Consider the following 58,083-nt stretch of genomic DNA (forward strand, 5'->3'; position numbering starts at 1 on the left):
GCACTGTCAGAAGCCTAGGATGGAGAAAAATTAGACAAGGTCCCTGTGGCTGAGCTCCCATTGTAGCGGTGGAGCCAGATAAATGCCTAATGGAATGCCGGGTGCTGTTAAGTCCTATGAAGAAAGATAAAGCAGGTTTCAGCATCAAGGTGACAGGTTGGTGTCTGTGTCAGGAAAGACAGCTCTGAGGAGGTAGTATTGAGCAGAAACCTGAATAAAATTTGAGGAGCAATTTGTGGGGGAATAAATATACCTCTTAGTTTTGGGGACCCCACCCCCACTCCATGCAAGATTAAAGAGCAGGGCAGGAAAGTTTAAATTCTTCGTGTGGGTGGGGGGAATGACCTTCACCCCCTACTCTGGGTGTCGCGCGCGAGGGCGGGGTGGGGGCGCCGCCCCCGGCCCGGCCTCCCTCCCCTACCGTGCAGCCCCTCCCAGCCTAACGCACCCAGGCGGCCACCCATCCACTCCAGGAGGAAAGCGGAGCCGCGGCCGCGGTGAAACATAAAGTTTATTCAGCTCAAAGTGACGCAAAGATTCTTAAAGAGCTCTTTGGCGGCGGATATCTAGAGATCAGACCATGTGAGGGGCCAAGAGTACAAATACTGCCGCTCCGGCGCAAGCTGCGGCAGAGGCAGCGTCCGCACCCCGGTGCCTCGAGGGCGCGCGGGTCGCCGAGTCTCCGAGAGCTCCGGGGACCAGCCCTCCGGTCTCCTTCCCGGCAGGTGGGTCCATTTTTCTTTGTTGCTGCTAATCCACACTTCTTTACAGAACTTCATGCCGTGGGCGGTCTGCAGGGGACCTGTCAGCCCGGCTCTGCTTAAGCCAAGCCACTGGAGCTGTCTGCGCTTCCCGGCGGCGCGTTCCTGTCTCCTGCAACTCTGTAGTAAGTGTTGACAGCTTATGGGCCAGTGGGAAAAGATGAAAGTTGAGTGAAGAAGGGGATTCTTGAAGGCTCTGGAGGGCGTCTTTTCTCTGGCACCGGGGGCTTTGTGATGTCTTAAAACCTTGCCGAGATGATCCTAAACCTAGTGCTGTTTCTGCGCTTTAGGAAGTTGATTTCATTTCAACCCTTGTTTTCTGTGTTACCTTTACTTGTGCAATTCCGTGCAGGTGGCTTTATGCAAAGGCAGTTAGTTCTGCGGGAGAGTTGTGTTTGACATAAACGCTCAAATTATCTAGAGAAATCTCGGAGCGACCCTTAATTGGGACGAGTTCCCGAGCGCGCTTGAGTTGTTTTCACCGGCAGAGATGTTGGGCGCTCAGACTGGTCACAGGCCATTCAGAATTTATGTGAAACTCTGACTCCTTTGGGCTGGTTTGTATGGTTGAAGTGCATAACCATCAATTGCTTGAAACAAGGTGTACATTCAATTTTGTTTTTGAAAAAGCCAAAGAACACTAAGGAGGGGTTTTCCTGGGTCTTTTGCATATTGAATTGTTTCTTTTCCAGTTGGAGTTCTAAAAGAGAGGGGTAGAATTTCTCAGAGTCAGACATTTCCAAGTCTTGTGTGTATGTATTTTTATGATCAATTTTGTCCAGAAAAATGAACCAGGTCAATGGATTATTTACGAGTCTGCTAGCTCTCATCATAGTATGAAGAGATCAAATATTTAATGTGTTTTGCCTTCAGTTACATAGGGAAAATGTCTAAGAAAGCAACATTGGAATTTGAGTTTCATGAAAGGGAGAAGAGCTACGGGAGGCATTAGTGTTTGGGGTTTTAGGGGTGGAGGGAAATATGCAGCTTTGACTCTTGGTCCAATTATTAGCTTTTATGTGGGGCCATGGATACCCAAAGGTCCAAGTTTCCTACCATAGACTCTGGGCTAGGAGTGGCTGTTTGCAGCACGGATGAGAGGCAGGCTTTTATAGGGCTTGTGCAAATTAAGAAACCCTTTGGGATTTTTTTTTTTTTAAATCACTAAACCTGAATAAGAGCTAATTGAGACTGCATTACAATTAATCAAAAGTCCCTTCAAAACTCTAGTGACCCATCTAGCACATTTCAGGGATGTAATTACCAGGGCCAATATTCAGATCCATTCCTTTCAGTCTCCTTGTTTAAGACATATATAGACACATGCTAGGGGTGGGTCGCGGGGGTGGGAGGGGAATAGTGTTGACATTTTAATGGAATTGGCAAGACTTCAGAAATTCCTCTTTGAGGCATCTTTAGAGTCATCTCAGCATTTTGATGAAACTCAGAGAGGCATGTCGAAGAGTTGCCCATATGGGGGAAGTGGCTGGAATAAGAGTCCTTGGCTGCAGGACGTTAGGAGTGTCTGTTGGGCAGTCTCTTATAGTAGGTTTGCAAAAACACCCTGGATGTCTCCCCTGCCAAAGTGAAGTGTGGGTAATTCCAGGAACTCAGTCAGTACATGGCTGTTTCTGCTCCTTCTTCGTACTCATCAACTGGCATAATCTGAGAGCACACAGGCAGGGCTGCCTGAAGAAGTTTAATTTTAATACAGCGTAATGAATCAACAGGATATGGTCATGACTTGACTTTTTTTCTGAAGATGCCTAAATGGCCAAACAGAAAATTATGCAGTCAGTGTTATTCTTGGTTATACACGGGCTCTGACGGGCCTCTGTTCTAAATGGGGAGGGGGGTAGAGCAACATGATATCCAAGTGCCCCCCAACTCATTCTGTGACCATGACCCCAACCTCCCAGCTTTAAGCAACTTGAGTTGAAATGATGGTGCAAAATGCCCGAGGGCTGGAACTTTCTATCCGGATGTTGCCATCAGATTGGTCCTCTGGGGATCCCCCCAACCCCGGGTTTCGCTTTAAGCCAGAGAGTTTGCACACTCTGACATGCAAACTTAAGTGCCACAACCAGCAGGGCCCCAAGCCCCTGGACTCCCTGAATGTCCTTTGCAGGATATTCAGGACTAGTGTGGCAGAAATGGCCTCCAGGCAGTACAAACTCGGGCTGTGCTGTTTCTTTTCCAGTCACTGAGCTATTGCCAGTTGGCAGCGCTCACCTGAGGTTTGTGGGGTTCTGTGGAACAGGCTTGGGTATGGAGTCAGACATCTGATCAAAGCACTGTACGTACCTGGGGCAAGTGATGCTGACCCACCCTGCTTTTGTGGGGAATCAGTTGTGCTTAACTGAGCAAAACAGCACCCTAAGGAAAGAAAACTACCACCTTTCTAGGAGGGACCCAGGTACAAAATACACGAAACTAGCTTTTCAAAATACACGAAACTAGCTTTTCAAAGCAATGTGGTATAAATGACTTTTCCTGAATGGAAAGGTGAATTGCTGGCCATTGGCCGATGCAGCTGCCTTATTTCCAGGTGGAGCTCATAGCACTGACTTTGGTCCACATTCAGAATTGTCACTTCAGGTAACATGTCAGGTCCTACAGACAGCTCTGTGCAGGGGCAGTCCCTTCAGCCTGACCTTTGTTAGCTCTCGGTGACTGGGAAGATGAATGCTCATTTATGTCAATGTCAACAATACGCTTCTAAACTGGACGAGTGTTTTCCCAGCCCTGTGTTTAACGAGGTGACAAAAGGAGTGGAGATAAGGCTGGTTATGAGGCAGTCCGACTGCTTTATTATTATTTTTTCCTTTCCTTTGACTCCCCTGGAACCTGGCAGCAGCTCCCTAGCTCCCACCCAACCCTGAACCTAGGCTTTTTAAAACCAGGGCTGGATGGGCTCCAACACTGGGTACCCATTGACCCCAGAAGCCCCTGGACTGCAAAGTGAGAGATAAACCCCAGCGATGTGGGGGTGATGTCCCAGGGCCAGCTCAGTGGCCAGGGTCCTCAGGCACTGATAAGCGACAGATAGCAAGGGGGGAGATCTCCTGGGATCTCGAGGTCCAGTTTTTGGCAGCCAGTCAGAACCTGGTGTCAGTATTTGAGGTAGGGAGGGCAGAGGTCTGGAAACAAAAAAAAACAGGGGCGTGACAAAACCATATCTGGGATAGCACCTCTCAGCCAGTTGTCTGCTCTGAGAGAGTCCCTTGGCCGAAGATGGGGAGGTGGGCTCTGTGGGAGGAGGCAATCCTGGGTATTTGCCTCCTTGTCTTTTGTGTGGTCTTTCTGGGTGTATTCAAGGAAAAAGAGCATTTGTTTCCTTTGTTACTTCCTATGTTCCTACTGAAAGGCTTGTATAGTTCATTACCAGATACTGAGCAAAAATAAGATAAATTCTTATCTCTAACTAAGGGATTGCCCTAGAACTAGGGAGTGGCAGACCTGGAAGGACCTTGGAAGAGATCTGCTCAGATGAGCTGCACGGCCTGGTCAAGCTCTCCGAGGCTGTGAGGGCACAGCCACGACTTGAACTTGAGTCTCCTAAGTCCTTGGCTTTTGTTCTTTTCTCTTCTCCTGCTAACAGTGGGTTTGTTATTTTTAAAAAGCTAATCAAGTTAGCTGGCTTTTCTCCTTGTTTCAGAGAAAGGAGCCGGGCGGGAGGAAACCCCCGCCCAAAAAAAACCCAGTGCCGTTGAGTCGGTGGGAGGAAAGGGAGGGGAGAAACCGGGAGGGGAGCAGAGAGATATGCTATTTTGGGTGCACCACCAAGGGAAGGAGCCCTGGTGGCAGAGTTGTTAAGAGCTTGGATGTTAACTGAAAGGTTGGCAGTTCAAACCCACCAGCCACTCCTTAGAAACCCAATGGGGTCCCACTCTGTAGGTTTGGGGTTTTGTTTGTTTGTTTGTTTACCCCAGGGAGGGTTGACTGACCAGTGGTAGTAACAGGCATTCCCCAGCATCATCTGAGGGCTAGAATTATTTTTCTTCTCCTGATATTTTTTTTTTAATTTCAGTTGGAAAAGTTGTAGGAATGGTCCAGTGCACCCTCACCCAGCCTCACCAGTTGTTAACATTTTGCCACCAATGCACCCATACTCTCTTTTTCTGTCTAATCACACATGTATCTAATTTTTGTATATGTGATATATATAATTTTTGTATTATATAACATTCATGTAATGATTACATAATTTATATATGTAAACAAACAAACAAAAAAAACTAAACCCATTGCCATCGAGTCAATTCCAACTCATAGCAACCCTGTAGGACAGAGTAGAACTGCCCATAGAGTTTCCAAGGAACGCCTGGCGGTTTCAAACTCACTACCTTTTGGTTAGCAGCCATAGTTCTTAACCACTATGCCACCAGGATTTCCAATTTATATATATAAACAAACAAACAAAAAACCCCAAACCCGTTGCAATCGAGTCAATTCTGACTCATAGCAACCCTATAGGACAGAGTAGGACTGCCCCATAGGTTTCTAAGGAGCAGCTGGTGGATTCGAACTGCCGACATTTTGGTTAGCAGCCGAGATTTTAGCCACCGCCATATATAAATATTTTTGCTGTTGTTGAACCTTTGAGAATTTGCAGACATTGATATTCTTTACCCCTAAATATTCCTGTAGTTATCTTCTAAGAACAAGGACGTTCTCCTACCTAACCACAGTACCATTTCCACTCTTGGGAAACTTGTCACTGACACAATACTATTATCAAAGAAACGGCCCATATTCAAATTACTCCTGTTGTCTCAATGATGTTCTTTTTTAGCCATAGGGTTGTTTTTTTTTTAAGTAGTTTTTCTTTTTTTAAAGTTGTTTTATTGTGGTAAAATAGACATAACAAAACATTTGCCAATTCAACATTTTTTACAATGCCATTCAGTGACATTGATTACATTCATCATGTTCTCCAACCATCATGATGCTCAAAAAGGGTCACTTTTTGAGACCATGAACTCCTAGGGGCCAGAGACTGTCTCTTGCCCTCATCTCAGTGCATATCTGAGAACTAGATCAATACTAATTAATGGTGAACCAATTTTTCATGAATGTCCCCAAACTGTTACTCACTGTTTAAAGCACATTTTAGAACTTCTTGATTTAAGAGTACAGGCACCCCAAAGCAATAACACCCAAATCACAAACATCTACCAGAAGAACTAGATGGTGCCCAGCTACCACCACCGACTGCCCTGACAGGGAACACAACAGAGTGTCCCGGGCAGAGCAGGAGAAAAACGTAAAACAGAACTCAAATTCACTTAAAAAGTCCAGAAGGAGACTGGAGGAACCCCCGGACTCTCTGTTAACCCAGAACTGAAACCATTCCCGAAGCCCTCTCTTCAGACAAAGATTAGACAGGACAATAAAACAAAAAATAACACACCTGAGGAGTGTGCTTCTTAGTTCAATCAGATAGATATACGAGACCAAAAGGGCAGCTCCTGTCCAAAAGCAGGATGAGAAGGCAAGAAGGGACAGAAACTGGATGAATGGACACAAGGAACCCTGGGTGGAAAGGGAGAGCATGCTGTCATATTGGGGGGATTGCAACTAATGTCACAAAACAACATGTGTATAAATTTTTGTGTGAGAAATTAACTTGAGCTGCAAACTTTCACTTAAAGCACAATAAAAAAAAATCACAAACATTTTGTAGCTCAAGCATTGACCACACGTGGCCTCCACACCCCCTCCACGCTCTGAGCCCCCACCTCCAGCGGTTCGCTGCCCACCCAGTAGGATGGCCCAGTCCCCTCTTTCGTCTCTTCTTCACAGCTTGCTTTTTGTTTAATTCCATTTCAAACCCCTTCCTCCTCCCAGCCTCCTCTTCTACCTTGCTTGTGGACACAGGTATTCTGTCCTCACTTCATAACACCTTCTGCCTGGGTCTGGTTTTCTTCTCCTCTCCCTCCCTGGGCTCCCTCTGGGGGTCTAATCATAGCTGCTTCACGCCAAAGTAGTCTTAGTAATGTATTTGTACTGAGGAAAAGAAAAGCCATGCGTGGCAATTTTTCCACGTTTTTTATCTCGATTTCTATTCAGCGTATGTTGCTGTTGTTGCCGTCGTTAGGTGCTGCTGAGTTGCTTCCGACTCAGAGCGGCCACACGTTCAACAGAATGGAACACTGCCCAGTCAGGGTATAAATAACATTGCAACAAGAAAAGAATGTTTAGAAAATGTAAGTGACACTCCTAAACCTGCTTAGTCTTTGTCATCACCTGTTTGGAGTTTCCTAAATCTCTCTCCAGCCTTGTCCGTGTTCAAACATATTACAGCCACTGAGTGAAAGTGGTTTTGTTTCTGCAAAAAGTTTTAAGTTGTGAAGTTACCTGTAACATGGAATCTGTGTCAGCAACTTCCAAAGCCCTTATAAGTGTCTAAAAGGCCTTTCCACAGAATCTATACAAGTCTCTTTCCTTGTCCTTCTCTCCTCAAATTCAATTTTCCTCAAGAGCCAGAAAGAATGTTTAAAAAATTTAAAAATTAAAAAAAAAAAAAACCCGATAAATTCTAATCAGCCCCACCCTCCCCTCGCTGTTTTGTAGTACTTAATAATGCCCTGTTCTTCAGCTTTCATTTCTGTTGTTTTATTATTTTATGGTTAAAGTAGGATTTTGTACACTGGCTTGGAAAGCTAAACACCATTTATAGCATTTATTTCTGTGAGTAGAAAATATGTTCCAAGTTCCAGACAACCGACTCATGGTTTGGAGCACAAACCGTTGATGGGTGTGCCTGCCTGTACTTGTTTCAAAGTCTAAAAGCATAACATGGGCTCTTCTTTAGTCTTAGATAGGTCAATTTTCTCTGGTTCATAAAATAGTCCATTAAAATCACAGTTGTGGCAGCCCTTCCCCATTCCCAAGATGCACAGAAGAGCCTCTGAATGAAGGAGGAGAGAGGGGGGACAGGAGGATGAAGAAGAGAGAGAAGGGTCCCTGAGAAGGGGACCTGGATCCCATTTGCCTTAAGCCCAGGGAAGAAAGGTGCCTCACCTGGGCTCAAGCCTGCCAACGCCGCTGTGGATCCACCTGCCCTGCGCCCTGTAAACCTGAAGTAGACCCTTAGTGTTGGGAGCAAGTGCTTGGACACAGAGATGGCTAAGCCGTGGCCCTGCTTCCAGGCTAGCTGGGGGGCACAAAGCAAATATACACACAAAGCTAACTGGTGATACACATTTACCAATGATGACTGACAAGTGACTCCTCACACAGAGTAGAAGGTGATTATCCCAGGCCCGGGTGGTGAGAGAGCTTCATGAAGGAGGTAGACTGAAACCAGGCCTCCAAGGAGGCAGGACGAGCCCACAGGATGGGTTGGGGATGGATGCACCTGGTGAGCTCAGCGTGCAGGAGACTGGCTGCATTGTCCCCTGCTAATTGAGAGCCCCGATGCCGGGTGGGGGAGTGGTGGCCCGTCAGCCTTGCCCAGAGCACACATGCTGTCAACCAGCGCTCAAGGTAAGGCAACAAGTAACACACTGGGTAGATGTGTTAGCGATCCACGTTTCACTCAGTCACTGGTGAAATGCCTCATTGCAACTTGGATGGGTGGTTGAGTGAACTATCAAGAGAGAGAGCTGAGCAGTGTCCCTGGCTCACCTGTCCCTGAATCACAAGGCGGGAAGGGAGGTGTGTTTGTTTAAAATGTGTATCCCTAGGCCCCAGCCCAGATCTCTTGAATTAGAATCTCTGGGAGTGAACCCAGTACTCTACTCTTTACAAGTTTCTCAGGTGACTTCAAGACACTGATTGAGAGGAACAAGTGTGAACCAGTGAGGCCCCGTGTATGGAAAGAGATGAGGGCCCTAGGATCAGACCCAAACCACTCATTATGTTGGCTCCACGTCACTTAATCCTGTGGGTCTCAGTATCCCTGCTTGGGGTGTGAAGTAGGAAAGCAGAATGGATTGCATGTGTGTGGTAGTGGGAGTGGCCATCAACTCACTGTCATTTATTGTCGCTTTCCATGGGCTAGACACTGAGCCAAGCATTTGTCATACATTTATTTAATCCCCACAGCAGCCTTTATACAGTAAGAGTTTTAAAGATCTGCTTTTACACTGAGGAAATTGAGGCTCAGAGATGTTAAGTAACCTACCCAAAGTCACACAGCCAGTAAGTGGTAGATCTGGGATTCCAGTGCAGGCCTGTGAGACAGAAAGGAGAACTGCAGGTTGTGGACACACAGAAACTATTCAATGACAACTCAAGAAAGCCATGAGTCTAGGCTTGGCTGTTTAGCTGGAAGACATGTTCATCGGAGGAGGGGGCTGATCACACCTATCGATGCCAAATCTATTTTTATTAAAGTCAAAATAAATAAACCATTGCACTTTTAGCCAGCCTCTGGAATGATCTGTACCCCACCACACACAGCTAATCATCTAGATTTTTACACTCTGTGTGGAGAGAGAAGCTCAGGGCTGTTTTCTTCCAGGCAGAGAAAGCTCTGGCAAAGACCTTTTCCTTTCTCAGGGTAACTCACCCAAATGGCCCTAAGGGTTTTAGCCTATGTGATTCCTCTTCAGGAGATTAAACTGTCTGACTCCCTCATACGAGGAGTCAATCCTTTGGATAAGAAGATGATCCTGGAGTTCTTTTCTACCCCTTAAATGCAAAAAAAAAAAAAAAAGCAGATTTTCTCTGCCCCCTTCAGCTATATCATGGACTCTACTTAGTTTGAAAGACAAGCCAGGTGTCCCAGTGGCTTAGAACCTACGACACTGATACCACAGAGAGCTTTGTACCTTCAGCAGACGCAAATATGACCCACCATGGGAGTCTTCGAGCAAAGACTAAATCCGGGGTCCTGGGACAGCAGCTGAGCAGTAGCGCCAAAGGCAAGCTTTTAAATCCTGAGGGCAACTTGAGAGGTAGGAGCACACTGTAGCAGGTCGGCAGAAATCCCAGGGTATGGTAGGGAAGGCCACAGCACTGAAAAGGAGCTCCGACCTCTCCCTCCTTAAACCTATTACTGTTTTCCGTAGCAGTTGGTCTAACTCTTTCCAGATTTTGGCCTTGGATCATAAGCTCCATTAGGCAAGACTGTGTCCGTCTTGTCTCTGAAGTACCTAGCACATAGTCAGAAAAAACCAGTCACTGTTGAGTCGGTTCCAACTCATGGCAATGCCACGTGTGTTAGACTAGCGCTGTGCTTCATAGGGTTTTCAGTGGCTGAGCTTTTGGAAGTAGATCACCTGGTCTTACTTATGAGGTGCCTCTGGGTGGACTCGAACCTCCAACCTTTCAGTTAGCAGCCAAGCATGTTAGCCATTTGAACCACTCAGGGACTCCACCGTGTAATAGGCACACAGGTACCTTTGCTGAAGATAGATAGCGTTTATCCGTGGCAGAGAGCAAGCTCAGTGTCGTTGGGCAGCACCAGAGCTCTGTAATTCCTATCACCCCCGGTACTGCCTTGGGAACTTTAGACTCCCTCTGAAGAGAAAATGCAAATTACCACTTAGCTATATGACCTATAATTAATCTTATCTCAGTGGTAGATGCCTAACTCCTGCTGTTTTTTCCTTTTGTTTTGTTTTTGAAAATGAAAAGGGAGTACCCTGAGAAATGAACTTACTTAAATCTTGACACACGAAGTCCGAGTACAAAATTTCTGTGGTGTTTCGGCTGAGAATGTGCTGATGGACAGCAAACAGACAGAGTCACGGGCATTTCCAAAGGGCTGGGTGGTTTTATGACTAATTGTAATTACATGCTTGTTCAGATACTGGTTCCCCTGGCTACAGAGACAGAGTTTGTGGAAAGAGGAATGGAGCTTTGATCAAGATCAAGAGCTGTTTAAATAGAAATAACTCTTTTGACTAGGGGGGAAATGGAGTGAATTAGCCCAGTCACAGGGCTGAGAGGAACCAGGAGTGTGAATAGAAAGTCAGTCAACCACGACTGTCAGCCCATCAAAGGTACCACTATGTGGCCCCTTGAGTGTGGAGATGGGGGGGGGGACGAGGCCCATGTGTGTTGGGTTGTCCTCCCATGGCAGAGCTGGCATACCTGACCCCACCCACAGCCTGTCACCTGCTCAACTTGAGATAATGGCACACGTTCAAGGTGCAAAGGAAGCTTCTGGAGCTTTTTCTGGCCATGGAGAGACTCAAAGGCTGCCTGGAGGAGGTCACAGTTGCAATACTGACCTCCTTTGCAGTTTTCCCATCCAGCCAGATAAAAAACCTTTAACAAAAAGGAAGGCTTTCAAGACAGCATTCTCAGAAACCAACTTTTTAACAACTCTTACTTCTGTATTCCTGGGCCAGCTCGCTCTCAACCGTTGTCATCTGTCAGTCTTAGTAGAAAAAGCTGGTCAGTGCTCTGCAGAATCAGAAAAGTGGGAACAGAGTCCAGATCCATCAGGCAGGATCTTGCGGACAGAAGGGGGCCCAGGCACGTCCATGCAGCTCCTGACCGACCTGACTGGTAACTGGGAGGAGCTTTCCTCCAACTGGGAGAGGTAGAGGGATGAGGAGATGTGCACCTCCTGCTACTTGGCGGCTTTGAGAGACGGTAGCTTGTCTGTTTGCACGCCAGGTTCTAGACCCAGGGGTGGAGCTGCAATAGGAGAACGCCTAGAAAGCAGAGCTGGGATGGAGAGAGACCAACCTCTGGAGAGAGACCTGAAGCCCTGGCTCTGCGAGGGATGCCCCCTACCAGGTTTTCTTCTGACTTGGCCATTTCGGCCTGCTGAAAAAAAAAAAAAAAAGTACTAGGGGGCTATTTTAGGAAACAAGACCTTTGTAATGGCTGAGAACAAAAATAGAGACCAGTGTATTATTCTTCCTGGAGCTGCTCGTCATAGTTGCCAAGAAATCAAGATCGGATGCTGTGGGGCTAGATCCCCAAGGACCTTTAAGAACACACCTGTAGTGCCCTCCAGTAGTCCACCTGCCTGCACACAGGTGTTCCATTCTCCCTGCAGGATGTCCCAGGGGAGAAAGTACAGGTAGTCCCCTTCTTAGGACGGGACTCCGTTCCTACAACCCTGTCGTAATTCGGTTCTGACATAAGTTGAAAACCTCTTTTTTTTTTTAGTTTTCTTTGTTGCCTGCTATATGGCAGTGTTTTGAACAGTAAATCATAACATCGAACACCTGTGAGTGAATGTCTGCAAATGATAACATCAGCAAACTATGAGCTGCAACACTATAGTAGGGCATATTACTAACGATAAGATGTACCAAAAAAAAAAAAAAAGGGACACTAGGTGGTAAGTGTTGTTCGTCGTAACTCGAATACGCTGTAAACGGAATCTGGAGCCAGTCACTCTGCTTCTGCGGAGGGAGGGTAGCGATCATTGTTATAACTAAGCTTATTCCCCAACTAAATGTATTGCTCCCGAGATGGACCTCGTTTCTCTTCTGTAGACCCCTCCTGACTTGGTGGATGGGCTGGAGAAATGTTGGGTAATGCAGTTATTCTTTGAGCTTCAATTTAAACAAGAGGAAAGTTGTGATTGAAAATAGGAAGACGTTCCTAAAGAAAACGCTGGGTAGAGTTTTGAAGGTAGAGAAAAAAAGATCAAGTGGAAAAGGGCCAAGGTCACAGGCAGGTATCTGGGCTGGGTGCCAAGGGCTACACGTGGTAAAGTTCCTTATACTTGCCATCTGGTAAAGTTATTTGATGTTTAATGTGCAAAACATGCCATTGGTATAGGCTGGAAAGAAGTACAGAGACCTTCCTCAAACGACACAACCAGAGATCACCAAATTCAGACAGTGTAGTAGCTGTGTGTTTATATATATTGACATCTCATTGTCTCTTATTAAAACAAAACAAAAAACTTTAAAAAAAAAAAAAGAGACCTTTGTCCTGAATAAGCAGTTATTTATGGTAGATGAGATCCCTGGGTGGTGCAAGTGGTTTGTGCTTGACTACTAACCTAAAGCTTGATGATTTTTAACCCACCCAGCAGTGCCGTGGAAGAAGGGCCTGGTGGTCTTCTTCAGTAAAGATTTTAGTCAAGAAAACCCTTTGGAGCAGTACTCTGTAACACATGGGGACACCCTGAGTCAGAATCAACTTGACAGCAGCAGCAGGCTTGGGTTTTTGTTTTGTCTTATGTGGATGTGAGGATGCGTGGTTATTTAAAAAGTCTGTCAATTCCAGTTAAGGTACCAGGAAAGGAGGAACAGAGAGAAGTTAGCACATTAAAAAAAAAAAAAATGAGCAGAATGAGGTTTTATCTAGATCAGCCTGTGAGAAGTTTGTATTCTCTTATAAGTGATTCTTGTATCCTTGAACTTGAGGTGGAGTTGGGGGTGGGTACCAAATAGTTGAATAGGGTAGAGCACAGGACACCTGCCTCTCTCTGCAAATACACATACCACCATCTCCACCAGCCTAGCTACACAGCACTGATTTCTTTCTTGTTACTGTAGGTGTTTTTGGCAACAACCAATCCCTTTAAAATTTTTATTATCCGCTTTACAGGAAAAAAAAGAACCCAAAGAACACAAACTCTAATTACTTATATCACCTGGTGTTCATGTTTAATCTTTGCCAATATTTATATACAGAGTCATCCATGTGTATCTACTACTTGGCGTTCTAATTTTCTACTCACTACATTATTGTCTTTACATTTCTATGTGCAGATAGTTAAGTTACAGCCACTGAGAGCTCCCAGATAGGTAGGAAACATACATTTGCCTTTTAAAAATAATATTTATTGTGCTTTAGGTGAAAGTTTACAGCGCCAATTAGTTTCTCATTGAAAAATTTATAGACAAATCATTTTGTGACATTGGTTGCAATCCCCACATTGTGTCAGTTCTCTCCCCGTTTCCACTCCAGGTTCCCCATGTTGGTTTGTCTGGGTTTCCTGACCCTCTCTGCCTTTTCATCTTGCTTTTGGGCAGGTGTTGCCCATTTGGCCTTGTATTCTTGATTGAACATAGAAGCACCTTCCTCACGTGTGTTATCGTTTGTTTTATAAACCTGTCTAATCTTTAGCTGAAAGGTAGGGTTCTAGAGTGGCTTCAGTTCTGAGTTAGCAGGATGTCCCAGGGATCACAGTCTTAGGGGTTTCTCCAGCCTCTGTCAGATCAGTAAGTCTGGTCTTTTTTCATGCGTTTGAATTGTGTTCTACATTTTTCTCCTGCTCTGTCCAGGACCCTCTATTGTGATCCTTGTCAGAGCAGTTGGTGGGGGTAGCTGGGTACCGTCTAGTTCTTCTGGGCTCAGGTTGGTGGAGGCTGTTGTTCATGTGGTCCATTAGTCCTTTGGACTAATATTTTCCTTATGTCTTTGGTTTTCTTCATTCTCCTTTCCTCCGGATGGGATGGGACCAGTAGATATATCTTACATGGCTGCTTAAAACCTTTTAAGACCCCAAGACACTACTCACCAAAGTAGGATGTAGAACATTTTCTTTATGTTATGCCAGTTGACCTAGTTGTCCCCCGAGACTATGGTGCGCAGCCTTTGTCTCCAGTAACTCAGTCCCTCAAGGTGTTTGGATGTGTCTAGGAAACATCTATGACTTTGCCTTGGACAAGTTGTGCTGACTTCCCCTGCATTGTGTATTGACTTTTCCTTCACCAAAGTTAACACTTGTCTACCACCTAGTTAGTAATTTCTCCTCTGCACCCCTCCCCTCCCTTGTAACCATCAAAGATTTTTTTTTTCTGTGTGTAAATGTTTTCTTGAGTTTTTATTACATTTGCCATTTTTATCAGTTACCAGTTCCTAGCCATCCTGCTCCTGTTGGATCTGGGGGTGGACACCAAGTCTTTGCAGTTATCAGTAGTGGAACCAGTCCATCCCTGGACATCTTTTTCTAGCATAGTATAATGTGATTTTAGCTAAACAGAAACACGTTTCAACTCACAAACTGTTTCAAGATTTTGAAAAGTTCAGGCCCTGAAGAAACGAAGTTAGCTGGACGTCTTGACTGCTTACGACTTTATAACAGGTCACAGGTATAAAGTCCAAAAGGGCTCAGATTTCTACCCTATGTTTGATGTCTCAGCCCTCAATCTAGACCCGAGGAAGGTGAGCTGACTTCCCCACAGCTCAGGGCAGTGATATGAAGGCGCTGTGGCCTGCGCCCAGCCCTCCCCACAAAGGCGCATGGTGATGGAGACACCAGCCATACTGCATCAGTAACTCCCATGCTTGTTCTCCTGACTCTCCCAGCCTGCAGGAGAGGTGACCCTGCCTGCCCCACAGTTGCAGAAGGACAAGGGGATTAGCCACAGAAGTTGCTGGGGGATGGTAAGAGCAGTGCTGTTTAAGTCCCATTGGGACTTTCAGGGGCAAGATGGGAACTCTGTTCAGCAGAAGGGCAAAGCACAGAGGGGTAGGACTCAGCTGCAGCTGGAGGCAGCTAGAATCTGCCCGAAATTTTCCAAGACCTGCGCTGAGGGAGAGGTGAAGAAGTCCTCAGCTAAGGCTAGGGCTGCCGCACAAGGGGCTGCCTTTCCCCCTCTATCCTTTGCTCTTTTACTTTTTTAATCATATCTACAGCTTATACAGCATATAACTTGGGGTATTCAGCTTAAATAATGGAGAAGACTGTCCTTATCTACTTACGGGAAGAAACGGCTTCTTTTTTAGGTTACTGTTTTCCCAGGACCTAGCACAGCATCCAAGACCAAGTAAGTGCTCCATGAAATGAGTCCTTGTCTTACACTCTTCTTAGTTACCGGTACTTAAAAAAAAAAACAAACCCATTGCCGTCCAGTCGATTCTGACTCATAGTGACCCTATAGGGTAGAGAACTGTCCCCTGGAGTTTTCAAGGAGCACCTGGTGGATTAGAACTGCCAACTTTTTGGTTAGCAGCAATAACTTTTTTTTTTTTTTTTTTAATTTTTATTGTGCTTTAAGTGAAAGTTTACAAATCAAGTCAGTCTCTCATAAAAAACTTATATACACCTTGCCACATACTCCCAATTGCTCTCCCCCTAATGAGATAGTCCGCTCCCTCCCTCCACTCTCTCTTTTTGTGTCCATTTCACCAGCTTCTAATGCCCTCTACCCTCTCATCTCCCCTCCAGAGAGGAGATGCCAACATAGTCTCAAGTGTTCACCTTATCCAAGAAGCTCACTCCTCACCAGCATCCCTCTCCAACCCATTGTCCAGTCCAATCCATGTATGAAGAGTTGGCTTCGGGAATGGTTCCTGTCCTGGGCCAAAAGAATGCCTGGGGACCATGACCACCGGGGTCCTTCTAGTCTCAGTCAGACCATTAAGTCTGGTCTTTTTACGAGAATTTAGGGTCTGCATCCTACTGCTCTTCTGCTCCCTCAGGGGTTCTCTGTTGTGTTCCCTGTCAGGGCAGTTATTGATTGTAGCCGGGCACCATCTAGTTCTTCTGGTCTCAGGCTGATGTAGTCTCTGGTTTATGTGGCCCTTTCTGTCTCTTGGGCTCATAATTACCTTGTGTCCTTGGTGTTCTTCATTCTCCTTTGATCCAGGTAGGTTGAGACCAATTGATGCATCTTAGATGGCCGCTTGCTAGCTTTTAAGACCTCTCTCCAAGGTGTAGCAGCCAAAACTCTTAACCACTACATACCAGTTACTGGTGCTAGAGGGTGAGATTTCTGTCCCTTGAGGTGAAGTGAATGCTTTGCTCTTAAATAGGGCCTTGTGAAACCTTGGTGATTTGCTGACTTTTTTTTAGATCCCTTTTTTTTTTTTTATTGAACTTTAGATGAAGGTTTACAGTACAAATTAGTGTCTCATCAAACAGTTAGTACACACATTTGTGCATGACATCGGTTAACAACCCAATGACGTGTCAACACTCTCCCTTCTCAACCCTGGCTTCCCTATTACCAGCTTTGCTGTTTCCTCCTACCTTCCAGTCCTGCCCCAGGGCCGGTGCATCCTTATAGTCTTGTTTTGTTCTATGGACCTGTTCAATCTTTGGCTGAAGGGTGAACCTCAAGAGTGGCCTCATTACTGAGCTGAAAGGGTGTCTGGGGGCCATACTCTCAGGGTTTCTCCAGTCTCTGTCAGGCCACCAAGTCAGATCTTTCTTTTTGAGTTAGAATTTTCTTCTACATTTTTCTCCAGCTCTGTCTGGGACCCTCTATTGTGATCCCTGTCAGAGCAGTCAGTGATGGTAGCCGGACACCATCTAGTTGTAGTGGACTCAGTCTGGTGGAGGCCGTGGTAGATGTGGTCCATTAATCCTTTCCCTTGTGTCTTTAGTTTTCTTCATTATTCCTTGCTCCCAAAGGGGTGAGACCAGTGGAGTATCCTGGATGGGTGCTCACAGGCTTTTAAGACCCCAGATGCTACTCACCAAAGTAGAATGTACAACATTTTCTTTATAAACTCTGTTATGTCAATTGAGCTAGATGTTCCCTGAGACCATGGTCCCCACAGCCCTCAGCCCAGCAATTCAGTCCCTCAGTGAGTTTGGATGTGTCTATGGAGCTACCTTGGGCTTGCCTTGTACAGGTTGTGTTGGCTTCCCCAGTATTGTGTACTGTCCTACCCTTCACCAGAGTTACTGCTTATCTATTAAGTGTTTTTCCATCCCCACCCCTCCCCTCCCTCGTAACCATCAAACATTGTTTCTTTTTATATATAAACCTTTTCATGAGTTTTTAACAGTAGTGGTCTCATAAAATATTTGTCCTTTTGTGATTGACTTATTTCACTCAGCATAATGTCCCCTAGATTTATCCATGTCATGAGATGCTTCACAGATTCATCATTGTTCTTTATTGTTGCATAATACTCCATTGTGTGTATGTACCATAGTTTGTTTATCCATTCATCTGTTGATGGGCGTCTAGGTTGTTTCCATCTTTTTGCTATTGTGAACAATCCTGCAGTGAACATGGGTGTGTATACATCTATTCGTGTGACCACTCTTATTTCTCTAGGATATATTCCCAGGAGTGGGATTGCTGGATCATGTGGTATTTCTATTTCTCGCTTTCTAAGGGAGCGCCATATCGTTTAAGGGAGCGCCAGATCGTTTTACAAAATGGTTGTATCATTTTGCATTCCCACCAGCAATGCATAAGAGTTCCAATCTACCCATAGCCTCTCCAACAATTGTTATTTTCTGTTTTATTGACTAGTGCAAGTAATGCCGGGGTGAGATGGTATCTCATTGTGGTTTTGATTTGCATTTCTTTGATGGCTAGAGATCATGAGCATTTCCTCATGTGTCTGTTGGCTGCTTGAATGTCTTCTTTGGTGAAGTGTCTGTTTATTTCCTTTGCCCATTTTTAATTGGATTATTTGTCTTTTTGTCATGGAGGTGTTGGATTTTCTTGTAGATTTTAGAGATTAGACCTTTGTCTGATTTGTAATAGCCAAAATTCTTTTTCCAGTCTGTAGGTCCCTTTTTACTGTTTTGGTGAAGTCTTTTGATGAGCATGGGTGTTTAATTTTTAGAAGATCCCAGTTATCTAGCTTATCCTCTGGAGCTTGTATGTTGTTGATTGTGATTTATATCCTGATAATGCCGTATATTAGGGCCTCTAGCGTTGATCCTATTTTTTCTTTAATGAACTTCATGGTTTTTGGCTTTATATTTAGGTCTTTGATCCATTTTGAGTTAGTTTTTATATGTGGTATGAATTATGGGTCCTGTTTCATTTTTTTGCAGTTGCACATGCAGTTTTGCCAGCACCATTTGTTAAAAAGACTGTTTTTTCCTCATCTGATGGACTTTGGGCCCTTGTCGAAGATCAGGTGACCATAGGTGGATGGATTTACATCTGTGTTTTCAATTCTGTTCTATTGGTCAATGTATCTGTCGTTGTACCAGTACCAGGCTGTTTGACTAACATAGCTGTATAGTAGGCTCCGAGGTCAGGTAGTGTGAATCCTCCTACTTTATTCTTCTTCAATAGTGCTTTACTTATCCGGGGCCTCTTCCCTACCATATAAAGTTAATGATAAGTTTTTCCATCTCTTTAAAGAGTGTTGTTGGTATTTGGATCGGTATTGCATTGTATTTATAAATCGCTTTGGGTAGAACTGTCATTTTCACGATGTTGAGTCTACCTATCCATGAGCATGGTATGTTTTTCCATTTATGTAGCTCTCTTTTGGTTTCTTGCAGTAGCGTTTTGTAGTTTTCTTCGTATAGGTCGGAAACCCTGGTGGTGTAGTGGTTAAGTGCTACAACTGTTAACCAAGAGGTCAGCAGTTCAAATCCGCCAGGCGCTCCTTGGAAACTCTACGGGGCAGTTCTACTCTGTCCTATAGGGTCACTATGAGTCAGAATTGACTCGACGGCACTAGGTTTGGTTTTGGGGTTTTTGTATAGGTTGTTTACATCCCTGGTTAGATTTATTCCCAACTTTTTAATTTTTTTTTAGGGGCTACTGTTTGTTTTTTATTATAAATGGTATTGTTTTCCTGATTTCCTTTTCATTGTTCTCTTTATTGGTGTATAGGAATCTAACTGATTTTTGTATTTTTATCTTTTATCCTGCTTTTCTGCTGAATCTTCCTATTAGTTCCCTGTAGTTTTCTCATGGAGTCTTTTGGATTTTCTAAGTATAGTATCATATCATCTGCAAATAGGGACAGTTTAACTTCTTCATTACCAATTTGGATGCCCTTTACTTCTGTTTCTTGCCTTATTGCTCTAGCTAAGACTTTCAACACAATATTAAATAGGAGTGGTGATAAAGAGCATCCTTGTCTTGTTCCTGTTCTCAAGGTGAATGTTTTCAGCCTCTCTCCATTGAGAACAATGTTGGCCATTGGTTTTGCATAGATGCCCTTTATTATGTTGAGAAATGCTCCTTCTGTAACTACTTTATTGAGAGTTTTTATCAGGAATGGGATTGGACTTTGCTGAATGCCTTTTCTGTGTCAATTAAGATGATCATGTGATTCTCTTCTTTTCCTTTTATTTATGTGGTGGATTATGTTGATTGATTTTCTAATGTTGAACCATCCTTGCAAAACTAGTATGACTCCTACTTGGTCATGGTGTATTATTTTTTTTAATATGGTGCTGAATTCTATTGGCCAGAATTTTGTTCAGAATTTTTGCATCTATATTCATGACAGATATTGGTCTGTAATTTTCTTTTTTTGTGGTGTCTTTGCCTGGTTTTGTATCAGGGTTATGCTGGCTTCATACAATGAACTTGGAAGTATTGCTTCCTTTTCTATGTTCTGAAATAGTTTGAGTAGTACTGGTGTAAGCTCTTCCCTGAATGTTTGGTAGAATTCTCCAGTGAAGCCATCTGGGCCAGGGATTTTTTTTGGTTGGGAGTTTTTTTATTACCTTTTCAATCTCTTCTCTTGTTGTGGGTCTATTCAGATTTCAACGTCATTTTGTGTTAGTTTGGGTAGGTAGTGTGTCTCTAGAAATTTGTCCATTTCCTCTAGGTTTTCGAATTTGTTGGCATAGATTTTCATAATACTCTTGTTATGATCCTTTTTATTTCATTTGGGTTTGTTGTAATGTCCCCCATTTCATTTCTTATTTGGGTTATTTGCATTCTCTCCTGTTCTTCTGTTGTTAATTTGGCCAGTGATTTGTCGATTTTGTTGATCGTTTCAAAGAACCAACTTTTGGTTTTGTTGATTCTTTCTATTGTTTTTCTATTCTCTATTTCATTTATTGCTGCTCTGATCTTTATTATTTCCTTTCTTCTGGTGGCTGTGGGTTTCTTTTGCTGTTCTCTATTTGTTCCAGTTGTGTAACTAATGTTTGGATTTTGTCCCTTTCTTCTTTTTTGATGTGTGCATCTAGTGCTATAAATTGATCTCTGAGGACTGCCTTTACTCTGTCCCAAAGGTTTTGTTATGATGTGTTTTCATTCTCGTTTGATTGTAGGAACTTTTTGATTCCATCTTTGATTTCTTCTATTACTCAGTGGTTTCCAAGCAGGGTGTTATTCAGTTTCCATGTAATTGATTTTTTTTTTTCCTTTCTCTTCCTGTTGTTAATTTCTACTTTGATGGCATTGTGAACAGAGAAGATACTTTGTATTATCTCAGTGTTTTGGATTTTGTTGAGGGTTGTTCTGTGGCCTAAGATGTGGTCTGTTATGGAGAGATGTTCCATGTGCGTTGGAAAAGAATGGCTACTTTGCAGCTGTTGGGTGGAGTGTTCTATGTATGTCTATGAGATCAAGTTGGCTGGTTGTGCTCTTTAGTTCTTCTGTATCTTTGTTGAGTTTCTTTCTAGTTGTTCTGTCCTTTACTGAGAGTGGTGTGTTGAAGTCTCCTGCTATTATTGTGGAACTGGCAATTTCTGTTTTCAGTGCTGTTAGAGTTTTCTTTATGTATTTTGGAGCCCTGTCATTGGGTGCGTAGATGTTTATTATGGTTAAGTCTTCATGATGGATCATCCCTTTAATCATTGTATAGTGCCCTTCTTTGTCTTTTATGGTGGATTTTGTTTTAAAGTCTATCTTATCTGAGATCAGTATTGCCTCTCCTGCTCTTTTTTGGTAGTTATTTGATATAATTTTTTCCATCCTTTAATTTTTAATAAATTTACATCTTTGTTTCTCAGGTGTGTCTCTTGTAGACTGCATATTAATGGATTCTCTTTTTTTTTATCCATTGTGTAACTCTGTGTCTCTTTATGCATTTAGACCATTTACATTCAGTGTAATTATTGATAGGTGTGATTTATTGCTGTCATTTTGTAGTGCTTTTTTTTGTGGTGCTGACATTTTCATTGCTCCTCTTACTCTCCTGTGCTGAGTTCCTTTTGTTTGTGGATTTCGTTTTCATTTCTTTTGTTTTTGTAGATTTTGTTTTTATTGCGACTTTATGTTTTTCTTCTTTATTTTGATGAGTAGGTTTGTTAAGTTTCTTTGTGGTTACCTTGAAATTTACCCTTATCTTCCTAGGTTTGAACCAGTCTATTATTACTCAGTAATGCCTTGCCTTCCTCTCCATTAGAAAGTTCTATACCTACCCCATTTACTCCCTCTTTTATTATTCTGATGTTGTTGTCATTTACAGATTAACCTCTCTGGTTCCCTGTTGCAATTGTTTTGGTTGTGGATAGTCTCTGAGAGTTCATTTCCTAGGTTGGTACCTGGCTGGTACAATCTTGTTTAGGCTATGGTCTGATGTTATTGGTTCTCAGACCAAAGGACCCCCTTTAATAATTCTTGTAAGTTTGGTTTGGTTTTTACATATTCCCTTAATTTCTCTTTATCTGGATATGTCCTAATTTCACCATCATAGTTGAACGAAAGTTTTGCAGGATATAATATTATTGGTTGACAATTTTTTTCTTTCAAGGTTTTATATATGTCATCCCATTACCTTCTTGCCTGCATGGTTTCTGCTGAATAATCAGAGCTTAGTCTTATTGTTTCTCCTCTGTGTGTGACTTTCTGTTTTTCTCGAGCTCTTTGCAGGATTTTTTCTTTGTCTTTGGTTTTAGCAAGTGTGATTATGATATGCCTTGGTGTTTTTCTTTTGGGGTCTATTCTACATGGGGTTCTTTGAGCTTCTTGGATGGTCAGATTTTCATCATTCATGATATTAGGGAATTCTTCTGTCAGCAATTCTTCAATGATCCTCTCTGTGTTTTCTGTTTTCTCTCCCTGTTCAGGAACTCCAATCACTTGCAATTTTTTTCTTTTGATTGTACCCCACATAATTCTCAGGGTTTCTTCATTTTTCTTTGTTCTTTTTTCTGATTTTTCCTCAAACAGAGTTGTATCCAAGTGTTTGTCTTCAGTTTTGGTGATTCTGTCTTCCATCATTTCAAATCTGCTCCTCAGCCCTTCTGTGACACTGTCCATTTCTGAAATCTTGTTGTTTATCTTTTGGATTTCTAATTGTTGTTTTTGTATGATTTCTAGTTGTGAATTTATTTTGGCATTTTGTTCCTGTATTACTTTCCTGAATTGTTCCATTTTTTTTTTGTCTGTACTTTCCATGAATTTGTCTGCCTTTTCCATAAATGTGTCTATTTTTAACTCATTTTTGTCTGTTTTCTGCATCAACTCTTGGGTTGCTCTGAATATTAGAGATTTGAATTCCCTGTTGGGTAGTTCTAGTGCCTTTTCTTCTACTGGAAAGTTATCTGGTATTTTATTTTGGACACCTACTGGATCCTATCCTTTTTTTTAAAATATGTTTTGATAGTGTCTGCTGTCTTTGGGACATTCAGTAGTTATTTTCTTTGTTTCTTGATTGTAGAGTTGTTTGTTTTGTCCTGCTTTTTTGTTTTATTTGGTTATGTCTGAGCAGGCAAGCTGTGCATTCTTTCTTGTTTGCTTGTCTATAGTCACGAAAGTTTTCACCTCCTTGTCCAATGGGCAGGGCCAGTCAATCAGCAATGGTGCAACAGGCCAGGTCCAGCTGAGGGAGGGGCTGAGAAGAGTTGTTTGTGGCACGTACTAGGGTCAACAGAGCAGGCCAGGAATCAGGCTGGGCAGGTTCCAGTAAGCTGTGCCTGTGCTGCTTACAGGTGTGATGTTCAGTGCACAGTGCAGGTAGGCAGGAAAGAGGGGGAGGTTGTGATGTGTGGAGCTAATAGGGGTATGGGAAAGAGGAGAGAGAAACAGGAGCCAAAAACAAACAAGCAAAGGAAGAAAGAAAAAAAAAGAGTGCTAAGGGAGCTTACTGTTGGAGTGGAGAGATGAGAAACTGAGAAATGGAGAAAAGTAAAAAGGAAAAAAAAAAAGAAAGAAAAAAAACTAGATAAAAGTTTGGAAAAGGAAAGAAAAGTCCCCAGGAGTCCCAGAGTCCCACCAGTGCGGCTGCTAAGACCAGGGAAGTGGCTCCCAGGCTATCCAGTATAGCCTGGCTAGAGGGAGTATAGATATCGTACAGCACCAGGTATTCAGGAGACAGGAAAAGAAGATAAGTGTAGAGAGATGAGAACTGAGAAATGAAGAAAGACAAAAAGGGAAAAAGAGAGAAAAGAAAAAAATTCACCCAGGAATTCCACCTACGCAGCTGTGCAGATTGTGGGAGTGGTTCCTTAATTGTGCAGTGCAGCCCAGCTAGAAGGGGCTCCCAAGTTGCAGAAAGAAAAAGAAAACAAACAGAACAAAACAAAATAAGAAAAAAAAAGCCCCGAGGATTCCACCAACGTAGTGTCACGGGCCGAGGGAGTGGTTCCCCAGTCGAGCGTGGCTTCTTCACAGCCTTTCAAGAAGAAGCAAAGATGGCATACAGAAGAAACCGAAAGAACCAACACCAGCTCAGGAGCACCACCAGTGTGGGCAGGCCAAATACAAGCAGCCTGAGGCCAAAGCAGTTGCCTCCTGGCCAAGAGACTGTGCCTGGCAGGAAGCAAAGGAGGCCAAAGGGGAGGAAGAAGGGGGGGTGTTGGGAAAGCATACATTGCTCCTTACCAGGTGCTCTGCTGGGAACTTGACGAAGCTGCTTTCCCATACTCTCCGTCCGCCAATCTCAGGTGTGGGTGAGGAGAATCAAAACAGCACTGGAGGCTGTACTTGCAGCTGGCAGAGCCACCGCAGCCAGCCAGGATGGTTGGAAGTAGAGAAGCAGGGAGAGAATGGACAGTAGGAAAGCACGTATCACTGGTTACTGGCTGCCCTATTTCCTGCTGGGAGTTCTGCGAAGCTGCTTTCCTGTGCTCCCTGTCTGCCAATCCCCAACAGGAGTACAGGATGGCGGATCCTTGCCGTATTAGCTGATGGGGCACTCTGCACATCTCTCTCCTTGATATCTGTCCTCTGTCAGTTTCTTATTCCATTTAGTGCTTGGCTGAGTTCTTTATCTCTTCAGTTGATGCTTCAGGTTCCAGGAATGTTGTTTGCCTCTGTGTTACTTAGTTTTTCAGGTCTTTGTTGTGGAGGGATGGCGCGGTGCTCTCGTCTATGGCGCCATGTTCGCTGGAAGGTTTTTTTTTGGCGGGGGGCTATTTTTGTTTTGTTTTTTACTTTACAAATTACTTGATCACGTTTTGACACTCTGGGTGGCGCAAATGGTTTACACTCGACTGCTAATCTAAAGGTTGGCGGTTCAAAGTCACCTGGTGGCAGTGCAGAAGAAAGGCCTGGCAGTCTGCTTCTGTAAAAATTACAATCAAAAACATGGAGCAGTCCCACTCTGTAACACATTGAGTCACCATGAGTCGGAATCAACTTGATGGCAGTGGGTCTGGGGTTTTTTGGTATAGGTTGAAAAACTTAGTTGATTGTATTGAGCCCTTTATGGCATAAAGATGTCTTCATATTTAACAGATGCATCTGTGATCCCATTCACGGATGTAGTTTAAGAGGTATGATGACTTAATACCAAAGACAAGCAGAATGCCTAATTTTATTCTCCTTTCTCTACATGCCTTTACAACAGAACTCTCCAGCCCATCTCTATAAAGCTCTGAGGAATCCCAGGACCAAGGATTCAGTTCAGGCCCTTGGCAGATGGACACCAGTATCAGCTACTAACCAGCAGCAGGATGGAGACCACTCCCTTAAATTCTCAGAAGGAGCTGTCAGAGTGTAAGGATGGAGAAGATTGTCAGGGAAACGGAGCTCTACGGAAAGGTGTCCCTGCCCCAGGGGATAAAGCGGAACCTGGCCAAATCTCCAATGGGTACTCATCGGTTCCCAGCCCTGGTGCAGGAGATGACACCCAGCACTCCACCCCAGCAGCCACCACCACCCTAGTGGCCGAAGTTCATCAGGTGGAACGGGAGACCTGGGGCAAGAAGGTGGATTTCCTTCTCTCAGTTATTGGCTATGCTGTGGACCTGGGCAACGTGTGGCGCTTTCCCTACATTTGTTACCAGAATGGAGGAGGTCAGTATCCTGGGCCATGGAGTGGGGCTCTAACCTAGGTGTGGGCTGTAGATCCTCTTGGGAGGCCAAAGGATAAGCCATGTCTTTTCTGTCTTGTTTAATTGACATGAGTCTGGGAACATGATTGCTTAGACTTTCAAGCTAGCCTAAAAGAAAAATCCTCAGTGAGCCAAAAGTTTAGATCAGCATGTCTGAGATGCTTTGGGCTGTAAAGTTGGAATAAAGCTCTCTGTTATGGATTGTCCTCCCAAAATATGTGTTGTAAATCCTAACCTCTGTGCCTGTTGTTATAATCCTATTTGAGAATGGCTTGTCTTTGTTATATTGATGAGACAGGATTAGTGTAGGGTATATCTTGAGTTAATCTCTTTTGAGATAAAAGAGATTAAATGCAAGCAGAAGTGGGGGAAGAGAGATGTCAAGCCACGTGAAGATCGCCCAGGAGCAGAAGCTCAAAGAGACAAGGACCTTCCTCCAAGGCAACAGAGAGAGAAAGCCTTCCCCTAGAGCCAGCACCCTGAATTCGGACTTTTAGCCCCCTAAACTGTGAGAAAATAAATTTCTGTTCATTAAAGCCACTCACTTGTGGTATTTCTGTTACAGCAGCACTAGATAACCAGACACTCTCCCAAACTTGACCTCAGCAGATTCCTATCATCACTAGTGCTTCCTTTATGGAAGGGCCCCTCTTCTCATCCACATGTTCCCCAAGCTCTGCCCTCCACCACACCAGAGGGGAGGGAAAGGCTGTCCATGGTGAGCTGGGTTCTTTTACTCCAGGTGGCAGGTTCCGCGCTGAAGGTTCCAGAGGGATTAGATCTGCACAAGAAAAAATTGAGAGGTGGTTTCAGGGTCCCAGACCCTATTGGGCCTGTGTGAGTTTAAGGGAAGGGCCTCAGTTTAGGTACAAAGTCTTAAATTACCAGTCTGAGCTGAATCTAAAGCTGAACCCAGTCATGGCATGAAATTAATGCCAACCCCAAACCATACATGGAGATACATTGTATCTCCTATGACAGTGTTTGAGGCCAGAGACCATCTCTTGTTCTTCCTTGTACCCCTCAAAGCATCTAGAGAAGTTAACTTGCAGATTATTAAACGTGGTAACTGACTGTAGGCATGGCTGCATGAACCCCAGGGAGAGCAGGGCAGGGGAAAGAAGTGAATAGGTATGGGCCTCTGTGTGTACACTGGATTTGCTAACAAGAGTACAACAAAGACAAGAACTGGGAGTCAAATCCAACCAAAAAAACCAAACCCGTTGCCGTCGAGTTGATTCCGACTCATAGCAACCCTATAGGATGGAGTAGAACCGCCCCATAGGGTTTCCAAGGAGTGGCTGGCGGATTCGAACTGCCGATTTTTTGGTTAACAGCTGAGCTCTCAACTACTGCACAGCCAGGGCTCTGGGAGTCAAATCAGTCAACATTTATTTTGACAGGAGCTCTGGCAATAGATTTGAGAGGGTGGCTACAATGAGGTTTGGGGATAGTTCATTCCTACCACCCTCACATCTCCCATGACCCAACGGAGTAGCCTGGGTTGGCTGTGTCTTTTGAGGACTTCTGTCCACGCAGCTGCAAAGGCAATTCCAGATGGGCCCTGGAAGCCCAGAGCTTCCTGGCTGGGAGGAGAGGAAGTCATAATCACCTTACTACAGCCTGGGAGGACTCACCTTTAGCCTGAGCATTATAGAAGGGGCTGGGTCACTGGTGATGTTTCCCCTACAGTCACTGCTGCTCTAAAGGTGGCCGAGCAAACCCTTTGGATGAAGGCTACAGCAAAAGCACAATGTGGTTCTTCTTCTCAAGCTAGATGTACCCAGTGTGATTGTAAGTTAGGTGGGTCCTTTCTGAGTTGCTCTGACTTCAGGTTCCCAGCTTCAGAGCACTTGATGGAGGGAAAGTTATCAGGGGAAATCACAGTTGCTCCACCTGTTGGGCTAGTAAAACTTTACAAATTCAGCCTCAGTCATGCAGTTCCACAAGGCCCAGCCTGTCCAGTGAGGTAGCATTCTCATTTTGTGAAATCTTATCCTTTTTTAAGACATACCTGCGAAGGTGGTTCGTGAAGGATAATTTTGGCTCAGTGGAATTGTGGGAAGATAGCCAAATGTCAGTAATCATGCGTCTGAGACCATGGGTAATACAGATGTGCAAAGACACTGGTTCAGAGACTCTATAAGTGGTTGAAGCTGACAGGTACCTCACAGGTGACCTGGTCCCTAACAATGGTCTGTGTACCTATTGCATGAGAATCACTTGGGGAGCTTGAAAAAGAAATGTGTGATGTACTTGTACCTGGAGATCCTGCTTCAGGACTTCAGGGACGGATCTAGGAGTCTGTGTGAGTATGTGTGGCTGGGCTTGGGAAACTCAGCCCTTCTGAACGCTGTCCTTTCATAGGGGAGAAAATCGGGGCTCCAGGAGGGGAAGTGGTAGAAGTGGAGCTGGTACTGGTGTGTGGTCTCTTGACTCCCAAACCCAGCTTTCTCTCTGTTTAAGCTGTCTTCTTCCAAAACCTCGCTTTAGCCATGTAGCTCTGTTCACTGCTATTTCTGGCGAAGCACTAAGACAATGGAGGCACAGTAGGAAGTCACTTGGCACAGAACGGGACTCCCTGACGGCTGAGGCCCCTTGTCCAGAGAAGTTGGGCTGCCTAGGACAGATAAGGGCAGGAGGTGAAATTGTCTCCAACCTTTCTCAGGGGCGTTCCTCCTCCCCTACACCATCATGGCCATTTTCGGAGGGATCCCACTCTTCTACCTGGAGCTGGCGCTGGGCCAGTACCACAGAAACGGATGCATTTCAATATGGCGGAAAATCTGCCCAATCTTCAAAGGTAACTGGAGGGCTTGGGTGGTGGGTGAATGCGGCCTCCCAAGGGAGTGGTGGGAGCTGGGGACCTTCTTTTGGAATCACTTAGGACCCACATATCCCTGGGAAATAACTTGAGTAATTACAGTTTTGACTGTAAGCTTGGTAAAGGAGATCGTTGAATTGACGAATGTTTTGTTACATATATTTTTATCACAATAAAAAAAGATGTTAAAGGGGAGCAAATAAATGGTAATTTAAGGTAAGCTAAATAATACATTTTAAATAAAATAAGTTTTATTATTTAAGTAATAAAATGAATAGAATAAAACGTTAAGATAAATAATAGAATTTTAAACGCATTACCAGCACACACACACATTTTCTAAAACATGTCACTTTGCAAATACATATAAATAATGTACCAGATCGCCACTTTTCCACCATCTTCCTGAGTCCTTGGGGAGTAAAATGAGTGACAGTACCCACTTCACAACCACCTGTCTGTCAGTTTGTTGTACTGTGGTGGTTTGTAAGTTGTTATGCTGGAAGCTATGCCACTGGTATTTCAAATGCCAGCTATGTCACCCACGGTGGGCAGGTTTCAGAGGTGCTTCCCAACTAAAAGAGGCTTGGAAGAAAGGCCTGGCAATCTCTTTCCAAAAATTAGTCAGTGAAAACCCTATGGAGCACAACAGAATATTGCCCAATAGACCATAATCTTGGGGAACATCTAGCTCAATTGGCATAACATAAAGAAAATGTTCTACATTCTATTTTGGTGAGTAGTGTCTGGGGTCTTAAAAGCTTGTGAGTGTCCATCTAAGATACTCCGCTGGTCTCACCCCTTCAGGAGCAAGGGAGAATGAAGAAAACTAAAAATACAAGGGAAAGATTAGTCCAAAGGACTAATGGACCACAACTACCACAGACTCCACCAGACTGAGTCCAGCACAACTAGATGGTGCCCGGCTACCACTACTGACTGCTCTGACAGGGATCACAATAGAGGGTCCTGGAAGGAGCTGGAGAAAAATGTAGAACAAAATTCTAACTCACAAAAAAAGGTCAGACTTGCTGGCCTGACAGAGACTGGAGAAAACCCAAGAGTATGGCCCTGGGACACCCTTTTAGTTCAGTAATGAAGTCACTCCTGAGGTTCACCCTTCAGCCAAAGATTGCACAGGCCCATAAAACAAAACAAGACTAAGGGGCACACCAACCCTGGGGCAAGGACTAGAAGGCAGGCGGGAACAGGAAAGCTGGTAATAGGGAACCCAAGGTAGAAGAGAGAGTGTTAACATGTCGTGGGGTTGTCAACCAATGTCATAAAACAAATGTGTACTCACTGTTTGATGAGAAACTAGTTTGTTCTGTAAACCTTCATCTGAAGTACAATAAAAAAGAATATTGTCCAATATAGTGCTGGAAGATGAGCCCCCTAGGTTGGAAGGCACTCAAAATGCCCAGTGTCCTCAACAATGGACTCAAGAATACTGATTGTGAAGGTGGCGTAGGACCAGGCAATGTTTCCTTCTGTTGTACATGGGGTCGCCATGACTCGGAGCCAGTTTGATGGCAATTCACAACAACAACCCACCTCTACCCCTCACTCAGGCTGCAATGCCCTCCAGTGCCTGGTTTCAATCCTCCACATTGGGCTGCCCTTTAAACCTGTCCTCTCTCACCGTCTGTCTCCTGCTTCCCAGGAATCGGTTACACCATCTGTGTCATTGCCTTCTACATTGCCTCCTACTACAACACTATCATTGCCTGGGCGCTCTACTACCTCATCTCCTCCTTCACCGACCAGCTGCCCTGGACCAGCTGCCAGAACCCCTGGAACACGGGCAACTGCACCAACTACTTCTCCCAGGACAACATCACCTGGACCCTCCACTCCACCTCCCCAGCTGAAGAGTTTTACACGTAAGTGCATGTAAGTGAGGGGGTGGTCTGTCAGGGGCAGGACACACCCTGGGGTTTGGCTTCTTCCTGATGGATTTCTGAGAGATGACGCTCTTAGGGCTGGTGAGCTTGTGTGAGTGAGGAGATGACAGAGCAGGCACCCAGGCAGGAATTGGAGTTGGGAGACTGCTTTTGAGTGCTCTGTAACCTGACCCTACTGTGCCTCTCCCTTCTTTTCTGATGGGCCATACCAGGCTGCCCCAGTGTACCCAGACTGGCCCCTACCTTCACATTCCAAACTTACTCCCCTGCTCCAAAACTACTCTTCTTCCTAGGCCCTCTTCTCAGCCAATTGTCATAGAAGCAAAGCATTAAACTACTACAGATGGTTTATGGTTTAATGTGTTGACTTCAGAAGGGGGATCTACCTTTCGGAAGAAGATACTTGGAGAAGGTAGTATACTTTCAAGCTGGAATTTCAGGCAGTGTGGCAGCCAGCAGAGAGAGCTACTTTGGGGCAGCAGAGGGGGCTCAGGACCCACACATACAAATCTTCGTGCACCAAAATTCCAGTTGTGTTGGTGAAAGGGGCTTGGGTCCCAGCCAAGAAAGGAGAGCTAGGGAGATACGCCTTTGCGCTCAGCACTCTTCCAGGGTCAGTGGGCTGGCATGCTGCTCTTCTCCTGGGCTCAGGGACCCTGTGGCTCCTAGAGGCATCACGGACTGTATGTTCACATCACTGTCAGAGCTTCTCACAGGCCTCTTTCTTTTACCCCAGACGCCACGTCCTGCAGATACACCGGTCTAAGGGACTCCAGGACCTGGGGGGCATCAGCTGGCAGCTTGCCCTCTGCATCATGCTGATCTTCACCATTATCTACTTCAGCATCTGGAAAGGCGTCAAAACATCTGGCAAGGTGAGGGGGACTCTGGCTGACAATCCAGGCCTGCCAAGGGGCCCCAGAGGGTCTCAAACTCAGAACCCAGTAGCCTAGACAGCCATAGGCAGGGGAACAGTCACATTCCATGATGCTCAATCTCTTCACCAAGTCTTTTAGAAAGTTATGGAAGTAGGCCAATCCTAAGAAGAACCTCTATGTGATTTTTTTTTTTTTTCAAAATTCTTTTAACCCATTGCCAGTATCATAGTGGCAGTCATTTATTGAAAACCATCCTGGACCTTACCAGTGCTTTAGATACGATGGCTAACAATGGTACTGTCTCCTGCTAGATATTTTCTCCATTTTATAGGGGTAGCTGGTACTGGCCAAGCGAGAACAGTGGTGGTTCAGTAGTAGAATTCACGCCTTCCATGTGGGAGGCCTGGGTTTGAATCATGGGTAATGCACCTGTCTGTCAGTGGAGGCTCGTCTGTTGCTATGGTGCTGAACAGGTTTCAATGGAACTTTTAAACTAAGGCAAACTAGGAAGAAAGGCCTGGCAGTCTGCTTCTAAAAATCAGACGATGGAAACCCTATGGATCACAATAGTCCAATCTGCAACCAATCATAGGAATGGCATAGGACTGGGCAGTGTTTCATTCCGTTTTGCATGGGGCTGTCGTGAGTCTGGGCCAACTCAAAGGCAGCTAACAACAAACAATACTACAGTACTGGCCGAGCTCTGAATCATGTCCCTGTCTGTCTGATTCTAAAGCCCATCATCTTTCCACCACACCACCCTGCCTCTTAAAATTACAGGGAAAAAAAAAAAAGAGGTGAGGGTCTCCTTTCTTGGAGATCTTCAAGAATAAATGACACCAATATCCACCCACTTCTTTCCTGAACTCTTCCTGGGTAGCACAGTGATAACCTGATGTCTGCTCTCCTTCCTTCCAGGTGGTGTGGGTGACAGCTACATTCCCCTATATCATCCTCTCTATCCTGCTGGTGAGGGGAGCCACCCTCCCTGGAGCCTGGAGGGGTGTTCTCTTTTACCTGAAACCCAACTGGCAGAAACTTCTGGAGACAGGGGTAAGATAATGGGGGAAAGGGCATGGACCTGTCTGGCATTTTGTCCTCTGAATGGAACGGTAGGGGCAACTGAAATTTGGCTTCAGAGTGCCGCGATGCTTTAAACAGAAGGACAAGCATAAAAACACAGTTGAGACCATTGGGTTGGTTGATGCCTAAATGACAGGAAGAGAAATCACATCTGTTTGCATTTGATATGTGGCTGTCCTCAGTGTGAGCCTTGAAAGCTGGTTTCCTGCCGGTTCCTCTGTACATATGAAGACATGAGAGGCACCCACCCCACTCGCCTCCACGCCCCCACACCTCCGGCCCTTACCTCTGCTGTGTTCCAGGTGTGGGTAGATGCCGCAGCTCAGATCTTCTTCTCTCTTGGTCCTGGCTTTGGGGTCCTACTGGCTTTTGCTAGCTACAACAAATTCAACAACAACTGTTATCAGTGAGTATCTGGGATTCCCCCAAGCAAAGCTTCAAAGTAGGATGAGCGGAAGGTGTCTGGTCTAGAGACAGACTTGCAAATGGAAGCAGTGGCCTAAAACCTGGCCAGGCTCAGGCTGTAATGAGACCGAAGATCCCTGACCAGTTCGCCCTGGGCCAGACCCCCGGCCAGACCCCCGCCCAGACGTAGCCTCGTCGGAACTGCTCAGACGCTGAGAGAGGCCCCCAGGCCGCTTCCATTTTCTGAGTCCCTGAATATGAAAAACTAATTCCTTAAAAAATTCCAAGGCGGGTTTACAAAATTTGCAGCAAACATTAAATGTTGAAATTTAACTAGTTAATATGTTTAACACCAAAAATTACAGTGTGGTAATTTATGTACATATACACAGAAAGTATGATGCTTGAATGATTTTAACTGACAAAAAATACCATCATTTTTGTGGCAAAATCTCATTCCTGAACTTTTTTTTTTGCCATTAAATCAATTCTGATCCTCGTGTGTAAGAGTAGAACTGTGCTCCATAGGGTTTTGTTTTAATTATTGTACTTTCAATGAAGATTTATAGAACAAACTAGCTTCTCATTAAATAATTAGTACACATATTATTTTGTGACACTGGTTACTAACCCCACAGCATGTCAACACTCTCCCTTCTCAAGCTTGGGTTCCCTGTTACCAGCTTTCCTGTCCTCTCCTGCCTTCTAGTCCTTGCCCCTGGGCTGGTGTGCCCCTTTAGTCTCATTTTGTTTTATAGGCCTGTCTAATCTTCGGCTGAAGGGTGAACCTCAGGAGTGACTTCATTACTGAGCTAAAAGGGCGTCTGGGGGCCATACTCTTGGGGTTTCTCCAGACTCTGTCAGGCTAGTAAGTCTGGTCTTTTTTTGTGAGTTAGAATTTTGTTCTACATTTTTCTTCAGCTCTGACTAGAACCCTCTATTGTGATCCCTGAGCAGTCGTTGGTGGCACCATCTAGTTGTACTGGACTCAATCTGGTGGAGGCTGTGGTAGTTGTGGTCCATTAGTCCTTTGGACTAATCTTTTCCTTATGTCTTTAGTTTTCTTCATTCTCCCTTGCTTCTGACAGAGTGAAACCAGTGGGGTATCAAGATGGCCGCTCACAAGCTTTTAAGACCTCAGACACTACTCACCAAAGTAGAATGTAGAACGTTTTCTTTATAAACTATGTTATGCTTGTTGAGCTATATGTTCCTTGAGACCATGGTCCCACAGCCCTCAGCCCAATAATTCAGTCCCTCAGGGAGTTTGAAATGTGTCTATGGACCTTGTATTGTACAAGTTGTGCTGGCTTCTCCAGTATTGTGTACTGTCTTACCCTTCACCAAACTTACCACTTATTTATTGTTCACTTAGTGTTTTTTCCATCCCTACCCCTCCCCTCCCTCATAACCATCAAACATTGTTTCTTTTTGTGTATAAACCTTTTAATGGGTTTTTATAGTAGTAGCCTCATACAATATTTTGTCTTTGACTTATTTAACTCAGCATAATGCCCTCCAGATTCATCCATGTTCTGAGATGCTTCGAAGATTCATCATTGTTCTTTATTGTTGCACAGTACTCCACTGTGTGTATGTACCATAGTTTGTTTATCCATTCATCTGTTGATGGGCATCTAGGTTGTTTCCATCTTTTTGCTATTGTAAACAATGCTGCAGTGAACATGGGTGTGCATATGTCTATTCATGTGACCACTCTTATTTCTCTAGGATATATTCCTAGGAGTGGGATTTCTAGATCATATGGTATTTCTATTTCTGGCTTTTTAAGGAAATGCCGTATCATTTTCCAAAATGGTTGTACCATTTTGCATTCCTACCAGAAGTGCATAAGCATTCCAATCTCCCCATAGCCTCTCCAACATTTGTTATTTTCTGTTTTTTTGATTTGTGCCAGTACTGGTGGGGTGAGATGATATCTCATTGTGGTTTTGATTTGCATTTCTGTAGTGGCTAGTGATCACGAGCATTTCCGCAGGTGTCTGCTAGCTGTTTGAATGTCTTCTTTGGTGAAGTGTCTGTTTATTTCCTTTGCGCATTTTTAATTGGATTATTTGTTTTTTTACTGTAGAGGTATTAGGTTTTCCTGTACATTTTAGAGATTAAACTTTCATCAGGTTTGTCATTGCCGAAAATTTCTTCCCAGTCTGTAGGTTTTCTTTTTGCTCTTTTGGTGAAATCCATAGGGTTTTTGTGTTTTTTTTTTAAAATAATATTTGATTGATTTTTTGATGAAAATTTACTTAGCAAATTAGGTTCTCATTTGACAGTTTCCACACACAAATTGTTCACTGACATTAGTTACATTTATCACAATCTGTCAACAACATTCCTGAATTTTTGACCAAACAGGGAGTGTTGCAGCAATTATGATTTAAATATCATTCATCATCTTTAAACTTAACTTTGTTTTCATGAATGTTCTATCACAGTTGGCAATGTCCAACAATCTAATTGTGCTGTTCATTAAAAATGACAGAATTTATTTTTTAAAAAAGAAGTTCACATGTACCATGGGCAATATGGTGTTGTACTAGTCCTGAAGTTGTATGGTGACATCTTCTTTTAAAAGTGTCAGGGTATCTCCATGGCAGTCTTGTGACTTCATTTACAGATAATGTCAAAAGTCTAGATCTGGAAAAAAAAAAAAAAAGTCTAGGTCTGAATAGTCAAATGCATAGAGACCAAAGTGTATTAGTGGTTACCAGAGGTGGGAGGGAGGGGAAAGAGGAAATCATTGTTTAGGAAGCATTGAGTATCTGTTCATGGTGATGGAAAATTTGGGTGACGGTTGCACATCATGATTCATGTGGTCAATGTCACTGAATTATACATGTAAAAAATGTTGAATTGGCAAATGTTGGCTTATGTATATATTTACCACACACACACAAATGTCTAGATCTGAGGACTTCACAATTGCGGGGCCAAGGTCCCCTTCTGGTCCCCACACCAACCCATGCCTCAAAACAAGATTTGTTGGAAACGGAGAAGTCTGAGCTGTGGGACTGCAAACAGCTGAACGCTCTGTTACTAACCAAAAAGTTGGCAGCTTGAACCCACCCAGAGGCACCTTGGAAGACAGGCCTGGCAGGCAATCTGCTTCCGAAAGGTCACAGCCTAGAAAACCCTGTGGAGAAATTGTACTCTGCACAGCTGGGGTTGCCATGAGTCAGAATTGACTCGATGGCAAATAACAACAACAATGAGCAGTGCTGTTTCAAAACAGGAGCATCTCTTAAAACAACCTGTAACCTGCTGTTCCCCCCATGCCATGCCCCCATGTGCTTAAAAGCTGATCTGACCTGCATGAGAGACCAGGGCTCTGGGAGAAAGGAGAGGGACAGCTGGACAGGCTGGAGGCCTCTTGAAGCTCAGCCCACTCACCCTTGCAAAGGCAGGCCAGTCTCGGGCAGGGCGGTGCACAGACAGATGGTCCTTACACTCCTGATCCTGGAAATGTCTCAGCTACCTTGATTTTCTACCCCAGAGATGCCCTGGTGACCAGCGTGGTGAACTGCATGACGAGCTTCGTTTCGGGATTTGTCATCTTCACAGTCCTCGGGTATATGGCTGAAATGAGGAATGAAGATGTTTCTGAGGTGGCCAAAGACGCAGGTAGGACCTCAGGTTCTGTTTAGGTCCCTTGCTCCTATCGAACTGGTCTGGCCCGAGTTTCTCTTTGCTGCTCTTTGGAACTTTGCAAATATCTGACTTTTAAGTTATTTTTTTAATGAACATGAAACAGGGAAATGGACTGTCCTATATGTATTTTTTTAATAGATTTTATTTTTTTTTAGAACAGTTTTTAGCTTTACAGAATTGAATTAATTTTAAATGTTCCTATTAAATTCTTCAGAGGTTTTGGTGAAACTTACTCTCCTGGACAATGTTCTGCTGCTATCCATAAGGTTTTCATTGGCCGATTTTTTCAGAAGTAGATCTCCAGGTCCTTCTTCCCAGTCTGTCTTAGTCTAGAAGCTAAGCTGGACGTTCAACCATTGAAGATAGTGAAGAAAGGAGTCCAAACCGCACTGAAGGCACTGGTGAAAAACAAGGCTTCAGGAATTGACGGAATACCACTTGAGATGTTTAAATAAACAGATGCAATGTTGAAAGTGCTCACTCGTCTCTGCCAAGGAATTTGAAGACAGCTACCTTGCCAACTGACTAGAAGAGGTCCATATTCATGCCCATTCCAAAGAAAGATGATCCAAGAGAATGAAGAAATTATCAAACAATATCATTAATATCACATACAAGTAAAATTATGCTGAAGATAATTTAAAGATGGGTGCAGCAGTAGATGGACAGGGAACTGCCAGAAATTCAAGCTGGATTCAGAAGAGGATGTGGAATGAGGAATATCATTGCTGGTGTCAGATGGATCCTGGCTGAAAGCAGAGAATACCAGAAAGATGTTTACCTGTGTTTCATTGATGATGCAAAGGCATTCGACTGTGTGAATCATAACAAATTATGGATAACATTGCAAAGAACAGGAATTCCAGAACACGTAATTGTGCTCATGAGGAACCTGTACATAGACCAAGGGGCAGTTGTTAGAACAGAACAGGGGGATACTACATGGTTTAAAATCAGGAAAAGTGTGCATCAGGGTTGTATATTTCATCATAATTATTCAATCTGTATACTGAGCAAATAAACTGAGAAACTGGACTATACGAGGAAAAACGGGGTATCAGGATTGGGGAAGACTCAATGACCTGTATTATTCAGATGACACAGCCTTGCTTGCTGAAAGTGAAGAGAACTTGAAGCACTTGCTGATGAGCTTCAAAGACTACGGCCTTCAGTATGTATTATACTTCAACATAAAGAAAACAAAAATCTTCACAACTGGACCGATAAGCAACATCAAGATAAACAAAGAAAAGATTGAAGTTGTCAAGGATTTCATTTTACTTTGATCCACAATCAACTACATGGAAGCAGCAGTCAAGAACTCAAACGTATTGCATTGGGCAAATCTGCTGGAAAAGACCTCTTTAAAATGTTGAAAAGCAAAATGTTACCTTGAGGACTAAGGTGCACCTCACCCAAGCCGTGATAATTTTAGTCATCTTATATGCATGTGAAAGCTGGACAATGAATAAGGAAGACCAAAGAAGAATTGATGCCTTTGAATTATGGTGTTAGCAACGAATATTGAATATAACATGGACTACCAGAAGAAGTCTTGGAAGAGATATAGCCAGAATGCTCATTAGAAGCAAGGATGGCAAGACTTCATCTCACATACTTTGGACATGTTATCAGGAAGAATCTGTCCTTGGAGAAGGACATCATGCTTGGTAAAGTGGAGGATCAGCGAAAAAGAAGAAGACCTTCAACAAGATGGATTAACACAGTGACTGTGACAGTGGGCTCAAACATAGCAATGCTTGTGAGGATGGCACAGGACCAGGCAATGTTTCATTCTGTTGTACCCTATTTTGTCTCATAAGGTCACTGTGAATCAGAACCAACTCAAGAACAATAACAACAGTGCCCTGGAGATCTCAACCTTTTCAGACATTCTGGCCAAGGCATGGCCAGGGCAGCTTCCTGGCACCTGGTGTACTATGGGCCTTGAATACACTATGGCCTAGAAAGTATGACTTGGGTGATTGTCTTAAAACCAGTGGGTTTGGGTCATGAGTCTAGATGACCAAGTCCAGTAAGCAAATGATTAATAATCCTTAGAACTTCCCTTTATAGAAAAATAAAGGATAGCTGACACTGCCCACTGCCACTCTACAGTGCAGTGAGGTTTTCATGGAAAAAGAAAAAGGCAACAGATACTGAAAAAGAGGCGATGGGGTCTAATGGGTGGAGTCCCAGGGCTTTCCTGCCAATACGCTGTGTGTGTTTGGCCTGATAGGGTGCTCTGACTCCTCTCTCAGGAAAGAGAGCACCCCTAGCTAGCCCATGAGCAGTTGAGGACATGTTCCTCACACAACCAAAGGGGACTTGTGACTATACTGAAATCAGTTTAATATTTCCTACTTCTCTGGAGCTAAAGACATCAGAGGGTGCTAAAGGCTGTGGAACTTTAGAGATATCTACCCTGGCCCTGAAACAAAGCACTAAATTATGATATAATAGAAATTATTATTGTGTACAACTTTGCTAGTCTTAGGGTCTCAGGTCTGTTTCCATCCCTGACATAATTGTTGGTGTGGTTGAGTTTTCCTTTGTGACATCTCTGTAGTGCAGGTCTTGGTGACCACTCCTCTTCTCCCCCCCTCTATCTCAGGCCCCAGCCTCCTCTTCATCACGTATGCAGAAGCCATAGCCAACATGCCAGCATCTACGTTCTTTGCTATCATCTTCTTCCTGATGTTAATCACGCTGGGCTTGGACAGCACGGTGAGTGAATGGGGAGGGAAAATGGCTCAGGGGAGAACCAAGAGAAAGAGGAGAAGGAGGAGGAGAAGGAAGCTATATCCATTCTTCCCCATCTTGCCCATCCTAGGCAGAGTTGGTTGCTCCCTCCTGGGGCTCCCCAGCCCCTTGTTCACTCCTCAACGACAGCATTCAACACCCCTTAGGACATTACAGTCTTTAATGGGATAAGGTGGACAAAGTGTCCATCACAGTCCGAGCTGCAGCATACATAAACAGTTATTCTTGTGCACTGCCCCTTGACCAGATGGTGGCCCCTAAATGCCAGGGCAAGGTCAGTCTTATGTCTCAGTGCTCTGCCTAGTATTTGACCCAGTGCCTTGCACCGGTTAGGGTGAAGTGAGTCTTGACTGGAGTAGGCCCGTCAAGTTGGTTCCAACTCATAGCGACTCTATGTATAACAGAACGAAACACTGCCCAGTCCTGCACCATCCTTGCAATCGTCACGCTTGAGCCCATTGTTGCAGGCACTATGTCGATCCATCTCCTTGAGGGTCTTCCTCTTTTTCAGTAACCCTCTACTTTACCAAGCATGCTGTCCTTCTCCAGGGACTGGTCCCTCCTGATAACATGTCCAAAGTACGTGAGATGAAGTCTTGCCATCCTTGCTTCTAAGGACCATTCTGGCTGTACTTCTTCCAGCCAAGGTCTCTCCAAGTCCTTTAGAGCACCTCACAAATAGAAGTTCTGTCCATGTGCTGTATTTTCTTTCCTGGATTTTCTCCATAATGGGTCCCAAATGTGTAAAAAGATAAGTAAACTTCCTGATGCTTTTGTGGGCCAGTGAGTCTGGGGAACTGGTCATGATCAGCATGACTGGCCATTCAGCAATCTTCCAGACCCTGGCATGATTCCCTACCTCCCTCCTGTTCACTGTCCTGGGAGGTAACAGACTTGCCCCAGAGCCTGCACTGTGACCATTGCGTCTCCCTCTCAGTTTGCAGGCTTGGAGGGGGTGATCACGGCTGTGCTGGATGAGTGTCCCCACATCTGGGCCAAGCGTCGGGAGTGGTTTGTGCTTGGAGTGGTCATCATCTGCTTCTTTGGATCCCTGGTCACCCTGACTTTTGTGAGTACCGTGGCCCTCACCTTTGAGAGGTCCTCCCCTAGGGCAACAGGCAACATGACTCTACAAGAAGGGGTTACATTCCTTCCATCCCACACGATGCCCTGGCAGTGCCGTGGCTAAGAGCTTGGCTGCTAACCAAAAGGTCGGCAGTTCGAATCTACCAGCTGCTCCTTGGAAACCCAATGGGGCAGTTCTACGCAGTTCTACTCTGACCTATAGGGTTGCTATGAGTCAGAATCGACTTGATGGCAACAGGTTTTAGGGCCAAAGGAAGGGGGATTGTCACTGCTGCTAAAATTCGTCATCAAGGATAAGAAGAAAAGTTGATTCTGGCAATATCAGCTTGTAGGATTCGTGCATGGAATCTGGAGGCTCTTAGCATTTTACAGCAGATCCAGCTAGATTTCAGGCTTGGCAAAACATCTTGATAAGATCTAAGATCTACTTCCCCAGTCTATTTTCATTACTTAAGGCTGCTTTCATGGAAATATTGCCCTGAAATGTAGAACATCTGGAGACTGGCATCTCGTGTTAGCAATAATGTCAACTACAGAGAATTTGCAATGGTAAAGAAATCAGACCTCTCTAGCAATTTTTTTAAGTAGCTGAGGCAAAGATTGTCCATGTGCACAGGTAGTACCCACACACATCCTAGGCTTGTGTCCTCCTGACTCAAGGCAGACTTTGTGGATACGTGTCTTCAAATCTTGACCCCATCGGTTATGGAGCTTCTGTGGGATGGTAGGGCTCTGAGCAGGGCAGGAAGGACTCATGAGTCAGGACAGAAGGTGTGACTGTGACCAACATGCTCAATGTCTGTTATCATGGACGCTCGTTGGAAGTTTCAGTCTTGAAACACCAGGATTCTACAGGGTAGAGTACACAGTAGGTATATAGTAGATAGAAAAAAAGAAAGATGAAAATAGATCCAGAGGCCACTTGGAGTTGGACACTTCAAACTTAGTGGGGAGAGGAAACAAGAAGAGAGTGTTCCACGGGGTTAGATGGAATCTGGCCCACACTGCAAAGGCACTCTGGGAGGCAGGCTCTGGGATACTTATATTAGGTCTAGAGTGGGAATTTTTCAGAATTATCCTAAGAAGCTTCTGCAGTCTCTGAGTGGTGTAAACAGCTAATGCACTTGGATGCTGACTGAAAGGTTGGAGGTTTGAGTCCACCTAGAGGCACCTTGAAAGAAAGTCCTGGCAATCTTCTTCTGAAAACTCTGTGGAACAGAGTTCCGCTCTAACACACATGCGTTTGCCATGAGTTGGAATCAACAAATGGTTAACTGGTTAACAAGCTTCTGCAAGCGCCTATAGTAAGGAGGTGGCAGTGCCTCAGAGGGCCCTTAACGAGGCTCATGTTCTCATTTCCAGGGAGGAGCCTACGTGGTGAAACTGCTGGAGGAATATGCCACGGGGCCCGCAGTCCTCACCGTCGTGCTTGTTGAAGCAGTTGCCGTGTCTTGGTTCTATGGTAAGATGCTTCCTTCAGCTAGCTGCCATCTTTTCTACACCAGGAGAATAGAGAAGGGCTGATTTCATCAAAGAAAGGCAGGCACAGTTTATAAGACGTGACCTCCTGATGGGCCTGTAAAATAATCTCGGCTGACTGCCTTCTTCAGAATTAGATCATTTCTTCCACACCTTGTACAGCAAAGTGCCCTTGCTCTTGAGAGAACTTTTTTTTCCCTTGTGGGTTTGGATGTTTACCCAGGGGAGACAGGTTGGGGCGGTTCCGTATAGCTGAAGATGGTGACTAGTTCTAAGAATTGGAAGGAGAACAAACAACTAGTGCACCGTGAACACATTTCAGAGTGTACAGAGTACTACTGCTATAGCGGTGGCCCCAAATTTAAATTTTACAAGCAAGAGCTTCCTCCAGAGCCCTGAGAAAGAGCCTAGGGGCTTACACTGTAAGGAAGAGGCAAAAATGTGCTATTTGGGTATCTACCCTGGTGAAATCTCAAATCACCCCCTCTGATTCTGGGATAAGGAGCCCTGGTGGTCCAGCGGTTAAGCACTCAGCTGCAAACTGAAAGGTCGGTGATTCGAACCCACCAGCTGCCCCAAGGGAGAAAGATGCGGCAATCTGCTTCCTTAAAGATTTTAGTCTTGGAAACCCTATGGGGCAGTTCTACCCTATCCTATAGGGTCGCTATGAATTGGAATCAGCTCCACAGCAATGGGGATTCTGGGATAGAGTTTGATAAGGGAGAACTACTGGGGGTGCAGAGAGTGCCCCTAACACGGGCCCATGGGCAGGGGTCCCAGAGCCCTCGGGCGACAATGGAGACAACATGGAATGAAATGAAGAAAACCAAGCTCAGAGAAGCCTTATTTCACCTTTAAAGTCAACCAAAACCAAAAGAAACCAAACCCGGTGCCGTCGAGTCAATTCTGACTCATAGCGACCCTAGAGGACAGAGTAGAACTGCCCCATAGAGTTTCTAAGGAGCGCCTGGCGGATTCGAACTGCCGACCCTTTGGTTAGCAGCTGTAGCACTTAACCACTACACAACCAGGGTTTCCTTAAAGTCAACAGGCTAGGCTAAATAAGATACGTTATTTCATTCTAAAAATATGTTTATTTTCCTAGGTTCTACGATAAAGCAACTTTAGTATGGCTGTCCTTATGCATAAGCTGAAGGCAGACCCACATTTTGAGTTGCACATGGGCCCACATGGTGGTTATATTCTGCCTTTTGTTTGCTGGTTTGTTTTAAAGACGAAATCCTCCCTATTTCTTCAGCAATTCAGAGGGCAAAGTTCAAAGTGTGTGAATACTACAGACCTGCCCGAGGACGTGCTGGGTGCTCTTGGTTCAGCAGCCACAGGCACCCTTCCCCTTCTCAATTTCTCACCAGCTGGAGTCCTCGGCTCTCACTTCCATGCCAGTTACTTTTTATAGAAGAACCTTCATCTTGATCTGACATATGAACGGGCGATATTGTGGTTAACGTGTTCCTTTGAAAGTTTCCAGAGCGTGGTCAAAGTCAGTCTCTGTTGGGCGGGTTCACTATTTGTTGACAAAACTCAACTTTCTTTTCTAGAAGAAAAGTAAATATGCAAAAGTAAGAAATAAAATACACATATATAACAAAAGTAAATATATGTATATATATATGTGGATATAAAAATATACATATAAATATATGCTGAGATCTTAGAAAAGCAGTGTGGGTGGGGACTTGAGGCCAGCCCCCGTACTTTATGTATAAAGAGCTTTACTTGCTATAAAAACGCAGTTTTGTGACAAGTTCCCTAGTCTCACTTTCAGGCACCTCCTATGGAGAAATCCCAGAGCTGTTGTTACCTTTGACCGGGGCAGGAATTCCAACTCTCTTCCTCCTTTTCATTCCCAATGCGGGTCCCGGTGACCCTGACTCCTGATCAGGGGTAGGGGACAGGCAGTATCCGCTCTCACAGTCAGTTTCTCTCTCTCTCTCTCTCTCTCTCTCTCTCTCTCTCTCTCTCTCTCTCTCTCGGGTGATTCAGGCGTCACTCGGTTCTGCAGTGACGTGAAGGAAATGCTCGGCTTCAGCCCTGGGTGGTTTTGGAGGATCTGCTGGATGGCCATCAGCCCTCTGTTTCTCCTGGTAAGTTGTAATTTCCCTTCTCCTTCTTGCCCTAGGGAAAGATTCACCCTCAAACACTTATCAAAAATAAATTTTATTTAAGTGTAACATGTTGTAAAAAATGGGGGCGTGGGGACGTCTGACCTCCTCTCTCCAACTGTTTTGCCAATTCGGCACCAGCCATCCCTCCCGCGGCACTCTCTCCTCCTCTGCTAGGTTCAATGAGTCCTTGCAATGGCCACACAGAACTCATAGGTCATGCTCACAGTTAGGAGGTTTATTAGGGAAGTAGCAGGTTACAATTCAGGATCAGGAACGACTCAGGATACAGTGCTTCAGTCAGGACAGCTTCTCTCCCTGGCCCTCGGGCTGTCGGCCCCTCGGCCCATCGGCCCCTCAGCCCCTTGGCATCTCAGCCTCTCAGGCCAGCCTGACCTCTGCCCTGCTTGAGCAGGTGCTACCAAGCTCTTTAGCTCCATCGATAAGTGTTCAGAAGCACCCCACTTTGCCAGGAAGCCTCAGCCTGAAGACACTCATCTCTCTCACTCCACGGGTCAGCTCATCCACTATAATCACCTTGCTCAGTGGGCCAGGAAGCCCACCACACTATCTTACGGAGGTGTCCTGGTCCTGCTGCTGCTGTATCTCTGCGCTGCTTCTTGTCATCTTGTGCCTTCTCTGGTATTACAGCTGACTCTCTCTGTCTCCTGAGTCTAGGACGTTCTCAGTGCAGGGACCTGAGGTCCAAAGGATGCACTCCATTCTCAGCTCTTCTTTGTTGGTGGTAGTAAGATCCCTTCTTTCTGCCTCTGAGATGGCTCATTTTAAGCCTAGAGGGATGGCAAAACTGACCAGTGCCCTCGTTAGAATTCCATACACCTTGTTTGCATGGTCCCACCCCCACAAGGGTGCCATGCACATTATTCGCGTTATTAGCAAGCTGTCCGATCCCCTTGGTGGGCCACAAGCACCTTGTTTGCGTAGTCCCACTCACTTGGTGGGAGTTAGAAGACCATGGTGAGAAAGGCCATATAAAAGCAATACACCACAGCACACACATAGATACAGAAAAGTATGCAATCTAAGTGTACAGCTCAAATCAGACACACTTATGTAACCAGTTGCTGTGATGTCAGTTCTGACTCCTGGCGACCCCGTGTGTGTCAGAGCAGAACTGTGCTCTGTCGGGTTCTCAGTGGCTGATTTTTCAGGAGTAGATCACCCGGCCTTTCTTCTGAGGTACCTCTGGGTAGACTTGAACCTCCATCCTTTTGGTTAGCAGCCAAAAACATGACCAGTGCCTCAGAAGTCCCTCATGTGTCCCTTCCCATTCACTTCCCTCCCCTGCCCCCCGGCCCATAGTTAACCCTTTTTCTGACTGCTAACACCATCGGTAGCCTGGGCTTCAGTCAGTGTATTACATCACTTCCCTGCTCAATGAGAATGAGAAATAACACTTACTAAGCACTTATACCCACTGCTGACTCACAACAATCCTATGAAGTAGTTATAATGGAGGCTTAGAAAAGTTAAGCAAAGGATCCAAGGTCACACAACAAGCCAGCTTTTCAAGACCAGGGGCGCACATCAAGGCCTTGGGAGCGGTCCTGGTAATTTTGTATTTATAATTTTGTGTTCTTTTTCTTGAAGGGGGCCCTCACAAAAGCCCTGAAGTATAAATCTGAGTTAAAAGTAGAATCCATTTATTGCCAAAGGACCTGGGTGGGAGAGTTCACTTCCAAGTGCTTCCTGTGCCCAGGAGTGCTCAGTACTCACTTCCTCCTCCTGAACATGCCCCTGCGCTGTTCCTGGTATCGCCTGAAGCAAGACGCTTGCCCAAATGTGGATGAGCCCTCTGCTAATATCTCAAGTGTGGTCTGAGGCAACCTGAGGTGAAGTGACTCTGTGTATTTCCACAGGGACTATTCAGTTCCTTCCTTTATCTGTAACTTCATCTTGGGGCCCTCTTGACTACATGGAGTCCCCGGTGCAAACGGTTAACGTGCTTGGCTGCTAACCAAAGGGTTAGCAATTTGAGTCAACCCAGAGGCACCTTGGAAGAAAGGTCTGGAGATCTTCTGAAAGATCAGCCACTGAAAACCCTATGGAGCAGTTCTGATCTGACACACTTGAGGTCGCCGTGAGTCAGAGACGATCAACGGCAACTGGTTGGTTTGATCTTTTAGAGTCAGAAAGGTTTTTAGGGTGTTCCTTCAATTCATTTCCAGCTTATCTGGAGCTGGGCCATCCCGTTTTGTCTTAGAATATCTCGGCCTTTGGCATACACCTAGCTTTTCCCCTCTTTCAGAATGGCCCTTTTTGCATTCTGTTTTGATGTTCTTGGGGCAGGCCTTTATTTTTTGTACCACCCACACATCTCAGTGTTAACTTACACACAATGTGCTCATTCTTGCTTCTGTGACTCTGCCCACCGAACCCCTCCCTGACTTCCATTCCCCTGGGAGCCAGAGGTTGCCAGAACCAAAGCCCACTCTTGCCTCAAGCGCCAAGTACTCTCAGGGCAAAGTGGCCCCCACACGTACTTTGGACTCCAGCTCTCCCTTGGATCCAGTCGCTGATGCTTTCAGGTAGATTTCTTAAAATTATTTTTTAATCAAGAATTTTTAGTTGTGGGAGGGTGGGTTTGAACAACCTAGCCCACCATTACCTGAAGTGGAAGTCCTCACACAAAAGGCCAGTGCTTCTCCGTAATCTATTTAAATTCTTTGTTTTTCAAGGGAAGAAGAGACATTGGATTAGTTCTTTGAGGGCAGAAACCATGTTTGTTTGTTTACTTTGGTCTCCTCACGGAGTGAGGACATGATGTCCAGGGCCCAGGCTTGGGTGAGGCAAGTGAGCCACTCACCTCCGTGGTAAAATTTAAGAAGGCGCCAAAAAACTGAATCACCAAAATAAATAATACTCAATGCAATATCTTTTTTTAAAAATCAAAATTGATGCATAAAAAAATCCAGGATGAACAAAATATCAAAATTTTAAATGAACAAAGGACCTGCCCCGTCCTTGCATGAATCACCTCACTTGCCTTACCCTAATCCGGCCCTGTCAGATCCTGTCTTTCTAAAATACTGCATTAAAATGTAGTTTTATCTTGATAACTGAATTTTTGGCACCCCATTAAATTTTGCCCCAGAGGTGAGGGTCTTAGGTACCGTACCCTAGTCCTGGCCCTGAGACTTCTGGTATTTTCATTTCTGTGGACTTCAGGTAAACTCTTGACGCCCAGTCAATAGGTTTCTTTGCCCGACAAAACCCAGGTACAGATTGGGCCTCAGGCACATTATTCATGATTCCCACGATGTTCCTTTTACCCACCTCCTCTGGAGACAAGAGCTCAAGTGCCTGATTGAGACAAATCTGTCTTCCAATTCTGGAGTTACTTAACAGATCCCCTGCTCTGGGCTTTTTAAGGCTGCTTTATGGGGTTTTTGGGTAGGTAAAGACAGCACTGGGTGGGTTACGTGAAGAGTAGTAGCTTACTAAAAATACTCTTTTTCTCTGAAGCCAAATGACAAAAAAAGAAAATATCATATATGAGCAAGGAGAGGCTGGGACACACGAAGGAGTTTCCAAAGCAGCCGCTACTGGCCATGCCAAGAGCTGAGCCCTCACTGAGCGGAGTTAGATTGCACCTGACGTTAAGATGAGACAAGTTACAGCAGAGATGGCACCTAACCAAACCCTCTCTTTCCCTGTTCCAAAATTAGCTTCCTTTGTAGCTGGGTCTGGTGGTGAGGGGAGTAAGTCAGTAAAGGGGGGTGCGATTGGCCAGGCTCCTGTTTTGAAAGCTTCCTTCTGGACTTAGGATAACACTGCTGAGAAGATGGATGTGTGTATAACAATTTCCCACTTTATTACCTGCAGACAAAGGGGGAAAAAAAAGATATAAACAGATGTTCAACCCACGAATAATTTACATTACTGTCTTCTCTATGACTATGAAATAATAAAATAAAATTAAATCAAGAACGATGATGATTTCGGCACAGTGGTTACTAGGCAAAAACTGATATTTACACTGTCTCTGTAAAACAAACTAAAAAAAAAAAAAACAGAACAAAAAACTCACAAGATGAGTATTGGAAGCACACTGTGGAATTTTTCTTGGCCAAAGTTTTCACTAAATTTTTAAGTAAAGTGTTTTTCACCTCCATAATTTCTTGCATTATGAGGACATGTGGCAGGTAGTCATTCATTGTTGGGATGCCTTGTGGCAGAGCTATCTTTGTTGAATCCCCAGGCTAATGAGCTTAATGCAGAACAAGAGCTCAAGAAAAGGAACACATATGTAGGAGCCTTTGTCCTTTGCAGCTCTTGAGAATCTTATTATCTCTCCTGGACATAAGGTACCTTTCAGCTGACCCAAACCATCACAGCTGAAATGCAAGAGGAAATGAAAACAAAAGCGAGAGAAATATGAGCCCCTAGGACTGGCAGGGTTTCTGGGTAGGACTGGCAGGAGGTTCCTTGGGTGATACAAACGGCTAAGAGCTCAACTACTAGCCCATAGGTTGGCAGTTCAAACCCCCCCAGAGGCGCCTCGGAACACAGGCCTGGCAATCTTCTGAAAGATCACAGCCTTTAAAACCTTATGGAGCAGTTCTACTCTGCACACACGGGGTCACCACGAGTAGGAATCAATTGGAGGGCAACTAACAACAACAACAGGACTGGCAGCGGCTGTGGAGAGATTGTCCAATCTAGTCCTCCACTGTCTGGCAAGATGGAGTCCAAATCACTCCCAGTGGATGCCAATCTCCTCTCCTTTCCAGAGCACTGCACAGAAGGGGGCGCTGTATCTTCCCTAAGTAACATTCTAGGCCTTGGCAACTGCCCTCCAGGAGCTGAGATGGGGGATAGGGAGGAAAATTCAGATAAGCACCTGGCTGTCTTACTTTTGCAGCTTAGGTACAGAAATTGGTGAATTTTGTATGTTAGCGTTCAATCTAGGATATATCACGTTTTGGAAATTTCTTGGAAGTAGCTCTAGCATTTTGTGTTCTTGGTATCAGAACTTGTCTCTTATCTGCATGGATTTAGCTAAGATTTTAAATGTTTCTTGGAATTTCTGTTTTAGTTCATCATTTGCAGTTTTTTGATGAGCCCCCCAGAGTTACGGCTCTTCCAATATAATTACCCCCGCTGGAGTGTCATCTTGGGTTACTGCATAGGAACGTCGTCTTTCATCTGCATCCCTACATATATAACTTACCGGCTGATCACCACTCCAGGGACCTTTAAGGAGGTATGCGTGTTGAGACTGGTAATGGTAATGTTTCTGGGAGAAAAGGGTTCTCTTGTTAAGACCATCACATGAAATTCACCAGGAGGCTGTCAACCTTAGATATTTATATTCCTATGCCATCGTCTCTAACATCCTAGCTGTGTATGAAATTTTGTTCTGAGTTTAAAAAAACAAAAAGACTAAGGGAAAGGTAAATTTCTTAACTTTTTTGGGCCCTCGTCATATACAAGGTTGGAGTTTGGGGAGCGAGCCACCATTACTGCTGTAATTTGGAGGCTGTCGTAGGCACTTGCAGCCTGGATGTCTCAAGGTGGGAGTCATCCACTGGATTAGGTCATTGTTGCAGAATCCCCCTAGAAACCTGCACAAAGAAGATGCCCTTAATAAGCAAGTGTTCATGAAGACATCAACAGGAATCCATTTTTTAGGTTAGCGGGTTATCACCTTGCAGTAGGCCAGAGCCTGGCAAATTTTGAGAGCAAGAATAGTCTGGCTGCTGGAATGCTGACAAAATAAAGAAAACAAAATTGGGCCTGGCATTTTGAGAGATAGGCAGCCAGAAGAGCAGCAGAATGGAGCCTAGGGCACACATGTTCTTTATAATGTTCACTCCTGGCCTTGCCCCACCACACATATACCTTAGTGCTCCCATCTGTCTCTGCCCACCATAGTGCCACTCAAGGCCACTTAGTTCCTGATTAGCTAGACATACTTCTGTTTAATCAGTTTTGAGTTCCATATTTATCATGAGAGTGGACCACACCAAAACCAAGCTCATTGCTGCTGAGTTGATTCTGACTCACAGCCACCCTATAGAACGGAATAGAACTGCTCCATAGTGTTTCCAAGGAGCAGCTGGTGGATCCGAACTGCTGACCTTTTGGTTAGCAGCCGTAGCTCTTAACCGCTGCACCATATGAGGATGGACAGTTTGTGAAATTTTGCTTTCTAACGACTTAGTGTGTCCTAGTAGCTGATGCTATGAGTCGGAATCGACTCGACGGCAGTGGGTTTTAGTGGAGTAGCTGATGAGCACTGCAGTAACTTTTTTTTTTTTAATGGATTTTTAGTGTGAGATTTTGGTGCTTGAATAATAAGGTCATGAGTGGCACAAAGAGTACAATTTTGTGAATTTCATGAGCTGAGAACGGAGCTTTCTGAATTCCACAGGTCCTGCTCAGTCTAAAATAAAAGGGACAAGTAGCAGAGCTTCACCTAGAATTAATAAATCAAAATATGCTTTCAGATCCAATTTTGCCTCCTTACCATACGGGCAGACTTTGGGCCATCAAAAATTTTATTAAGTAACTTAATATTTTTCTAAGCATCTGTGGTGCTGCTGGTTTTCTTTCTCCACATCCCTGAGCTGCTTCATGTCACCCTGACACTAAATTTTCAAAGGTGGTTATACATTTCATACCCAAGACCGAACATATTTTGCAACTGTCTTAAAGCTTCTGTGTATTTCAGCTATTTATAAAGTAGATTCTTAGCCTTTTCCTTGTTATGCATACTATATCGACATGAGATTGCTTTAGGATTGATGACTTAAATGGCCACGTCTTTTAAATTTTAATTATGTAATAATTTGCATCACTGTGCAAACTAACTGGTACTTTTTTGCAACTGGATTAAATAAATCAGTAATGTTCTTGTCGTTACAGTGACTGGATGACAGTGTGCACTGTGGCTCTAGAGGAGGGCTTCAAAATTGTTATTCCTGGGCAATCATGACCAAGAAGGCGATACCAGAACAGTCCCCAATTTTTAAAATTTGGTTGATCCGGGATCATAACTGGAATGGGAAAAATTATGTCAAAGCCTTGCTAGAAACTTAACCACCCTCTTAGAAAACAAGGGCAGCATACATATTGCATAGCAACCAAATCTCTTGCCGGTTGGATTCTGCACAGTGTTGCAAATAGGGGTGTCTGGCTCAAAGATGGTGGCTGACTGTGCTGCTTTGAATGTGTGTTGCTTTCCTCAGTCCTGGCAATAATCCAGTCTCATGCCCTGAAAGGGCTCACTATGCCTCTTCCAAGTCTCCCATTCCAGGGCTATGACCTGTAATTTTTCCTGTTCTAGTTATGGCTCTGGATCACCCAAATTTAAAAAAGTTGCATCTGTTCACGTTTTGCTTTGTCAGCCATGACTGAACTGGCTTAAACCCATTCGAAGCCCTGCTCTAGAGTATATGCAGGTGTAAGGAGCCCAGCTGACGGGGTGGGGAACTGAAGTCCAGCATTCATTCTGCTCCCCAAGCCCTGTGTGGCTGCATGAAGCCTCCTCTGTCCAAGGTGCCTTTCCCAAATCATTCGAAGACATGTATAGGTCAGTGGAGGCCCACTGAAGGCTCCTGTTCTTCCCTTAGTGCCATAACGTTTTCTTAGTTTACAGGTGGTTGTAGTTTCTGAATGTATCATTTTTAACCATATTTGGGAAAGGATAAATTGGGAATTCCTTTCTTAAGGAAAGTCAACGGTAATATTCCAATTTAGCATTAAGTACCGTTTTGATACGTTTTATTATTAATGCTGAAATATTTTTGCAACCCTGTCAAATTACAAGAATGTTTATAACATCAGATTTTCTTCCCAACAGCGTATTACTAAAAGTATCACTCCAGAAACACCAACAGAAATTCCCTATGGGGACATCTGCTTGGATGCTGTGTAACATGCTTCGAGAGGAAAATGGCTTCCCAACAACCTCTTCCTCCACTTCTGACCTTGTCACACCTGGCCTTCTCCCCTCTAAGTGAACGAGTTTCCAGCTAAGCCTGACAATGGAAGGGTCTCCTTCACAGAGACACAGTCTCAAAAGGCTATGGTGCCCAGTCTCTTACGGCCTCCAGCCGCTTCTTTCAGTGAAATCTCCTGGACATATGACCACGTTGGACTCTACCTGCGATGCAGCTGAACTGGCTCGTTTTGGACATGTGAGGGTGTGTGTGGGAGGTGATGACAAGTGTCCTGTCATCTGTTACGTTAGGATTAGGGTCAAGTCTGTGAAAGCCTCCTGAATCATTTCTTGGTGTGATCATCGATATCTGACATCTGTTTCCAAAGGTGTCACTGCTCATGAATGCATAAACCACGTAGGAGAAAACAGGGATGCTGTCTTGCTAGCCATCCAGTTTCTGAGCAGCATAGAATTCTATAGCTGGAACCTACTAGAACCCTCTAACTCGTGTGTTGCTTTGGAGTCAGGAGTGGAAGATATAAGAAGCTACATGTGTATGTGTGAGCTTGTGTGCCTTTGTATACTGCTGTTTCAGTGTATCTGTAACCCTATTCCAGTTCTTTGGGCCCATTACAAATTATATGAATTTCCTGAGATTTTTCTTACATTAACAAATTCTACCCACTTACATGTGTATTGTGTGTTGTTATTTGAAAGGTACAATTATTACAAGATGTTCTGCCACCTTCTGCTTTTCCAGTGACACTACTTTAGGCCACACACTTTCCTTTATGGGCCAACCCTTAGCATTTGCTACACTTCAGTGCCATCTTCCTATCCCACTCTGCTAAGCATTCAAGAAGATTTTCACAGGCAAATCTGGCTTATCTTTAGCCACTGTGGCTTAGCTGTGAACTACTTTGAAGATGGATGTCAACACATGCGCTTTCAGTGTTCAGTTAGCCATCTGGTTTAAGCTCTACCTACTGCAAATGACTGAGTGTGACCGTTCAGGTTATTTTGCCTCGAGAAGAGAATATAAATCCAATTTTCACTTACCCCTAGGGTATATAGATCTGGAACCCTGACCATAAACCAAAAGCATCCTCAATGCAAGAGCAATTGGAGAGTCTGGGTTAGCCTTAAATGGATCTTCCTCTCTCCCCACCTCCAGCCACTCACTGCCCATGACCCTTCCTGTGATTATGTTTGTGAGCCTTCCAGATAATTTTCAAGACCGAGTCTAAGGTTGATTGAGTAAGGGCCAGTTAAGTGAATCACCTTTCACTCCACGGAAAGTTCTTAATGCCGAGCAAGTAAATTTAGCCTTTGGTGGCTTGTGACTCCCAGATGCCTAAGTAGAGAAGCAAATTCTACCTTGTAGTGTGAGGTTTTCTTATCAAAACCTTAAAGAGGGTAAAGTGCTTTTTTAAAATGATTAGAGTTTCACCAAGTCAGGTGTCAGATGAATATATAGGAACTTTGACAAGTTTTCAAACTCTACTAGACTGAAAAAAAAAAAAAAAGCTAAAATCTGTTTGTTTTGCATAGTTTGCATTTATTTGACCCCTATTTATTAATACTACTATGAATTTTTTTTTAAGGAAAACAAGAGTAGGTAGACAGATTTTTAAACTATCATTTAAAGAGCTTTTACATCTAATGTGGTATTTACATAAAAGTAAAAAATAAAAATGGAATGGTAAAATTATTTAAGGACTGAAGTTAATTTATTTTCTTGTGATTTTATCAGTAAGAAATACACAAAAGACTTATTTGTAAACTTTCACTTAAAGCACGATAAAAATTATTAAAAAAAATACACAAGAAATAGGCAAGACAAGACAAAGACATGAAAGAATTCGATTGACTATTAAAGGTTATTTCTTATACTGATGTACAACGAAGTCCAAAGAATTCATCTCCCAACTGAAAACTTACAAACCATTTAAAACCTATTTCATCTGTTGACTGGAATGCATACGAATTCACTTCCCTGGCTGTCCTGTCTGTGAAAAGATGGGTGCAAAGACCTTGACAAATCCAAAGCCAATACAATAACTCTAAAATCAAATAATGAAATCACAAAATAAGGCAAAAAGTTATTCTGCATGATGAGTCACTCCCTCTCCACCCTCTTTTTACTGAGTTTATTAATTTAGTACCACCAATCTCAAAATTTAAGTGTAAATCTGAATTTCCATTGAACTCATCCATCCTTAAAAAGAGATGTTTCTCCTGGAATGAGGATCATATTCTCCCGATAAGCAGGAAGGACTGAACTGGTGATATACCTGTTGTGTAATTTTGATTTGGAGTCACTATCAAAACAAAGCTTAAAACTATGGAATGCAACGGCTTAGCCACGCTGTTCTTACATGGGTCTTGGACAATGCTTGGCTATTCACTGTTACACTCAAGCCTGATTCCTTTCTTAGCATGCCTCTTTACTCATAAATCGACATCTGGTGCTTAAGATAGCAGAGCTGTTCGGAATGACTGTCTTCATTAAATACAAAAGTAATCACAGTATCTCCCCTCCCTTTTGGGGGGAGGGAGGGAAGGTTTAAAGTAAGGAGGGATGGAAAGCAGTGGTTTCCTCAGAGAGATTTTATGTTACAGCCATAAAATCAAAATAGTCCTATGCTAAGTGGCAAGAAGTTATTTCAAAGTCATTGCGGAACCACACACCATGTTTTAAAACAGAGAGTAACACGAAGGGCTCTTGAAGTGCTCTAAACCAGGAAGGTGAGCATAGAAAGTGCTTGCTTGGGAAGTACCCTGGTCATTAGTGCTGCTATAACAAAAATATCACAAGTCCAAGTTCAGGGTGTCAGCTACAGAGGAAGGATTTTCTCTGTGGACTCTGGAGGAAGTTCCATGTCCTCAATCTTCCCTTGGCCTAGAAGCTTCTCCGCGTAGGAACCTCAGGTCCAAAGGACACACTGTGCTCCCAGCACTGTTGTCTTAGTGGTACGAGGTCCGCGTGTCTCTCTGCTCGCCTCTCTCTTCTAATCTCAAAACACACTGGCTCAAGACACTATCTGATCTTGTAGATCTCATCAATATAACTACCACTAATGCATCTCATTACATCATAGTGATAGGATTTACAACACATAGGGAAATCACATCAGATGACAAAATGGTAGACACTCATACAATACTGGGAACCATGACCTAGCCAAGCTGACAGCTACTTTTTGGGGACAAAATTCAATCCATGACTTTCCACTCTTTGGCCCCCCCAAATTCATGTCCTTGCCACGTCCACCCCATCATATCATTGCAAAAGCCTTAAATCAACTCCAAGTCCAAAATCCAAAAATTCCTCTTCATGTGTGAAATCTAGAATTATTTGCTTCCAAAGTACAATGGTGGAACAGACACAAGCCAGACATTTCCATTACAAATGGGAGAAATTGGAGGGAAAGAAGGGGTAACAGGCACCAAGCAAGTCACCAGAACACATTAGCTCTCAAGGCTTGAAAATAACCCTCTGTTCTCTGAGACCATTTACACAATAGCCCTGCCCTCCAGACTGTAGCTATTGGCCACACTCTCCAGATTCTGAGTGAAGGGCTTCAGCTCCACCTTCCAGGCCCACTGGGACAGCAACTCTGCTCCCTTGGCTTTAGGCACACCATTCTCCTAGTCCACCTAATTGACGACTCCATCATTAGAAACACCAGAGGCCATGGCTCCACCCTTTGAAACCCCAGAGGTCATGGCCATACCTTTTGAGACTGAGGCAGCTTGGCTTCTTGTGTTCCTTGTCTCTCCAGCTTGTGCTTCCTGGTTTCTTGGCCTCTATGCTCTTTGGGCCTCTAGCCCACATCTGCCCTGCTGGGACAAGTGTTCCAAAGGCCTGTAGCTCCACCAGTAAGTGCCTGGAGGCACTCCACTCCGCCAAGAAGCCTCCTGCACACAGGCACTCAGCTCTCTCCCTCCGTTGGTCGGCTCCAGTGCCGCCTTGTGCTGGTCTCCTTGTTCCGCTGGTTTTGGTTCTGTGCTGCTGCTGGTCCTCTGCCAGTGCTGCTCCTCTGCCCATTCAGTTTCAAAACAGCTTCCACATTTTAGGTATCTGTTAGAGCAGCACCCCACTTTCCATACCAAATTCTGTCTTAGTCATCTAGTGCTGCTATAACAAATATCAGAAGTGGATGGCTTTAACAAAGAGAAGTTTATTCTCTCACAGCCTAGTAGGGTCCAAGTCCAAGTTGAGGGCATCAGCTCCAGGGGAAGGATGTGTTGCCTCTTGAGGAGGGTCCATGTCCTCACTCTTCCCTTGGCCCAGGAGCTTCTCCACGTAGGAACTTCAGGTCCAAAGGACACACTGTGCTCCCAGCACTGTTTTCTTAGTGGTACGAGGTCCCCATGTCTCTCTGCTCGCCTCTCTCTTCTAATCTCAAAATTTTTAACACTGGCTCAAGACACTATCTCATCTTGTAGATCTCATCAATATAACTGCCACTAATGCATCTCATTACATCATTAATGCATCATAGTGATAGGTTTTACAACACATAGGGAAATCACATCAGATGACAAAATGGTAGACAATCATACAATACTGGGAAACATGACCTAGCTAAGCTGACAGATGTTTTCAGGGGCCACAATTCAATCCATGACAGGAAGCATGTTAGACAATGAAATTTATAAATCCAAATATGGCAAGAAAAAAAAAAAAAAGAGAGAGACATGACAGAGAATATCCCCATATTGCAGAAAGCTTTTCAGGCCCACTTGAAACATTCTGGTTTCTGAGTTTTTTTTCTTCAATGTCAGAGATGAATCAAGGAGAATCTTTACTAAAACTTGTACTTTAGTTCCTTGAGAGAAATATGTCAATGCCCTAGGGTTTTTGTTGTTGTTGTACTTTCTGTAGTAATCACCCTTTCCAATCATTGCTTAAATTTTAATAATAAGCTTTTCGAGTTCAAATAACTCCATCAGAGACAGAGGCAAACCTAGTGATCAAGCTAATTTTCTTGTGGGATCTGAGAAATTCCTAAATGAAGGTGAGGTTAAGTTTTACTTCCTCCAACAGAAATAACACCCCTCTGGATTGCTTTAGTAGGCACTTACCACAATGGAAAAGATAAATATTTTAAGATGGAATCTTATGTATCTCCTATCCTGGTGATGTAGTAGTTGAGTGCTACAGCTGCTAACCAAAAGGTCAGTAGTTCGAATCCACCAGGTGCTCCTTGGAAACTCTATGGGGGCAGTTTTACTCTGTCCTATAGGGTCGTTACGAGTCAGAATTGACTCCATGGCAACGTTTTTTTTTTTTTTTTTCCATATTTTTGGAATCCATTCAGTATTGTTTCTACATAAAGTGTTTCAAAAAAGCTCACCTTTTCAACAGAAGAGCTCTTTTCTTGAAAATTATTCAATTAGCGTGCCAAGTGGTATTTATCTTACCAATACATCACAAAATCCATGCCAAATTTTTCCACTGACCAACTCTAATTTGGCAACAGTGTGCACTGGTAGAGTACCTCATCAGAAAAATGTTTTAATATCTGCTGAATCTTATCAACAGGGGGAGAGAATAAATGACATCAACGCTTTAGTTTTATAATTGAAGACTCCAAGCGTAATGGACAATTTATTTCTAGCAATTTGTAATCTGTGACAGTCCAAACAATAATTGGCTGTGGAGGGGTGTTTGTCCCATCTTTATGCTAAAAAACCATAAGCAAGAGCATTTACTAAAAAAAAAAAAAAAAAACTATTTTGCAAGATTACTCTTGTTCAAACTCTAAGAAGTGCCCCTTACCTTTGGAATCTAGTCGACGGCACACACCACCACCACCTTACCTTAATAAAACTTGATATAAAAGCATATTTTAAAATATAAAACTAAGGACTTTACATAAGAACTCAGTTATTCTAATGTCATTTAAAAAAGATCTGATGTACAAACAACTTTCCAGGATACTTCTATTGTGTGCTGGGCCCATCAGTGAGGTGCTTTAAATTTTGAATTATATATTTTTTCCTCATATCACTTACAGCTAAGGATAGTAAATTTATTCCCTGTATTCACCTCTGTCAACTGTGGTAATATGAAAATTTCCAGGTTTTTTTTTAACACGAAAATTTTTCAAACTTTAGTGGCAGAATTAAAGTTTTGTTTAAAAGATCCCCTTTCTGATGCATATCTCTGTATTCATTTATGCAGTTGTTGTAAGCGCTTCAAGCTAGATTGTGAGGTATCAGTAAACGCCTTATACTCTGAGCTGTTACGGTAATAATTTTTGTATCATGATAGATTTGTCCTCATTAAAAAAGTCCAAACTCTTACGGTTAAAATAAAAACTTAACTGTATATTGTCAAAGCATTTATATGTCCCAATACACCAATGCATGTCATTTGCAAATATTAGCATCAAAACATCTTCCAATTAAAAATTACATT

General features: G+C 44.0%; 1 protein-coding gene and 1 long non-coding RNA gene across 2 annotated transcripts; one reads left to right on the plus strand and one right to left on the minus strand.

The window, feature by feature from the left end:
- The first annotated feature begins 455 nt into the window (after positions 1-455).
- Positions 456-53,199, plus strand: SLC6A4 (solute carrier family 6 member 4). Its single transcript, XM_049859763.1, has 14 exons — positions 456-725; positions 25,047-25,495; positions 28,202-28,336; positions 30,021-30,240; positions 30,998-31,136; positions 32,058-32,192; positions 32,525-32,628; positions 36,139-36,266; positions 38,908-39,020; positions 39,994-40,125; positions 41,505-41,604; positions 43,626-43,726; positions 48,804-48,971; positions 51,573-53,199. Exons 2-14 carry the CDS (start codon positions 25,153-25,155, stop codon positions 51,645-51,647), a joined length of 1,893 nt encoding a protein of 630 aa, XP_049715720.1. The 5' UTR covers positions 456-725; positions 25,047-25,152; the 3' UTR covers positions 51,648-53,199.
- On the minus strand, positions 32,383-43,554 carry LOC126062328 (uncharacterized). Its single transcript, XR_007514011.1, has 5 exons — positions 43,444-43,554; positions 42,922-43,176; positions 36,036-36,221; positions 35,161-35,282; positions 32,383-32,598 (listed from the first exon to the last, which is right to left on the minus strand). It is a non-coding gene; the product is annotated as an uncharacterized LOC126062328 (long non-coding RNA).
- Positions 53,200-58,083: the final 4,884 nt, after the last annotated feature.

This window comes from Elephas maximus, chromosome 19 (genome assembly GCF_024166365.1).
Source record: "Elephas maximus indicus isolate mEleMax1 chromosome 19, mEleMax1 primary haplotype, whole genome shotgun sequence".
Taxonomy (NCBI): domain Eukaryota; kingdom Metazoa; phylum Chordata; class Mammalia; order Proboscidea; family Elephantidae; genus Elephas; species Elephas maximus.

Bases quoted from the DNA above. Each gene is read 5' to 3' on its own strand.
- SLC6A4 (XM_049859763.1), top strand. From the start codon at position 25,153: ATGGAGACCACTCCCTTAAATTCTCAGAAGGAGCTGTCAGAGTGTAAG. The intron at 36,267-38,907 runs GTAGGACCTCAG...CCTCTATCTCAG, and splicing joins TGAGGTGGCCAAAGACGCAG to GCCCCAGCCTCCTCTTCATC. The intron at 41,605-43,625 runs GTAAGATGCTTC...CGGGTGATTCAG, and splicing joins TGCCGTGTCTTGGTTCTATG to GCGTCACTCGGTTCTGCAGT.